Genomic DNA, 72,089 nt, shown 5'->3' on the forward strand with positions numbered 1-72,089 from the left:
AGTAAAATCAACCCAGGGTCCTTTGCACCATGACCTCGAGCCAAACACCCCCCAGAAGCCTTTTTTCCCTTGGTTGAACATTATTAAAGTTAGAGCTTATTTAGAGATATCAGCCGGATGGTTTAGTGCAGGCGCTAATGGATCCAAGGCTGTATCTGGTAAATTACCCCACTAATAATGCCCAGAATGGCACCAAACTTCTACAGTAGTACAAATAGGTTCTGTACTCATAAAATGAGGCATTGGAAAGTTTGTAAGTACATCAGCGCCTGCACTAAGCCATCCGGCTGATATCTCTAAATAAGCTCTAACTTTAACAATGTTCAACCAAGGGAAAAAAGGCTTCTGGGGGGTGTTTGGCTCGAGGTCATGGTGCAAAGGACCCTAGGTTGATTTTATTCAGAACCATCCCTTTAAAGGCTCGTTAATGTGCAATAATGATAAAGTAAGTAAAAAATCAAAAAATCAAAATCCTTCAGTGCTAGGTAGAAATCAAGGAGCTTTGATTCTCACATCTGCTCAAGCTCTTTCTTGTGGATTTCCTCCAGATATCTTCTCTCTCTGATTCTGAAGACATCGTCGCAGAGATTCACAGAATATCAGATGCCACTTTCATGCTTAACCAGCGTTAAACAAAACCTCCCTGTAAACATGTTTATTTGGCCCGTTTCAGCAACTTTCTTCTTCTTGCATGCTATTTGTGAAGTTCAGTCTTTAGATACTCATAAAAACAACACGGATTATAGCCCAGCTATGAAAACATGACACCTGAGGATAATAAAGGAGTGAAATACATATATACTTTATTCTAATAAACCACATTTGTCATGTCATAATTTATTTAGAAAGCTTCCATTACATGAAGCTGCCAGTGATAGCCATTTATTATGCTAAAAACGTTTTTTTCATGTCCAAATATATTTTGTACATGGAAAGTAAAATTAATTTTGACAAAGCAATGGTATCCAGGTCTAACAATATATAATAGACATATTGCTGAACTGTATGACACCATGCAAATTTCTTGACTATATTTTCTATGAAATAATAAAGCACATTACCCAAAACAGTTTGAGTAAAATATTAATGGCACACACACACACACACTTAAACAAGCAACAAAATGTGCATACGTTGACATTGAAATAAAAAAGGGAAAGACTATAGCGCTATCTTGTGGACATTTGGTAAATTGCATATAGCTGTTGGACGTTGAATTACATATAGCTGTATGAATTACCAGCTAGTAGCCTTTCAATAACCATTCACAGTGCATGCACCTCATATTTATGGTATTTATATGCACATTAAAATGCACTGTAAGCACACTATAAGTAAGGAAAACTGTAATCCACTGAACATTATAACAACTGACCATCCAATAAATGAATGTCTATTCAGCCAAAATCTGAAGTCACTAGTACTAGTCACTAAAGGGATAGTTGAGCCACAAATGAAAATACTGTCATTTACTCACCCTCAAGTTGTTCCAAACCTGTATGACTTTCTATTTTTCTGTGAAGCTTAAAAGATGATGTTAGGTTGAATGACAACCCTTATTTTCATTGCATCTGTTTTATCATATGACTTTCTATTTTCAATGATCTGCTGCTTCAGCGTGTCGCTGTCTGCGGTGCTGAATCTGAAATGGGTCAGAATGACAGCTGTCAGTCATTTTATGTTCACAGACGCCTTTATCCAAAATGGCATTGCATTCAAGATATACATTTTTTCACGATTAACACCAACACAATTATTGTAATCATGAAAAAAGACTTTCAATGTAACAGGTCAGTTAAAAGTCAGTTTGATGTAATTTAAGTTGAAATGACTTTAACATCCAAGTTGACTGTACTTAATTTAAGGCAGCAACTTCACATTGTTTTTTTTTTTTTGTTTTTTTTTTTAAATCATTGATGAATAAATTGAGAAGTTGAATAAATAGTCATTCAACTTCTCGAAATAATTTATTCATCAATAATTAAATTAAAATATTGGTGAAAGTGCAATAAATATTGTGATTTAGAGTAAATTAACGTGCATTCATAATTTTAAAATATTTGTACTCTTAGCATGTGTGAATTTCTCTAGAAGCGTGTGAATTTCAATGCGCTCAGTTGTCGACATCTGCTGTCAGGAGCTTCACGAGCACCACCACCACCACCACCATCATCATCATCATCCTCATCCTCCCCACCCCTCAACCTCTCCCTGCGGGAACGACAATATCCAGCTCTTAACATTCCCGATTTGGAATTGCAAATCCTCGCCAAAGGAACCAATTTGAGCGGCACAAACTACATTCTTTCTTAAATGGCGTCAGAAACGCGTCTCACGCGCGCGTTATCGTACAGGAGGTATGGCGGCTAATCAGACGCTCTGTGAATGTGTATCAGTCAGGTTTTCAATGCATGTGCTTATCTGTATTGTCATACTACCATTTAAGCATATCTAAACATACTGCTGATCTTTGTCATTTGAAAGATGCATAAATGGCCTAATCAAATCGCAGGTTGTTGCAAACGGAAGTAAGCGATGAAATTCGATTTCAAAATGCATGACGGATTGGACAGGCGGGTTTGAAAGCACAGGTTGGGTTGCATTGGGGTGCGTTTGTAACCAGTGGATGCTGAAGAGTCTGGGGAGAGTTTGAGGTGGTCATTGTTCCAGCCATGTCTCCTCCAGCATCTGCTGCGACAGCCAGTGAGAGCAGCACCAACACTGTGTTCGAGGACGACACGGACGCGACGAGAGAGGAGGTACTCAATATCTCACGCGGTTTTCATTTAGCAGTCATGACGATGCGTGAATAGCGCGTGATAACCGAGACAAAAACTAAATATCCCGCGGTGTAAACATGAGCATCGATGTGCACAACATGGAAGCATGCAACAATAGACATAACTGCAGTGAGAACGCATGAGCAGAGATTGGCTTTATCAGCTAACAAACGGCCGAATAGGCTTTGTTATTGTAAGCAATAGAGGTACAATCCACGGATGCATGATTCTACATAACAAATGACACCCAGTAGCCTACAATACAGAGTCATGTCAGACATGAACAATATTGATCACATATTCAACCATTGATAGTGATAAACCAATATATTGGCCAGGCCAATGTTTAGTAGTGCAAACTAAACCAGCCTATGATTATTTGCTGGTTGGTAAGCTGAAAAGTGTGCAAACCAACAACAACAAAAAAACAGCATTGGGAGATAATTTATTGTTTCAGATCAGCAAACCAGCTAGGGCTTTTTTCAATAAGGTTACATCAAGTTCAAAATCTCCAAACAGCTTTCTCTATTAATACATTTTCAATTTATTTCAGGGAATTTTGTAATAAATATTGTAGCAAATATTGTTGAAAGTGTTCATTTAATTTCACCTAATTTAGATTAATTAAATGTTAAATAGGGAGGCCCACACACACACGAAAATTCAAAAGTTAATAAATGTATAAAAAAGGAAAGAAAAAGCAAATGTTTAAGCATTTTCTTTTATGGAATTATTTTAGTAAATATTACAGTCCTGCTCAAACAGTAGAGCATTGGCGCTTGCAACGCCAAGGTCATGGGTTCGATTCCCAGGGAAAGCAAGAACTGATAAGAATGTAAATGTGTACCTTGAAATGCAACGTAAGTCGCTTTAGATAAAAGCGTCTGCCAAATGCATAAATGTAAGTGCACAGTAAATATTGTTTAAAATAATTGTTCACAGAGATAAAAAAAAGATCCAATGACATACCAAAGAGATATCAAATGTACTCTCTCTCTCTCTCACACACACACACGCACACTGCATGAATATTAGCCAATAAAGGAATACAATTCTGCATTTTCACATCTTGCTTTCAAACATGAATGACTTGGTATTTGCATAAATCACTGTACTCACCGTTTCCATGTCCTTTCTAACTCCTCTCCGTTGTTCTCTTTTGTGTTTGACGAGCAGCAGAGGCCCGTGAAACAGTCACTGAGCAAGTCCATGTGCAGAGAGGTGTTCTGGAAATGCCTGCTGCTGTCTATGCTCATGTACGGCTGCATGGGAGCCATGGTGTGGTGCCACGTCACCAAGGTCACCCGGTTGACCTTTGACAGTGCCTACAAAGGGAAGTCCATGATGTATCATGACAGTCCCTGCTCAGACGGCTACATCTACATCCCACTGGCCTTCCTCATCATGCTTTACGTCGTTTACCTGGTGGAGTGCTGGCACTGCCATGCCAAAAATGAGCTTCAGTACAAGGTGCACGTGGAGGGAATTTACGAAAGAGTCCAGAGGATGCAGCAGGCCAAGCCTTGCATCTGGTGGAAGGCCATCAGCTACCACTACGTGCGGCGGACACGGCAAGTCACGCGGTACCGCAACGGAGACGCGTACACCACCACGCAGGTGTATCACGAGAGGGTCAACACCCATGTAGCCGAGGCAGAGTTCGACTACGCCCACTGTGGAGTCAAGGATGTCTCCAAGCAGCTAGCGGGTCTGGAAAAGTCAGCCATCACCAAACTGAGGTTCACAAAGTGCTTTAGCTTCGCCAATGTGGAGTCCGAAAACTCCTATTTGACCCAACGGGCACGGTTCTTCACCGACAACGAAGGATTGGATGATTACATGGAGGCCCGGGAAGGGATGCACCTGAAAAACGTAGACTTCAAAGAGTACATGATTGCCTTCTCCAACCCAGACCACCATCCCTGGTACGTCTCCAACTGGGTCTTCTGGACAACGGCCTTTCTTACCGTATCCTGGCCGTTACGGGTTCTGGCGGAGTATCGCACGGCTTACGTCCATTACCGTGTTGAAAAGCTCTTTGGTGCAGACTACATACCTGTGACGCCCTGTGACGAGAGACCCTACTGTAGACGCATCCCGAGAGTCAACACCATTGACAGCACCGAACTGGAGTGGCACATTCGCTCCAACCAGCAGCTGGTGCCGAGCTACTCCGAGGCGGGTCTGATGGACCTGGCACAACGCTCAGGAGGCGTCAGGCAGAACTGTGAACGCTGCCACCGCGCCATCAGCAACTCATCTGTGTTTTCCCGAAGCGCCCTCAGCATCTGCAACGGCAGTCCTCGCATCCCCTTCAGCGGGAGCCGCTTCTCCTTGGGAAGACTGTACGGTTCTCGCCGAAGCTGCTTCTGGAGAAGCGGGAGCGGGAGTCTGGACGAACCCGAGAGTCCCAGCGAGAACACGCGATGCCTGTCCGGACGGATCAACGCTGATGAGGAAGACCCACCGGCCTACCAGGATGCGCTGTACTTCCCGGTGCTCATCGTCCACTGTAATGAGAGCTGTCCCAATCACCGATCCTTCCATAGGAACAGCTCATGTGTGGAGACTTCGTTATGATCGATCTCTTTAGCTACATCCACTACCAGTCAGAAGACTTTTAATGTTTTTAAAAGAAGTTTCTTCTGCTCTCCAAGGCTGCATTTATTTGATTAAAAACACACAAAAAACAGTAATATTATGAAATGTTATTACAATTTAAAGCAGCTGTTTTCTATGTGAATGTATAGTAAAGTGTATTTTATTCCTGTGATCAAAGCTGAATTTTCAGCATCATTACTCCAGTCTTCAGTGTTACATGATCCTTCAGAAATCATTCTAATATGATGATTTGATGCTCAAGAAACATTTTGAAAACAGTTATTTACATTTTTATTTCAGGATTCTTTGATGAATAGAAAGTTCAAAAGAACAGCATTTATTTGAAATACAATCTTTTGTACAGCACAATATTATTATTATTTTGTGTATTTTCAATCAAATAAATGCAGCCTTGGTGAGCAGAAGAGACTTCTTTTAAAAACATAAAACATCTTCTTGACTGGTAGTGTAAACCACATCAAAATGTGAGACTTGAGAGCCTATTGAAAAATCCTCAATATTCGACTTGTCCTGTTACTCAGGAATCATTTATTGGAATATGTATCGGCCCACAACACTGTATGCTTACAACGACAGACGGAACAATCCTAAAATAACTCCAGTAATACACATTTACAGCAATAATGAAAACAAACAATTGGAGCTCTTGGTACAAGGAATTATTTTCATTAACTGGAAATCTAGGAGAGCAAAAAACAGGCTGTATGTTCTTGACTGCTATAAAGAGCAATCGCCACATCTACAGAGCAAAAACCTGGTCCTTTTTCTACAAGTACGACCAACTTTTCACCTTTATGGACCTTCCTAAATGTTGCACTTGAAGTCAAATCGTCTGTAAAATAATGTTACTTCGTTTCTATCACATAGTGGATTACATTGGACCATGAAATGTATGGTTTACATTCATATATGAACACTCCTTCTGTATACGAGAAAATATCATGTGTTATTTGTACTTTTACTGTGATTTAACTGCATCAGGCAGAACAATATTCAGTAAGGTTATGAACTGTTATGGCGATGTTCGCAACACTGCATATCTCAAACCATGCGACACATTTCAGGCTATGCAACTATTAACCTCTGGTATATGTTATGCCTTTAAAACGTATATACAATTTACAATGGAATGTATGACTGTTGAAGCTTTTCTTTACATCGCTTGTATGTAGTGTACAAACTATCCAACAAGGACTGAATTATTAATTGAAGGCAGACATGCACAGGCTTGTCTATTAGTGAATGTTTTACAGTTTCAATAGCCGGCAATCGCTCTTTTACTTGGCCGTAAATTGCAGTGGATCCGAGCAAATGCAACAGATCAAGTAAACATACAGTACAAGAGAGGGAAAATACATTTCTTTATGCAGCTGTGCATTTATTTATTGGTTTACAGCCATTTGATAATCAGTGCTGTGTATAATATTATCTCAACTCTTTTGGATTGACTGTAACAAAGGTGCAGCTTCATTAAAACGCCATTCATCAACACGGTTTTAAAGTATCGACCATCAAAAATGGCCTAGAGTTTTCCAAAGAAATTTTTTATCTCTTTCATGCAGTCGATCCGGATATAGCCTGTATATCTCTGATCTGTTTATCTGTTGCGTCTAAAGGTTGCAAAAGCATTTATCAGTATTGCATCCTATCACTTTTATACTGCCTATAGATAATGTATTCCATATCATGAAAAACTCAAAACATCATCACTATGCTTTATTCATGTAGCAGCCATTAAACATGAAAATTGTTGTGTTAAATGGACATAAACTCACTGAATAAACTGCTTGTGGATACACAGAAATGAGTAATCACTGTGTGTAAAATAAATGTGAGAGTTTTGCAGTCCTCATAACTTATTTACAAAATGTCAAGAACATTGCAAGAAGTTCATAAAGAGCTAAAGTTCGCTTACATGAGGATGCTAGCAACTTAATTTTCATATTTTTAAGCATCTTCTTTATAATGAATGTTGATCTTATCAAACTTATTTAATTTGAGAGAAACAAACCAACACCACAAAACTCCCCAGAATTCATTAATATACTTAGCAATTGATAATACTTATAATGTTGCTGCTGATTACACACCAAATGATTTCACGTCCTGAAGGAATAGTGAAAATGCAGATTATTGTCCACTGTGCGGTTATGAGAACACACCTCTAGATGGCAGTGAAGAATGTGTCACATAAAATATCATCATGAGTGATTCTACTGTATTTAAACATGACTTATCATCATGTTCTCTAATTGCAGTAAGAAGAAAAAACTAAACAGTAATAACCAGTTGTTTCAGATGGCTCAACACACAGAAGATTAGAGAGCTTCTGTTTGAACAGAACAGTAAGTGTGTTTGCCAAGTTCATGTGTGGCTCTGTTTCTGTGTTTAATTCAGAGAGAATTTAAACGGCAAGAATAACTGGTTTTGGATGACTCTACATAGAAATACTGGAGAAAAGCAAAGCTAGAGGTATTGAAATTTCTGTTTGGACAGATGGTTCAGTCACAGTGATCTCAAATGGCCTCTGTGAACTATTGATCAACGTTGACACAGTGAAGTCTAATGATTTTGTTATCAAGCATGTCCCACCCTGAGTACACACACAGAGACAAGGGAGTCTGTCGGGATGAAGGAAGTGAAAGAATACAAAAGTTCATTTACATAGTCTTTTTCTGACCCAAATGCATTTGCTTTCCAAAACATTACATCCATAATAAAACAACTCAGAAAGGTTCAAGAATTATGGGAGAATCTCATAACAACTCATATTTCATTTCATATTTCAGTCCAAGACACTATTTTCATGTCAATTACAAATATTCCTCACACTGGATTGTCATTATCACCAAAACCGTCCATTATATTTATTTAACTTATGTTATATAGGCCTACATCAACACGTAATATAAAAAAGTTAAACATCAGGGTTTGGGGAAATTTGAGCCTGGAGTCTGGACATGAAATTTAGGACACTGACTCAGCAAGGGAAAATATGACAACACATTTATGTATTTTATGGTAAAAGTAGAGTCAAATATTGGATTGCTCACTCTTTAGAACCTTACTGTACAACAAAAGTTGTGTTTGGGCTGGTATCTGACAGGTTGAATGTTCAAATCCTGCTCAAATCATTCATGAACTATCTCAACCAAGAAACACTACAAAAAGGACCATAGTAAAACCATCCTTTTGTACATGTACCATGGTATTCTCCCAGTACCTTGCTTGGAGTGTCATGTAAATACCATGGTCAATGAAAATGGTACAACCACAGGGTCAAAGAGGTACCCTGTAAAGAGGACATTGTGAAGTAAAGCTTCAGTGGCAAATTAGTTTTAATTTACTCAATTTGACTTCTGCTCGCCTCAGGATGAGCTCAGAAAAGTCACACTTATATAAGCATATAGCCTACTTATAATAACAGGCTACTACAGTATACGATTCAGAGTTTTTACTTGAGTAGTTTTTGTGGCTAGTTCTAATTGAATTTTGGCGCGTGGAAACGTGTGGTTGCAATAAACAGATTCGCTATTTTGCATAATATGACTTTAGTCTTGCTGAGTCGTTAACTAGTTTACCCACCTTTTCGTGTGGCTTCGTGTGCCACTGCCAACCGCTAATATCCACTTGTTTGACCCATTGAGATGACTCGCGAATTAACTAATTCCACTATGGCGAAGGTTGAGCTCATGAGATCGTCATCATTTTTTTTTGTATGATTTGCTGAGAGAACGGTCACGTTACCTAATTAATATTAAACAAGTCAAGCTTTCATTGTAGTGGGATTCGTTCATTCGTCTATCGCGCGCTTAACAACATCTAACGCTCAGCCAATCAGCGAGGCCTATTGATCGAACGTCAGAGTATTTAATTAGCATCCACGAACCAAGCCTTTACTGTAGTAGGATCCATTACTCTGATTCCAGAGTTCATTGAATCGAGTTATTTTCGGCGTTAGACTGCATTTTTACTGTAATTGTAAAGTAACAATTTGTCAAAAACATGCACGACAAAGCAGTGAATTGTGAGGCATAATTTATTGGTTGTAAAAAGTATGTAGCATTCAGCAAACAGATCTTCCAGTTTGCAAACTGTGTAAGGTTTGTTCATCTTGTCAATGGTGCTATTATCTTAGTGTTATCTGAATGAAAGCTTTAAACAACTCCCCACACAATTAATTCTGTATTTAATAAAATGCACAATCCAATCAATCACCCTATGCACAATCAAATAAATTATAGTTGTTAAGCCTCCATTTTGCAAATGTGCCAAGTATGAAAATAAAGTAGATTTCTTTATTTCATTGCTGTATTTTATAATTGAGGTCATAGAAGTCTGTCCAGGATCCTCTTCTCGTTCTCTGGCTCATGAGTACAAGGTGAGATGCATCCACTACAAGAACAGAGTTATGCATTATGATTGTTATTAATCTTATTTTGAATTCTGATGAATGAAATATTTGTTTAAAAACATTACTTCATTTTCTCCCAGCATCATGTTTCGCCCCCCAGCAGCGAGTCTCTTGAATGTTTCTGGTGATGATAATAATAATATGAGTTACAGTGAGTGACAGCGATTAACAGAAATCATCCAGACATTAATATCTCTACAGAGGTTAGGTGTGGATGTTATGCTTTCATTGCATTATCTTAATAAAGCATGCGACACAAATGATTTATGATGTTAACTTATCTATCGTAGACATGATAGCTCAAGTGCTATTTTTAGGATTTAAATTGCATACAATAGTTGAGATCTGTACTGGCTATATCTAGTACAACATAATAAGCTAAAGACTCACTGGCCATGCAATCCATGCGCAGGACGAGGACAACAAAGTTTTCTAGTGTAATTTCACCACCAGAATCACCATATCGGAGAGCCATGAGATTCAGCATACTGTCACTCAATACAAACCCTTGAAAAAAAGAAGAAAAAAATATATATGAGCAGATTTATTCTGTTGGTTTGTACATTTGGTGATTAAATGGCGTTATAACGTTTATGACTTTAGTGAGTTACTTGAAGCCTTAAGAGCATTTCTGAGTTCATTCAGAGACAAACTTCCAGTGTGTGAAACATCCATGCCATAGAAAATATCCTGAGAAACAGACCAGAAAAGCAAATGCAACCAATTTTATATATGTAATGTGTAATGTAGAAAAAAATATGGACCACTGCATTGCATACTGAGTCACTATAAGCAAAAATTTGTTCTTTCAACTTCCGATGGATCGTTACCTTTAGAAAAACGGCTCGTTTCCACAAACGGAGACATTCAAATTCACTGAGCCTTCCAGTGACACTGAGCTGTATTGTTGCGTTAAAGATCATCATTAAACAACTTGTAAAATGTGATGAATTTGAGTTTTGTTCCAGATTTACAAAAGGCAAACGACAAACACAAGTGTCTGAAAGCCTTCATACAGTAGTAGAGGATACATCCATCAGCGCCACCATGCTCTTACACAAATCCAAGCTGAATCCTGTGGTTTTCTGTGAATGTCCTGCGAGATCAGATAAAAAACATACGCAGAATCACAGATAACTGGAAGCAAAACAGGAATAAAGGCTTATTTCTCTGGAAGGTTGAATCATCACCTGCATGAAGATTCTCATTCAGAAGTTTTTGAAGCTGCTCAGCGTCCACTTCTCCGTACTTACAGAAACAGACATATAATCAGATAAACAACTTCCTGTTCGATTGAAATATTTGGGGTCTTTAAGTTGCTTTTAGTTGTATATCTGATCATAATCATTCACATTCCCTCATAATCCAGAACTGTTGGAGAGTCACATGTACCTTATCTGCATATTGTAGAAAGATCTGGAAAGAATCATCAGTATCCCTGGGAATCATCTGAGAGAAATTGAGAAAATTTGAAAATACACTGTATATAATTTCAGAACACATATATACTGTATGTAACATGTAAAATATATATATATATATATATTATATACCTTAGTTCTTGTTATGCCATATCCAGAACTGTCTCTGAAGACACAAAATCAAAATCTGTGTAGTCCAACATTACATTATATTATAATACTAAAAACTTTAAAATGCTGCATGTGATTTTATGAATGAATGAATGTTTCTCGTATCCTAGTTTAATAAGCAGACACATCATAAACACATTTGTTTGAGCATCTCGACCAGCTCAGCACTTCATGTCAATAATGCGAAGGCTTACTCAATGACGGCTTCTGTCTTTGAATAGACTGTCAGAAGGAAGGATGAAACTTCATTTGGCTGGAAAGTTGAAGGAACGATGAGGTAGTCGCCCACTTTGAATCGGAAAAACTCCATGATTTCCCGAGCATTGATGAAGGCTTGGTTTTTTCCAACAAGACGGGTGTTTCTGAAGAATGAGGCAGGGAATTTTTCCCTTTGGTCCTTTAACTGGAGAAATAGTAAAAATGTTGATTATTCTGTCTCTGCAAAACCTAAAATACAACCAAATGTATCAGGAACAGGTTCAATACGTACATGAGCTGGCACCTGCAAGAGTTTCAAACAAAACAAAACAAAAAAATGTTAAAATACTCAATATTGCATTCAAATGAAGGTCTTAAAATAGACATTACAAGTTTTCAAAATGCTTTTTACAAACCTCATAAATGTTAAAGCCAATATGTAAATTGGTTGCCAAGTGCCTGTTTTTCTTGTGAGATTTTTGAATGAGAGACACAAGGAGATTTGGAGAGCATTCATCTCTAGGGTCTTCAACTGTCTCCTTAAGAGTCACACGAAACTGGGGATTCTTTGAAAAACTCTCTATAAATGCAAAAGAAGAAAAAAGAGAGACTGGTAATCTATAGGCCTATTAAAGAAGCAGTCTAAAAGTTTTTGAAATTTTCAGTGCATGTTTGTGTGAGGTAAAAGGACACAAGCTGTTGAAGCTCCGCCCCCTGTGTCGAAAAGCATTTTCCTGCCATCTCTTATTTTTTCCGTAAAAGTTTCTTGGGGGGGGGGGCAAAAAGTTTTGCAAGTGAGTAACCACATGGAAATCACCTAGGCAATTCTGCTGTTTGCTGTTGTGGCGAATTTTAACTCCCTGACAAATTAATAACTCCCTCGTTGAGGCCGCTATCTGTTTGCCTATTCCTAACCCCACACCGAATCCTAAACCTACCTATACTGGGGACTCTGGGGTCATAATCTGATGGGGGTCAGCAGCCGGTATCTCTTCTGTTTCTTTTGTCTCTCCAGATATTTTGAGTAATGTAAAGGGAACATGGTGATGTCTTTTTGATCTGAACGCAATAACATATGGCAATAGACTCTTCTGAGCCAGTTCTTCTAACGAATTGTTCAAAATAACTAACAATTGGTTTTGGTCTGACAAATCCTTTGAATGAAGTCATACTGAATCCGTCCAAGCTGTTATTGAATGAGCATCTGATTCACTTTCTGAACTAAAGTTCTGTCATCACATGGTAATGGTTACAGATCTATACAGGTGGAGCTGGGGAAGGTGTAGAGTTTTCTAAAAGTGAGTTGCAACTGCTACAGCAAATGTTGACCAAGAATTTGAAGGTTGAGCAGCGAGCTCATTGGCTACTGATACAGCAGGAACCAATCAGCTGTGCCCTATAGAGAATGATGTTATTGCAAGCAGATTGAGTTGGACCCATCAACCTACATTATCTAGAGTTAAAGATAACTTTGTATTTATCATTACTTCCAGTGATGTATGTCTCAAAATAAAGCATTTTTTTTACTTCAAGAACTGCTGTCAACCAATCAGAGCCTAAATTTCGACAAAGCCATACACACATTTATTTTCAGTAAATGGTCAGTAAGCATCATTATGCTTAACCAGATAGTAGTCATAGTCATAATAAAAATAGTTCTAGTAAGAATAATATAATATGAGTTAGTTTACCTAGGTCATTTGTACAACCGCCAGCTGTTGTTCCAGTCACCCACTGGCCTTTGTGCACTTCAGTTTTCCAGGATGAAGAATGAGATCCAGCAAGAACGTTCACATCCAAACAACAAACATCCACATCTGAAAAATTCTTGCAGAAATCCTCCATTGACATCCTGCAGAGACAGAAAACTGGCTGTAAAACAGTGATATGAAACCGTGGTATAAACAAAACGCCTTATATTCAAGAGATACAAGCATTGATCTAAAATAACTTTAAGAGACAAACATTTGGCCCTTTGTATACTGAAGTTCTGCTCACCAGAATTCTCCATTGTCAAGCACAACTTTGTGTTTTTGGTCCTCAGGACGTACAAATTCCCACAAAGGGGAACTAAAGAGACCAGATTAAAAAGATATCAGATGCCTAACAATAGATGCAGAGGAATTATATGTAGAAATGTCTTGGATTCAGACCTGTCGCTCCAGTCTCTGTTCCACTCTCCCTCACCCCAAGGGTTAAAGATCCTCACCAGCTTCACTGGACTACCTCTCCATACAACCTGTGAGAGAACCTCTCATAAGATCACAGGAATAATACTATCATAACTTACTGATGGTAAACACTTCGAAACTTGTTGTCTTATAAATCTGGGATGGTACTGTATATTATGAATATTGTTGGCTTTTGGACTAATTGCTTTCGCTTCTTCTTGGATAAAATGCTAAATGCATAATTAATGTAAAAGTGTAAACCACATTTGAATTAGTGTGATGTCTTATATAAGAAGTTCTCACCTCTGTAACTCCTGTGACGGCGTACGCGTGCATTTCCACAAGACCATTGGGTAACACATTATTTTGTATCAGACCTGCTTCCTAAAAGGAACAAAGTGATTTTAGGACTTAATGTGATCATGACGGTAGCAGGTAGGTCGCATGATAATAATAATAATAATGCATTTTTTTTTTATTGCTTTATAACAGGCTAATATTAAAGGCGCAGTCTTTACCCCTCCAGGAGTGCCACATCCCATCAGGTATTCTGATTGGCTGGCTCGTCTCATGGTGTCCCACAGCTTGTCTGATGCTTCACTCAGTTTAATGGTCACGTGTGGTCCACCGGTGAAGTCCATGAGAGCTTCTGATATGTTTCCAGCGTCCATATCCGCATAAGAGCCGCACACTCTGCAAAAGATGGAAGTATTTTTTGCACTTAAAAAAAAAAAAAAAGTTAACTAACCAGCTCTGGTGGACATATTATACTATTCGAAGCAGAAAATATATGAAATCAAAGGTAAAAGGCTGTTATTAAACTGAAACATACTTAGCATAAGCTTTCTCTAACAAAGCAGGCCAGAATTCATTTGGTGTTTTAGACTGAACAAAGACGAGTCGACCGTCAATAGTTGGTAGTTTGTCATCGATAACCACATCCACCCATGATCCAAATCTCCAGAACTGAAAACAAAAGGTGATAGTTTTGCTATAATTAAAAATATAGTAGCTTTAACTCTTAAAGGAATTGTTCAGCCAAAAATGGTTTAAACATTCACCTTAAAATGAAATATTCCTGCATAATCCACAGAGAAATTTTGTTCCTCCTGGATAACCTGCTTCATAATTCGTTTTTGAAATGTAAGAGCTCCAACCGATGCCAGAAACCAGCAGTTACCTTCACACACACACACACACACACACACACACGTTTGTTTCACAATATTAGTGAGGACATTGCATAGACCATTGATTTTATATCAGGTTAATGATACTTTCTAATGCCTAACCCAAGCCCCACCCCTAAACCTACCCATCACACAAACATGTGCAAATAAATGTAAAAAACAAGTTTATAGGCCTTTTTAACTAGTGAGGACCAGTAAAATGTCTTCACTAGTTGGTTGGCATAATATTTCACTACATAAGTGAGGACATTTGGCACACACACACTCACACTCACACTCACACACTCTCTCTCTCTCTCTCTCTCTCTCTCTCTCTCTCTCTCCCTCTCTCTCTCTCTCTCTCTCCCTCTCTCTCTATCTTTCACCGTTGTCTGCCCCAGCTACTAAAATCACAATTTCAAATGTCCCGCCGTTTGTTTCCAACGATGCAATAACAAAAGAACTTCTGCGATTTGGGAAAATTGCAAGCCCTATGAGAACGATTCCTTTAGGGTGCAAAAATACGGCGCTAAAGCATGTATTGTCTTTTAGACGTCAAATTTTTATGTTTCTAAGCTCCCAAGATCGATCCTTAGATGTTTCTTTTCGAGTCAAACACGAAAATAATTCGTACATGGTATACGCGAGCACAGAGAGTTTGAAATGTTTTGATTGCGGCGAAGTCGGACATAAGCGCTTCTCGTGTCCGCATAAAGTGCGCGATGAACCTCAGCCTTTAACGATTACATCTAGAGCTGAAGAACCAAATGGAGAACTTCAAGCGATTGAAAGGAATAGACAAGACACTGCGCAGATTGATATAGTGACGGAGGAGGTGAAGGAACAAGATGAGGTGAGTGGAATTGTTTCTAAAATCGTGAGTGATCAGCCTGGATGTAGTTATGCTGTAGAAAAGCCTGCTAGTGCTTGTGGTGCTACGGATAGGATGGTGAATGAATGCAGTGTAGAGGATGTGCTGCAATACTCTTTAGTGACTCAGGTGAATTGTTCAGAGGAGGAAGTAGGAGATGAAATGGATGGTTTATCTCAGAGTACTGAAGATAGCGTGAGAGATGAACAGTGGTCTGAGATGGAAAGAGTAAGAGAAAGTGATTTGTACACTGTTGAACAAATCAACAGTTTTCTTGATGAAACAAAAGGGAAAGCAGGAGTAGAAATTGGTGACTTTTTTCCTGATCTTGAGAAATTTGTTTCTTCAGTAGCTTGGGCCAGAAAAATGAATAACTGTACTGAGCTTTCTCAACAGAAAAGGTTTCGGCTTAAGAAACATATCACATCTGCTAGACAAAAATTGAAAATGTTTGGAAAAGAGCAGCTAACGAGGGGGAAAGTTAAAGACTCATGATGGGTTTCACTTTTTCTTTAATTTTGCGGCTCTCTTTCCTTTCTCTTTCTGATGGAGATCTTAAGAGTAGGATCACTAAATGTGAATGGGATGAGGGATATGAAAAAACGTGTATTTCTTTCTGAGATTATTAATTTGAAAGAGTTAAATGTTATTTTCTTGCAAGAAACCCACAGTAATTTAGATAACGAAGTTGACTGGGGGCTATGGTGGAAGGGAGAACACTTTCTTAGTCATGGGAATAATTTAAGTGCAGGGGTAGCAATTTTTTTTGCTCCTTCCCTTAATTTCAATATTTTGTGGAAAAATGAATTGGAACCTGGAAGACTCTTGATTGTTAGAGCTGAAATACATAATCTGAATTTCATTTTTGTGAACATTTATGCTCCAAATTTAGGCATTGAGAGAATAAGGCTCTTTTCTAAATTAGAACAGTTTTTAAGACAACAACATGATGGAGATTTTATTGTTTTTGGTGGAGACTGGAACTGCACCTTAGATTTCATAATAGATAGGAATGGGGAAGAACCACATCAAATGTCAGCTACTTGTCTTGCAAGATTGGTAAAGAACTTTCACTTATCAGATGTATGGAGAGAAAACAATCCTTTAGTTAAACAGTACTCTTGGGTGAGTTTTAGTAATGATACACTTTCTGCTGCTCGTTTAGATAGGTTTTACTTATCTCATAATATGAGGAACAGGACTCTGAATTCAACTATTACTCCTGTCCCTTTTTCAGACCACAAACTAATCACAGTTGAATGTAGTCTCATAACAAAAACCTATAAGAGTTCTTATTGGCATTTTAATGTTAAATTGTTGGAAGACACATTCTTTTGTGAAAATTTTAAGAATTTTTGGGAAGTTTGGAAGACTGAGAAAGGAAGATATGACAATATTATTCAGTGGTGGGAGATTGGGAAAGTGTTTATTAAAGAATATTGCCAACAATATTCTTCTCATTCTACTTTGTGTTTAAAGAAAACATTAAAGAGTTTGGAGCAAGAACTTAAGATTATTGAAGGGAACATGATTGAAAATGCTTCTCCTAATTTGAAGGATATGTGGACTGAAAAGAAAAACTGTTTGAATTTAATCCTTGATGAAAAAGTCAAAGGAGAACTTATAAAAAATCGTTTTCTAACAAAAAGAGACATAGATGCTCCTACGTCCTTCTTTTTTAATTTAGAACGGAAAACTAAACATGGGAAAAAGATGTTGTTTTTAAAAGATAAGGATGGACACCTTGTTTCAGACCCGGAAAGGATGCGTAGACTTGCAGTGGACTTTTATACTGAACTATATTCTGCTGATTCCTTAAATGATCAGTGCAGACGTGAACTTTTACAAGATCTTCCTGAGATATCTACAGAAAAAAAACAGCTTTTGGAAGCACAGCTTACTTTTAATGAACTGACTTCAGCAGTAATGGATCTCTCATCAGGGCGAGCACCAGGAATTGATGGACTTCCTGCTGAATTTTATAAACGTTTTTGGACTATTATTGGTCATGATTTTTTTGAAGTTGCTCAGAAATGTATAAGTGAAGGATGTCTATCAAGAAGTTGTCAGCGTGCTGTTTTAACATTGCTTCCAAAGAAGGGAGATTTGACACTACTAAAAAATTGGAGACCTGTAGCTATCTTATGTTCAGAATATAAAATTCTTTCTAAGTGTCTTGCTAAAAGGTTAAATGATGTATTACATGAAATTATTCATACGGATCAATCATATTGTGTAAAGGGCAGATCTATTGCAGATAATTTACATCTGATGCGGGATCTGTATGACTATGCTTTTTACAACAATGTTGATGTTGGGTTTTTGTCAATGGACCAAGAGAAAGCCTTTGACAGAGTTGACCATATTTTTCTTTTTGAGACTCTTAAGGCTTTTGGATTTGGAGAAAATTTAATTTCATGTATAAAATTGCTTTATAATGAGGCAACTTGCTTGATAAAAATAGGTGGCAGTCTCAGTGTCCCCATAAAGGTTCAGATCTCAGGGCAGCTTTATAGTATTGCTTTTGAGCCATTACTCTGTAAATTAAGAAGAGAATTAATGGGACTGCATATCAGAGAAATAGATTCTTCACAGTTTATTAAAATGTCTGCATATGCGGATGATCTTACAGTTTTAATAAGAGGTAATCAAGATATTAATGTTGTTAAAAAGTGTTTAGAAACTTATGAAAGAGCATCCTCTGCAAAAGTGAATTGGGGCAAAAGTGTGGCAGTATGGTGTGGGCAAGACAATAATGGTCCCATCCTTCCTGGAGAGTTGCAATGGGGAAGAGAAGGTTTTAAATACTTAGGGGTGTTTTTAGGATCTGAAGATTATAGGAAACAGAATTGGGAGGGACTAGTGGAGAAAACATGTGCTCGGTTGTCTCTATGGAAATGGTTGCTCCTTCAGTTATCCTATAGGGGTAGAGTTTTGGTCTGTAATAATCTTATTGCTGCTACTTTATGGCATAAAATGATGATATTAGAACCCCCAGAAGAATTGATAACGGACATTCAGAAAAAACTAGTTGACTTTTTTTGGTCCGGGTGTCACTGGCTAAAAGCACCAGTACTTTATCTGCCCAGGACGGAGGGAGGTCAAGGACTCATTGACATCAGGTCTAGAATCAAAGCTTTCAGACTTCAGACAGCTCAAAGACTCCTGTATGGTGAAGAAGTGAGCTGGCGTGGGGTAGCCCATGGCCTCCTGAGAAGAGCAGGTAAAATGGGTTATGATCGTCAACTGTTCTTAATGGACATTAATAAGCTGGACTTAACTGGTCTGTCATCGTTCTACAAGTCAATGTTGAGAGCGTGGACTCTTTTAAAAGTTTGCAGAGATATAAACGGTGAACAGAGTCAGTGGTTATTGGAAGAACCCTTGATCTTTAACCCAAAAATTGATGTGGATGTTCTAAAATCAACTTCTGTGAGGCATGCTTTATGGTCTGCAAATATTGTAAAGATTGGACACTTACTGACTGAAGATGGATGGATTTCTGCAGAGACTCTGGCTACCAAGCTTGGTATAAGATCAGTTCGAGTTGTGCAGAGGATGTTGAACCATCTATATGAGTGCATGCCGGTGGACTATAGAGACTCTTTATTTTTACACAAAAAAGAAAATGCTGTTTCTTCTTTCCCAGAACTGGATATTACAGCTGCGACTGGCTTGTGGCAAGGAATTGGAGGTGGTATTCTGTCCTTTAAGACACCTCAACTGGGGCGTTTCAGAGACATTGGGAAAAAAGCTCTTTATATGCTGTGTGTAAAAGTTCTTCATCTTCATGCACTTGAAACTGTAAAAGAGTCTAAATGGACAGAATTTTTTGGATCAGACTCTTCCCCGAAAGGTAGCTGGAGGACCATGTACAAGCCCCCCATTGAAAAAAGGTCTGGAGACCTGCAGTGGCGCGTTGTACATGGTATTATAGCTACAAACAGACACAGAGCACATTTTGATCCACTAGCGGGGATAGGGTGCCCTTTCTGTGAACAGCAGGAGACAGTTTTTCACTTGTTTGCTGACTGTAGTAGACTATTACCTCTTTTTGAAATTCTTGGAGGGTGGTGTCAGACTTTGGGAGAAGTTTTTACACTTGAGTTTTATATCTATGGACCTAAATATAAACGTAGCAAGAGAGAGATTTGTCATTTACTCAATTTTATTTTTGGACAAGCAAAGTTAGCTGTTTGGCTCTCTCGTAAAAGTAAAATAGGTGGTATGGGACAAACTGATGTGGTACTGATTTATGAGGGTTTGATGAAGTCAAGGTTAAGAATAGAATTTGAATATTATCGACTGAATGAGAATATTGAAGATTTCAAGTTCAAGTGGGCTATAAATAACTGTATTTGCGATGTTGACTATAATGGCAATTTACAAATCTATGTATAATTATATATGATGATAATGGTTGTAAAAAGGTTTATGGTTGTTTTGTTATTTATTTATTTTTTTTGTTTTTTTGTTGGCTAAATAATTGATTGAAGACTGTTTTTTTAAATTTTTGTAATAAAAGTTGTTCAAAGGTCTCTCTCTCTCTCTCTCTCTCTCTCTCTCTCTCTCTCTCTCTATCTTTCTCTCTCTCTCTCTCTCTCTCTCTCTCTCTCTCTCTCTCACACACATACACTCTCTCTCTCTCTCTCTCTCACACACACACACACGCGCATACACACACTCTCTCTCACACACACACAGACACACATGCACACACACACACTCTCTCTCTCTCTCACACACACACACACACACACACATACACACACACACACACGCATACACACACATGCACGCACACACACACACATGCACACACAAACACACTCTAACTCATACACACACACACACACACACACACACACACACACACACACACACATACACTCATTCACACACACTAACACACATTCTGTCAAAAACACTAAAATGCCATAAAGTGGAAAACAGCTTCATATTCTAAACTGTGTTTGTTTTCATTTGCTTTTTTTATCTCTCTACTCCAAGTAAATTTACATTTGACCTAATGAATCATTTAGTTTTAAGTTTAACTTCTATTCTCTTCAAAATGTGTTTATTGACATTTTCTGTTTATATTCACATGCATTCATCTGATATAATAATATATAAAACTGTACACACCTGTTTGATTTATTGCACAGCCACTTTATCTATTAAGTGACTGAGACCTGCGACCTTTGATATTTTCACCATCTCTAAATGATAGTTAGTATGTTTCGGTTTTGGTTTGATGTGTTAATGATTTATTTTTCGAATGCACAATTTTTGATTAGCTTCAAGGATGTAATGTACGCTTGGTGTGGACACTGTTGTGATTTGTTTATTACAGTTTTTTCCAATTGCTAACACACTAAAATGACATGCACAGCACAATAACTGAAACTGACACAGAGAGCAAAACCTCTTCTCAAGTCTCCAAAAGTCTAAACACATTTTCTGCTTTACACACATTTTGCAATTCAAAATGGCACTTTTTAAATACACTGAACACGGTTCTCTGTTCTCACGGTTCTCTTCTTTGCATAACACAAAACAGTCTGACATAAAGTCACATGTTTGCCATTTCAAAACACTGCCATTCAAAATGACACTACATGATCTGATTGGCCGATACATGTCTCACCTGACCAAACACCTCAATGCTTAACTGTTAACACTTCAATCTTTTTCAGTTTACTGTTTATTGTGAGCATATTTTTGTTCAGTCCAATGTAAATATATCTGCTGTGCATATGTTGCACTGACTTGTTTGGTGAAAAATAAAAAAAAATAAGTGTTTCAACAGCATGTGTGTGTATCTGCAAATATTTCTGTGCATGTGAACAATCTGAAGAATTGTCTACAATTTGAACTATTTTACAGTTTTTCTCGATTGCTTAAACACTATAACCAGGCTTTTGAACTAAAATTTCAAAACCATAACGCCATTTATCAAAAAGCACACCCATTTCACTAAACTATAAACACTATTCCCTGTTTTGACACATGAGTCAGATTTGTTGAACTGTCACTGCAAAACTCTACACACAAATCCCTTCATTTCTCATTGCCTAGACCATGTTGTCATTTAGAAAGCACTAGCACTAGCATAACTAAGAGTCAAAATTTAACACACATCAATCAGAACCTTCAATAGATATATAAAAGGGCCCAAATCAGTTTATTGCGTTTTGGAAAAAAATATATATTTGTGTGTGTGTGTTTTCTGTGTATGAATAAAAATGTGCCAATGTATCCACTGGTTGTGTCTTTTGTGTTCATCATGTGAAAAGGTTTGTGATGGGGGAACCACAAGCAACATAACTTACCAGTTTTGGAAATGTTGTTTTGAATTATTGCACCAGTGTCTTAGACTATGTTGTAGTGTGTGTGATTTTGAGGGCTTGTGTGTCCTGTCTGAGGGCAAAGTTTGGTTTTTCAGCAAGAGTGAATGGTTTTGAGTGTAGAGCTTCATTTTGACCTGAAAATAGGATGTTTGGGGAATTGGGTGAGACGTTATGGATTTGTGTTTATAGTTTTGAGAATACGAGCATAGTTTCAAGAAATGTGTTTAAGCAATCGAGAAAAACTGTAGTATTATGGCAAAGCATACTAAAGATGAGAGTGCTTTTCATTATGCCCAACAGTGTGTAGTTGGTTAGACAAAAATCTGCTAATATGAATGAAGTGTGCGCCATTTTGTGCAAAAGTTTGATTTTGATAATGCTTTATGTAGTTTAGGTTGCAGTGCTTCATTTTGCAGGATATATGGGGTATTTTTCAGTTTGGGTGTGTGGTTTTGTGAATTGTGTTAAGTATTTTGATAAAACCAGCCTAGTTTGCAAAATTGTGCGTTAGCAATTGAAAGTTAAAAAACTGTAACATTAAATGGCACATAATTGTGTATGACCCTCAGCAAATATACACTTTTTGTACAGCACAGAAGACCTACCTAATCTACCCTGAAGGAAGTCAAACCTTGAGGTTCCTTGAACGATGTAAACAGGGTTCGGCACCAGTTCCTGAAGGACACAGATCACACAGATACAGCAGATCACACAGAATCACAAGGGTACAAATCACTATCAAGAAACAACAGCAGACCGTCCTAATTAAGTTCTTCCGAAAATGTCATAGAATAAACTAAACAGTAAAGCATGCATGACTCTGCAGTTCCTTTAGTACACTTTACTGCCACTCACACCTTAAGTCAACATGACTATGCATTACGAGAACCTTAGCATTTACTGTATGTAAGACTATCATGATCAGCAGAGTTTCTGCTATAATCAGATCAGTTATTAGTTGAGTTTGTGTGTGCAGATCCTCACGTACATGTGGTCTTTTCCACACTACTTTCCCGAGCTCTTCCCGCTTCAGAGGACCGAACCCGATCGATTTCATCTCTGGAGGGAACAAGTTGTCTCTGAACCTCAGTCTTTCCTTTAGGCAGAACTGCTTGAGCTGGTGGAAGTCCTGATCCAGGAACCTTTCCGGATTGTTGGGAGATCCCTGTCCATCTTTGAGATTACGCTCCGACAAAATGTTTAAACACACACCAGGCGCTGGCATTGTGGATCAGATCTGTTGAATAGAAAGCAGCGCATTGCTTTCACTCTGCATGATGGTGAACAAAAACTTCCAGTAGCTTTTATAGTAGTTTACTTCCCCATTCAGTCGATTAGATTTAGATTAGATCAACCTTTTTTATGCAGAGCACAGAGCTAATGAAATACAGTAAACATTAAGGAAATACATGAATTGGTAACTCTGCTAATAACTGCAATTGCAGATTTCGAACAGAGACGGCGACAAATCAGTGAACTACAGTACCTTAGTTAACATGAACTAAGAATGAACAATACTTCTACAGCATTTATTAATCTTAGTTAATATTAAATTAAACATTTACTAATACATTATTAAAAATCAAAGGTTGTATTTGTTAACATTAGAACAATAATTCACTGTGAACTAACACGAACAAACAATGAACAGTTGTATTTTTAGTAACTAACATTAACAAAGATGAATAAATACTGTAATAATACATACAAATGTGCTGCTCATTGTTAGTTCATGTTAGTTAATACATGAACTAATGTTAACTAATGATCCTTATTGTAAAGTGTTACCCATGAATCTTTAACTTTATGCTTATTTCTTCATTTACTTTTGGTTTATGTGCATTCAAATTGCGCAGACATGCTGGGAAATCCTTCCACTGCTTCTGTATGAGCACGACTGAACTTTCATTTGCATTTCATTTCATTCATTTGCATGTCAGTTTCTTTCTCATGCAGGAATATTCCATGTAAAAACTGAAATGATATAACAACATGAACTGAAAAAACATACCTTTTGTCTCTTACTGTGGCTGGAAGATTATCCTGTCCTTCCCTAGGCAAAGAGCAGGAGGAAAACTGAGGAGAAGCCTTTTAAAGCCCGACTCCGCCTGCTTCTCCAGGTGTGATGCAACTTTATGGCTCTCAGGTCAATATTTAAATATTGTGCAAATGTGAGCTGAGTCTTTCACAGTGGTAGGATTCACTCCAAAACTAAATCTAAAAGTTATTTTGATGTTAGACTGCAGTTTACTTTAATTGTGTGTACTGTAAGCAGTGAGTCTCTTGAATGTTTCTGGTGATGATAATAATATTATGAGTTACAGTGACAGTGATTAACAGATATCATCCAGACATTAATATCTCTGCAGAGGTTACTGTAGGTGTGGATGTTATGCTAACTATCTTTACGAAACATGCATCACTTATGAAGTTGATTTCTAGCTTGTTATCTATCTATCTTCAATGTGATATTGGGGTTTAAAACTAAAGGCAGTCGGCCTAAAGTTCAATCTGATTCCAAGCTGATTGTTGATCTAAATTTTTTTTCTAACTTTTAGAACTAAAAATCGTTTAACTAAATATTGTATAAAAATGTAATTAATTTTCAAATAACTAAACAAAGCTTCAGAACATACAACCCTGTTTCTCAGCATTATTGATGTTGTATGAACAGATCTATTTTGACATTATATGATTTGTCATGTCTGTTTAATTCCTCAAGCCATAACTGATTGTGTTTACGTTCATTTCCTAACACATTTAACAGCTGCATGTACCTAGATTTAATATATATATATTCTAAGACCTTTTTGCTAACATTCCCATTAAGTTATGAAAACGTTCAAAACGTCCAGTTTATTAAATGTTTTAAAATCTTGGTTATACCAATGTTAAGGGAACATTCCATTTTTGCAAACATTATGGGAACGTTACTTTTGAACGTTCTGAAACAAGTAGAAACCCTTTAAAAAAAACATGAAACGAACATCAAAATAAAACATTTCAGGAAATAAAAGTTCCATGAACAATTTATCAGTACAAGTTTTTGTTCTAATGCTTTGAGAACATTATTGAAGACATTCTATTACAGTTTTTCTCGATTGCTTAAACACTATAACCAGGCTTTTGAACTAAAATTTCAAAACCATAACGCCATTTATCAAAAAGCACACCCATTTCACTAAACTATAAACACTATTCCCTGTTTTGACACATGAGTCAGATTTGTTGAACTGTCACTGCAAAACTCTACACACAAATCCCTTCATTTCTCATTGCCTAGACCATGTTGTCATTTAGAAAGCACTAGCATTCAATATTGTTCACTCAAATCAGCACAGCTTCAGCTCAGTTAGCACACAATTACCCAGGTGGAAACACTAAGAGTCAAAATTTAACACACATCAATCAGAACCTTCAACAGATAGATAAAAGGGCCCAAATCAGTTTATTGCGTTTTGGAACAATGGATCCAGAAAGACATGAAGGAAAAGGGATAAGAATGAGGAGGAGGAAGGGCAAGGACAAGAAGACAAGCAGTCTCAGATGAAATTCAAGCCACTCTAGTTGCCCATGTGTTAGTCAATGGTATGACTATGAGGGAGGCTTGGCTACGAGTAAGGCCAAATTTGAGTCGCTTTACCGTGGCCTCGAGAACCTTCAGGGAGGTGTGGTGGCAAACAAAATTCTATCACTGAATAAGAGACAAACATTTCCAATAGTCTTTGATGAGGTTTATTTTCTTGCAAGAAAAGGCCAGCAGTCGTACAGTCACACAGAGTGGCTGCAGAGTGTGACAGTGAAGAGAGGGCATCCTTTCTCCTTTATAGTCTTGAATCCCAGAATGTTATCTTTCTAGGCAAATGATGGTATTTCAACCATATGTGGAACATTCTTAGACGTATCCATCATATTGTATCCTTGAGTAGAGAACCTCCTGTCACGTCCTAACACTCTTTACCATTCCAATACAATTCGAATTCCATATTAGAATAAGGTTTGTGTGTGCTCTTTTACTGTCATATGTTGGTCACACACATCTTACTGTAAGTAAATATAATAAAAAAAATTAGAGGAGAGAGTAAAAAAAAAAAGAGTAAAAAAAAAAAGAGTAAAACAGGAAAAAAATTATTTTTGTGTGTGTGTGTTTTCTGTGTATGAATAAAAATGTGCCAATGTATCCACTGGTTGTGTCTTTTGTGTTCATCATGTGAAAAGGTTTGTGATGGGGGAACCACAAGCAACATAACTTACCAGTTTTGGAAATGTTGTTTTGAATTTATTGCACCAGTGCGTAAGACTATGTTGTAGTGTGTGTGATTTTGAGGGCTTGTGTGTCCTGTCTGAGGGCAAAGTTTGGTTTTTCAGCAAGAGTGAATGGTTTTGAGTGTAGAGCTTCATTTTGACCTGAAAATAGGAAGTTTGGGGAATTGGGTGAGACGTTATGGATTTGTGTTTATAGTTTTGAGAATACGAGGCATAGTTTCAAGAAATGTGTTTAAGCAATCGAGAAAAACTGTAATGCTATAGAAGGAGATTTGTTCATAACTTTGAGAGAATGTTCCCTGTTAGCTGGGCATGTGACCTGTGTCCAGGTGTTGTCCACACACAAGACAAGTGTAAACACGTTTGTGATCGGAATGTGTGTCCTGCTACTACAAAGGAGTTGAGGACGCATTGTGATGGAAACTCAATCTAGCCATCGTCTCTGCAGGTCAAAACACAAAACCCTGTTCACTGTCGTGAGCTGGGGGCTTTCGCGAGACAATGAAGAGCGAAGACAGAGTTGAACGCTGCAAGTTTGCTTTTGCACTCGAAAGTTGCACAGCTGTTCACAGTCTGCAAAAATAATGCACAATTGTCCCACCACATCTGGCAATGATTTCAGACCTATACAGTGTGTCTCTTTTTATTGTTTTGATCATCAATGTAGCCTATTACTATTTGCAGCTTCCTCCTCCTCATTTTACGAGATTTGAAACACACCCGGTGAATAAAAATAGTTTTTAAAAGAAACCCCAGACTTTGCACCAGGGCAATTTTTCCATGACAGACTTATTTTATGGGAAACACAGATCCGGGGTGCGTTTCCCGAAAGCATCGTTGGCCAACTATGGTCGCAAGTTCATCGCAATGTCCATTGAACTCTATTGGTAACGAGGGAACTTGCGACCATAGTTGGCTAACGATGCTTTCGGGAAACGCACCCCCGATCAGTTATCCAGATACAGGAGTCACGTGTAAATTGTCGCGTCTTGATTGGGTGATGATCCGATCTGGAGTGCGTTTCCCAAAAGCATCGTTAGCCAACTATGTTCGCAAGTTCCGTCGTTATCAGCAGTTCAACGAGTCTGTGTTTCCCGAAACCATCGTTCTAACGAACATTCGCAAACAGCATCATAGAGTTGTGTAGTGGGAACGACATATCCACCTGTGCATAGTTTCTAGTTTGCATGACATGTGGACTTGATAAATCTTTATCTTAAGCATAATAAGCAAGCTGACATTCAGTAGGCTACAACCTGTGTCTTTTATTTATAATTCATACAAATGTAATTTACGTCTTTTAGTTTGTGAAAATATTTAAAGCACCGTTTTTGAAGAGTGCGCATGTGTGAACGAGCTCTAGTGTGTGAGAACGACCACTTTGCGACAATACGGTTTACCCCAGATTGCTTAGATCACGGTGATCTTATGTTAATGCCAAGTGTTCAAGCAGCCAAAGCGATAGTGAGCATTTGAAAGCAGCCAGTGTTAGATTCATGTATCAAATATATTGCATTCCAAATTACATAAATGCCTTGGAAATATCGGGACTGGACACCGCAATAGCCCGTGTTTCTCACATCGCATTTACTGTGTTACACTTATAATTCACTTCGACTTTTCCAGAATTTTACGGACGTTTAGGTATTTTTTCTTGTGTGTGCAATGCTTCAAAATCAATTCAGAATTGTAAGAAGAAACAATCACGGGGCAACTTTTATCTCCCACCCTTATACTCCCAGAAAAAGAAAAGTACATAATTGTACCTTTAGGGGTACAATGGCTTGTCACTGGGGCTTTACCCTCAAGGGTACAATATTGTACCTTAACCTTTAAAAGAAACGGTACATATATGTACCTTTTAATGCTTTCTGACCATAATTTATTGTACACTATAACTGAGATCTGCACTGGCTATCTAGAACACAATAGGCCATGAAATCTATGCAGGACGAGGACAACAAAGTTTTCTAGTGTAATTTCACCACCAGAGTCACCGTATCGGAGAGCCATGAGATTCAGCTGTCACTCAATACAAACTCTTATGAAAAATATGAGCAGATTCATTCTGTTGGTTTGTACATTAGTCGATTTGAAGATCAGTTGAGAACATGAACAGTTGAGGTCAGTCTTAACTAACAGAAAGTAAAGTTACCTGTAACCTTGAAAGCATTAGTTCATTCAGAGAGTGAAACATCCATAGCTATAGTTTAAGGACAAATTTCTCCTCAGAAGTGAACACACACACACACACACACACACACGCACACGCACACACACACACACACACACACACACACACACACACACACACACACATGTCTGGTGCACTATCTTTGTGAGGACTCTCCATAGACGTAATGGTTTTTATACTGTACAAACTGTATATTCTATCCCCTTACACTGCCCCTATCCCTAAACCTACCCATCACAGGAGACATTCTGCATTTTTACATTTTCAAAAAAACTAATTCTGTATGATTTATAAGCTTTTGTACCCATGGGGACCTCAATTTAGGTCCCCACGGTGACACGAGTCCCCATGAGTCTGTGTGCATTCAGGTTTAAGTCCCCACCGGTGTAGAAAAACATGTCCACATATACACACACACACACACACACACAGGTATTTCTATGTTTTATGGGGACTTTCCATTGACATAATGACTTTTATACTGTACAAACTGTATATTATATTCCCTAACCTTAACGCTACCCATTGTAACGGTCACTTAGAGCATTTACTGTAATTCGAGGTACAATGAGAAATGTGCATGTATGTAGAGAGTGTGTCTGTAATAAATGTGAAAGTTAAGGTGAGTCAGACTTTACTCTACCAACTTTTGTACTCTTTCTTTTATTTCCCTTCCGATTTGTGACCAGAGTTGAATGTTTATTTGTAGTATGTATATTGTATATTTAAGTAGAAAGCTTTTTTTCTAGTGGGCAACTTATTCAAAACATAAATTATACATGCAAGAGAGTAGAGAGCATTCAGTTTGAGACTCACCAAATCTACACATTCAGATCATCAATTACAAAGTTTATTTGGTGTTAATGATGTACAGATGAATAAACCCTGTCGGAAGATCCCTGTCCATCTCTGAGATTACGCTCCGACAAAATGTTTAAACACACACCAGGCGCTGGCATTGTGGATCAGATCTGTTGAATATTCTTTATTAGATTGCATTGAACTGTGCAAAGCAATACATTATTATTTAACTTTAAACAACTTTATTATATCATATGCATGAATATTCCATTCAAAACTGAAAAAATAACATGATATGACTCTTTATGACTTTATGACTCTCGGGTCAATATCTGAATGAGCACAATACAGATCAAAGAGTGGCAAAAACCACTTCACATGATGTCTGTACCTCATAAATGATCTCAGATAAAGTGGAATATGGCAGAAAAGGAAGGAGTTAACTCATAAACACAGGCAGAATATCCATGCAAAGGAAAGGTTTCAAAGAATCTGAAACTGAAACACAGTTATGTTTTTAGCAGCACAAGAACTCAAAACGGCCGACAGTAGCAGACTGTCTTTCATTGCACCTTAAAACTTTCAGATCTATATGATTACATGTCACAATAAAACAACCAATAAGTAATGTATTCTTTGATGAGGTCTGAATCCCAACAGATGAAATGCTCTTTAATGTGTGCTATGTTTACCAATATTTATTCCAGATTTGAAGGACAGATATATTTATTTTTTTGTTCATGCATTTATATTTTATTCAATGGGTTCGTTAATAACTTATTAACCTGTTTATCTATCTCCGAGACCAGTTTCAAATCAGGGTTATAATAGTTAATACAACTAAACCCATAAAAAAAACAAAAAAAACCCGTTTTATTTTAAATGAAATAAACATTAACTGAATTAAATTAAAAGCTAAATTATTTTGTTTCAGCATTTCTCATTTTCGTTTGGTTTAACTTGATGTCCTAAAATAACTACAACGAAAAACTTTAATAAAAATAAATAAAACCACTAGACATATTAAAAAACAATGTAAATTGTTTTTAAACAAACAAACAAACAACAAAATTACTTAAAACTTAAACTTACTTAAAATTAAATAAAAAATTTTAACTTTTTCAAAAACTAGTATAGTGTCTCAATGATACTAAAATAACTGTTTCAAAAATTAAATGTACTGGTTTAATAGTAAATGGTCAGTAGGTGGCGCTGTGCGCAAAGTTATAAAAGATAAAAGTCAAGAATGCCTGAATATTTGTTCTGCCCTTCCAATCTAGAACATAATAATACGCAGTATGGATAATAATATCTGTTTGAAATTAATCTCCCCTTTATTTTGGCACTGAGAGAATAAAATACAGCAATTATTCATGGTGATTAGTAACAGTAAAGGATGAACACAAATACATGCATTGCAATATTTCTGCAATGCATGAACATGAGCCCAAAAATATGACATTTGTATTTCACTATAGTATATATATATATATATATATATTTTACTATACACTAAGGAGCATGAAAATATAGGAAAACATCTACAACTGCTGTTCTCTATTTCATCAACTTCACTTTTATCCAAATTAATCAATATATGAAATAAGTCAGCAAATTAGTTCAATTACATTTGACATATTCACTTTTTTCCTAAATGAAATTCATCGTTTGTCAGATAACAGCAGGTACAAAGACTCATGTGAGCTCGTTTCTCATCTGCGTATTACATCATCTTTGACCAGTTTGTTCCATTTATTATTAAATATTTCAAGTATTTTCTTGAGTTTCTATATGGCACTTGTAATCCAGATCAGAACGGGCTCACTGGTCCGTGTGAATTATTCAAAACTATGTTCCCGTCTCGTATTTTTCTTTATTCTTTAGAGAGGAGAGTTGAAATCAATGTCTGCTTATTCTCAGCTCTCAGAAAGCCTCAACAGTGTTACTGAACTCTACAGACTCATTATTAAATAATAATAACAACAATTATTATATTTTATCAGCAAGCCCTGTTTAGATTGTCTCACCCTTACGAAAAAGTTTATTCAAGTGCTATTAGTATACTAAAAATAAGCTTCTCATAGCTACACTGTAAAAAAAAGTGTAATTTTACAGGAAATGGTCTGTATTTTTTTTACAGAATTTTACCGTTTTGTCATTATACAGTGAAATGCCTGTTATTTTACAGATATTGGCTCATAAGTATACTTTAAATTACACTAAAGTATGATTGACTTATACTGACATTAAAGTCTAAGAATATTTGGCCTATACTCAATCTTTTGATCAAGATCATATTTATACTTAAACGTATAATTAAGTATTCTAAGTATACTTGTAGTTGTGTTTACGCTTTGGTTTTAGTAAAATAGTGTTACACACTGTCTTCTAAACTTACATTGTTTGAAAATATTGATTTATAAAGAAAACAGATGTAGATTACAAGTATGCAGTATAAAACTACAAAACAGCTTACAGAGTATAATTCAGTGTGCTTTCATTAGATAAAAAATGTGTTACAAGTATTTGACGATTAGTATATCTATAAGTTCACTTCTAGTATAGTTGCAGTACAAACAAAAAAATGTAGTTATAAACTAGTTGTGTACTCAAAGTTTAGTACTGTTAAACTTAAAGTATACTTTTATATACTAAAAAGTGTGCCAATTTAGTCCCAAGAAGTATTGAAATAGTACACTTACAAGTATACTACTAATGGATTGATATTAGTATACTTACTACATAATATATACTTTAAAATATACTTGAACTTTAAAATATAAACTTGAAGTATACTTAATAAAATGAATTTGAAGTATACTTATTTTTTGATCCCAGAAAAAAAAAAAAAAATCAATAGTCAACTTTAGACATTCTACTAACAACAAGTAACTTTACAACTACATGTCAGCTAACTCTCATTAGAGTATTAGTAAACTGTTAGGGTTCGAGTTACTAGAATAAGTGAACAGAGTTGCAAAAGTTACTTTTAGTCAGTAGATTGTCTGTTGGGAAGCATCAAAATAAAGTGTTGCAAACCTCACTGAAGCTCCTCTTTTGTAGATTATTATTAGTGTCTTATAATAAATGGACTCACTGGTAAGCGATTTTTTCCTAGAATATTACGTTAGAAAACCAGTTTCAACTTCCTGTCTTAGTGTTTCATGTCCTGTCGTTCAATATCCCAAAAATGCCATTCACTGTGAAGAGCTAATGTGATTATGAATACATTTATAGCACTTGTAAGTGCTTGTTTTTAATTAAATCTTATGAGATGCAGTTAAATACAAACACAGGGCATTGTCTATCGCATAACAGTGTTATATAATATGACACATGACATATGTATGAGGCCATTTTTTTAAAATCCAAATCCATTAATTACGATTTCAAAAAAGCACTTAATACAGACAATAACTTGAGTACACCTGTTATTTCTTGAGTAAAATTCACTAGGAAGGAAGCTATTGTGTTGTCATGTGACTAAGAAACATAAAACAGGAAATTACATCACAGATTGCATGTCAAGGTCTGTAAGATTCTCTGAAAAATATCAAATAATTTAACCATTTTATGACAAGTTGTCAAATGTCAAGTTAGTTCTGATAGTTCTGTTTTTGTAATTTAATGCATTGACATTCAGTTATTTGCACATGTCGAAAGTGGTGAATGAATACCAAATACTTAACCTTTTTTATTTTGCAAAGTGAAAGATGCATCTTTCATGAAATGTTTTGTCATAAAATGAGTTTTTCTAATGTGAAAATTAATAAAACTATAATCATATCAGATGTGCTTCAAGCAAGTCCCAATAAATCCAATTAAACAGACTCTCGTGCGCTTGTTTTCAGTGCATCGCCATCATAATTGGAAGATAATAATAGATTTGCTTTTGATTATTTCACGCGCACACCTCGCTAATATTCTAGCTTGGGTTCAGGAGTGTACATCTGAACCCAAAGCGAGCAGGAGACGTTTATTAGTCGAGCGTCTGACTCTCCTTCACCGGGATACGGGTGACATTTCCGCTGAGTTGCGCTGTAATTATCCCGTATGTCATCAGGCATCCAGCGAGATGCTCTTGTCATGACTTTATTTATTAATAAAGCTCACGTGTGTGAGAGCGCTCATGTGAACTAACACACTGTGTCAGTCTGCAGTCTGAAGATCCTCATGCAAGTTCACATTATGTCTGGAGACACCTGTCACCCGTTCATTTAGAGACTTTGTGAGGTTTATACACAAGGGTTAATTTAGTGGAAAATGACAAAACACAAACACAAACACACACACACACACACACACACACACACACACACACTTGGGTTTCCATGTTTTATGGGGACTCTCATTGACATCATGACTTTTATTCTGTACAAACTGTATATTCTCTCCCCATACACTAACCCTACCCCTAAACCTGCTCATCACACACACACACACACACACACACACACACACACAAACACTAAACCTGCCCATCACACAAAAACTTTATGCATTTTTAATGATAAAAAAATCACTTAGTAAGCTGTTTCCTCATGGGGACCAAATAATGTCCCCACAAGGTCAAAAATGACTTGCATTACTATCATTGTGTTGATCCCCATAACGCAGGGTTTACCAGGTACACACACACATATACACACATATACACACACATACACGCACACACACACACACACACACACACACACACACACACACACACACACACACACACACACACTCATGTTTACCTAGCTATATAAATGACTTTTCTATAAAGCTAAATACAATTATAGACTAATCATACGTCACAATATTCCTCATTATAATATTTAATATGCAGAATAAAGGGGCGGGGCCTGGTTGAGTTAGTTAGTAGTGTGTTAAACTGGTGGTTATGGTAAGGGGCGTTTCCCAAACACACTCGAAGCGCTCGACCAATCACAACACACTGATCCAGCCGACCAATCAGAGCACAGTGTGCTTTTCAGAAGGAGGGGCTTCATAGAGACAGGAAGTAAACAGAGCGTTACTGACAGACTGGGAAGAGAGGAGCTGCAACAATGGAGAATATGAGGAGAATAATCAACATTCAAGCAGGAAAACCTGTTCTAGTAGAGCCTAAAACAACATCAAGAGTTTGGATAAGGGAATATGTCTTCTTTAAGAATGAATCAGTTTTTAAATTAAGGACATTCCAAGATTTTCCCTAAAAAACACTTTAGCAAATAGAGCTCTTATTTACATTCAAATGGTGGAAAATGTTGATAACTGCTTAAATATAACCATAAATGCTTCTTAAATGTGATAAATTACATATACTGATCAATTTCAATTAATAACAAACTGCACGTGTTAAACCGTTAAACCGCTGGAAATGTCATCATGCTGTGAATCACATCTGATGATAAATTAACAAGCCATCAACCTTTCCTGAGATGAATTCATTTTCTTTTAACGATATAGTTAATGTCACGCTGCATCGCAGCAGTTTGATGTCCAAAAGCTGAAGGTCTTTCATTATGTGTTTTATAGGACATTAACCTTTTACACGCTGAGAATGACAAACATTCTTCTTTACAAGCCATTCATGAAACATAATAAAGTATCTCTGAATGTCTAAGTATCATTTCATCTCATGTTTGTCTATGTGAGAATAATTCATCCCTGCCCTTCAGAAGTGTGGATATGACTTCTCTTTAACAGCTATTTATTCATTTATTGGTCAACCGCATTAAAGTAAAATGTTTTTCTGGTGTGAATGAAGCCATTATTCACAGATTTCGGATTAATATATATATATATATATATATATATATATATATATGAAGAGTTCAGATGCAAAAGCCTCTAAGTGCCATCTGAAATTTTCTTCTAAAATTACCTATTTATTGCCATTTAAGTGAAATTACTGAACTTAAATATACGAGCTTCATAAAAATGTTGAAAATTTCAGATGGCACTTAGAGGCTTTTGCATCTGAACTCTTCATATATATATATTAAACAGCATAGAGATGACGTTAGCTCTTGTAAATACATATTACATAACAAAAACATCACTATCATAATTTGCAGCATGAACAGCCAATAAGAACTAAGCTGGGATGCTAGAATATTTCATCATTTTATTTATTTATTTACAAAAGGAATCTTATCCTGCATGTCTCTGAGCTGTGGTTTGACTGGTAGATGCTGGGACTACACCATTCTTCTCTATTTAAAACTAGCCTTAAAACCAGCCTTATGTAACTATCAAGATGAATGGGAATGCTAATTGATATTGCTCTCCAGGAATCCAGCAAAAGCTGTGGATATATAACAGTATCACCAGCTCTTATGCAGAAAAACCTCTCTACGAACCAAAATATGTAATGTTTAATCTCCAAAACCTGGCCGAGATGTTCTCGCCTGAGGACCTGGTCAAATGAACACACGCAGCAGAAATGAGGAAGAGTGTCGCTTGAGCAATAATAACTAGAGCTCGTCTCGTTTGCATATCCTTGTTCTGGAGTCATTAATACTGCGCTTTAATCTCTTCATCATTACTCTGTTCCTGGAGGTCTGAAATAATGGCTGTTCGAGGACCCGCTCTTTAACCGTGTAATAATGATTTCCCGTGGAGAGTCGTTTTTACATTTCTCTTATTTCCCAGCGCCTCTGACCTCTCAGAAATCACACACGCATACACTTGTTGCACAAGACCGAGTTTCTTTTAAAGTCCTACTATTAGATGCCATATTGCACAGGCATCCAGATGTTTAAAATTAGCAGAAATCTCATAACTTGTATTGCCTAAGACTGGATTCTATTGATAAATGACCACATTAGCTGGAGGTCGCATTCGATGAAAGCAGCAGGTCGCCACTAGGGGGTGCACGACTTAATTTTACATTAATCACAGTATTTAAAGACCCTGTTCAATCAAAATTGGAATTTTGTGCCATTTAGTCCATGCATATTAGCACTGAGAGCATCTGTATGCTAGTGTACTTGTAAAGCTGAATTTGCTTTCATGCATTTAGCAGAGGCGTTTCTCCGAAGCAGCGTTTCTTATTGCATTCAATATCAGCTGATGTCCTCGATGTGCTCGACTGTTGGAGCGGCAGGAGAAATCAAGCTTCTTTATCTCTCACATTCATACATTACACACATCTGATGTAATAGTGAAATGTTTTTCCTGATAGTTCCTCAACAACAAACAGAACCAACAACAAATTAAGGACATGCACACACAAAATAAAAAAAATATATAATAAGCTATTAAGACATATAAGGAGAATGAACAGAGCCGATGTATACAGAATCTGTACAGTGTGCAATCTATTGAATTTGCAAAGGAAGCATACACATATTAATGTAATCAAAAACGTTGAATTATTTTGCATGACGCCGCATGCATCAGGATAAAATCATGACCATATCAGCCAAATGCACATTCATATCTGTGAATCAACAGTGAACTTGTTCATGTAATTTATTTGATGATATGCATCACATTTGCTCTCTTCAGGTCTTTCATTACATCAAGACTGTTTCCTATTTGCATTTTTGCTGTGCTTCTGCAATTTATGTTGCCTTTTTAAAAGCAATTTCCAATAGAGCGGAGCAGGGGTGACGTCAAAACCCCAAAGACTCATTTGCTTCTGGTTCCTTTGAGATTTTCCTACAGGGGTTTATAATGGGGTTTTCCATTTATGGTTAATATAATGTCTGTGGTAAACATAACTTGAATGTTTTGCTTTACAGCGTAAATTACACACATGACACACCCATACCGAAAACGTGAATTTTGAAGCAGTTCTGTAAATGCATGTTTCTAATAAGTAACTAAGAGAGTTTGGCGTGCGAGTGTGTGCAGTTTATGCCGTAACAAAATGTCAAAGTACCGTCAAGTTACGTTTACCACATCAATTGAAAACCCCCATAGGAAAATCTCGAGAGAACCAGTGGCGAGTTAGTCTTCCGGGTTTTGGCGTGATCCCTGCACCATTCTATAAAGTCAGCATTTTATACGCTAGTGTACTTGTAGCATTTATATTCATGCATTTAACAGACACTCTCACTATCTTACATTCACGTGATCCCTGGGAATCAAATCCACAAGCTTGCAGTAGCAAGAGTCATGCGCTACTGTTTGAGCTACAGGAAGATATTGACTTTGCAAAAGACACACAAAGTAACCAAAACAAATTATTATTTTTAATTTTATTTCTTTTTTTGCACGATGCTGCATCCACATTGAGAGGTCAGTATAAAAACTACCTCCATATCAGCCATTAAAATTACAGTGCACCTTTAAAATGGCATATCAAGAGTGTTATTTTATTGAAATATTATTAATATTTGTAATTAGTGTTTATTTTTATATTTTGATTTATTCATTTTCATTTTAATTTCAGTTAATGTTTTAATAATTTTGTTGTGTTTTTATGCATTACAAAATTTATGTTCAAATGTATATAGTGTAAAGTTTATTTCAAGTAACGAAAAGTTTTTAGTTTTAGTTTTAGTTACACTGGCGTTCAAAAGTTTGGAATAATATTTTTGTTTTATATATATATATATGTTTTTGAAAGAAGTCTCTTCTGCTCACTGCATTTATTTGTTAAGAACAGTGGAATATTACTGCAAATTAAATCAGCTGTTTTCTATATGAATATATAATAAAGTGTAATTTATTCCTGTAATCAAAGCTGAATTTTCATCATTACTCCAGTCTTCAGTGTCACATGATCCTTCAGAAATCATTTCAAGAACATTTTAAAAAATCGTAATTATTCCAAACTTTTTACCACCAAATGTAACTATGATAACCCTGTCAAGAGTTAACCTGTTTATGCAAATTAATTGATGATATTTTATGTATCACATTTGCTTTCAACCACTTTTGCTTTTTTCTCCTCAGGTCTTTCATCACGTCAAGGCTGTTTCCTCTATGCATTTTTTTGCTGCGGTTCTGCAAAATATGTTGCCTTTTTATAAAGCAATTTCCAATAAAGTCAGCTTTGTTCTGGAGCCGGCAACATCATCTGCCTTTATGTCAAAATAAATGCAAAGAGCTTTTTAACTGCTCTCCACTCAGGCTTTAATGACACCGGAAAAATGGTGAACACGACAAAATCCTGGCAATGGTAATTTGAAGGAGCAGAGCACACTTGTGATTTTTATCCTCATTGATTTATTACAAACCATTTTTTTCAAGCCTGACATGTAATATTGACGTTATTAGATATAATATAGTGTTCTCGCCTCAGCCTTTTTTGCTTTGTTTTATTTTTTGTCTGTCAGCATATTATGATGGGTTTGCATCCGTGTGCTTTAAATGTGACGATGAGTACTTGCATACTGCACAGAATATACTGAATACTGCATGCTACTTAAAAAAAAAAAAAACAGTATATGCTACTGTTGGCATTTGACCGAATCATATTGCAAAATTAATGTTATCCTTGAAATAAAGTTAGTTTTTTATTTTTATTTTTTGAAATGTCTTACCTTTATTTGTATAGATGTGCCAGATAACTGAAAAGTCAAGAGCACATTGCATTGTGAGATATATCACATGGAATTTTCAGCCAATCATATGGGTATTCCGTGCATAGAGAAAATTCACATGAAAAAGAATACATGCACACTTATAGTGTGTTAGTGCTATTATGTGTGCGATTGTTTGATGTTTGTGAGAGTTACTCTGGTGTAAAGGTGAACAGTTATGACTTTGCCCTCCATGTGACTCTCAATTTAGCACATTTACGTTTTTTACAGTCTCACGCCACCCTCAATTAACATTACGCTGTTAAACGCTCTGGACACGCCAGCCAAGCGGAGCTGAAGCCACTAATGCTCATCTTACCGAGAAATAAAACTATGACCTTTTGCATAATCCATTTAAAGTGTTGTAGATCATGTGACATTTGATTCAACACAACCAAATTGTGTTTAAGATATTTTGGTGACAAATATACTAGTTTATAATGTTCACTTTGATGTGTCCAGTGTAAACAGATTCAAACTATTTTGGCGTGACATCAAAAAATGCGCCCGGAGCAGATACGTTGGATGGGTTTATTTTAAAGGGGTGGTGTAATGCTCTTTTCACAAGTTGTAAAATATGTCTCTGATGTCCCCAGAATGTGTATGTGAAGTTTTAGCTCAAAATACCCCACAGATATTTTTATATATCATGTTAAAATGGTCACTTTTTGAGGGTGAGCAAAAACGCACCGTTTTTGTGTCTGTTCCTTTAAATGCAAATGAGCTGCTGCTCCCGGCACAGGGGGCGGAGCTACAACAGCTTGTGTCCTTTTACCTCACACAGACATGCACTGCAAATTTCAAAAACTTTTAGCCTTTAATGTTCAAACCGGAGTCAGACAATGATGGAGAGACTCAAGAAGAAGTGACAACATGTAGACATCATGGTTAGTTGGTGAATTTATGTAACTTATGTGTAGTTATCTTCTAGTCATTGATTAGCATATTCTGTCTTGATAATCTATAAATCATGTTCCGGGAGCGGGGTTTATGTAAATTTTAGAGTTTGTGATGTCACTAACCCGGGAGGAATGTGGTGTAGTCTCTACCAGCCGTTTGTTGTAGTCCTTAAAAGCTATTTCTTTAAAAGAAAATATCTCCCTTTGCTTTGAACTTTGAGCATCGTAACTTTGCAGATGTTGTTTATGCTCAAACAGCAACATTACACACTAACTAAAGTTAGAAAAGTCAAATCATATTCAACCACCCCTTTAAGCTAGACCCTTGTGTTTGCTCTAGATAGAGTGTTAGTCTACTCAATTGCTTATGACACATGACAACACAGCTAAAAGTATTCCTTATATGTTGGACCTTTTATTGAAAGTAGACTACTTTTACCTTTTAAAAGATAAGTGTGTTTGTGACATTTGAGTTAGGGAGGCGTGAATGTTTATAAGGTTATTTCATTTTTTATTATGCAGGGTTTCTCCTCTGCCATTGACGCTTGCTGGTTGGTGTGAGATGCATTCTGGGATACCTGGCTCATACTTAACCTTTTATGCATTGTGACATAAATCAATATAAATGTAACCATGAAATTTACAGTCTGTTTATCATAATGAGTCATGCAAAAAATTTAATGCATTACATGCACACACACACACAAAAAAAAAAATCACAATAAGACCAGGGACATGTCAAACGGATGCTAATTATCTTGTGCTATAATCTCTGTAAAATGTTTTTGTGAAAGTGATTACTTATTGTAAAGTGTTACCAAAGTCCAATTCAAAAGTACATGTATAAAGACAGTAAATATAGTTTTAATTCGATGTTGACTTAATTGGATTTATTTTGTGTGTCTAATCCAAAGTAAATCCTGGCTAACAGAATGAAATCAACAGTATCAGTGTGTGTGGAATCAGGCCGTGTGTTTTGATGTGCTGTGGTGCACAAGCGCTGTGCTGGGTCAGACGATGTGCGGTTCTGGTCAGCGATCCTGCTCTCAGAAGTGCAGCCAGTGGCTTTCTGACATGATTAATGAACATTGATTTCTAACTAAAACCACAAAAACAGCACCTACTGCTAATCATGTGGCATTTTACAGGCCCGACCTGAAGGACTTGCTCAGCAGACAGCCAGCAAACCAATCTTGACACCGTGTGGCCAGTTACTCAGGAACCAGCTGATGAAAGAGAACCGAACAGAAAGGGTTAGTTATTTAAAAAAAAAAAAAAAAAAAAAAAAAAAGTGGGTGGTTTCTAGGATGTTGCTATGTGGATCCAAGAGTGTTCCAACTGGTTGCTAGGTGATAGAAATTATTCTAAAAAGAACTTTTTTTAAAAACGTGGTCAAAATTGCAAAGTGTGCATGTTCAAATGAACAAATTTGATTCTCCTGAGACGCTTTGTAATGCAAATGAAACACTGATTTTCATATGAGATACGCCTAAGTCCTCAAGAAGTACTTTGATGTTTTGAACAGCCCTGAAGAGAAGGTACCACACACACTCTCCCTGTATTTCTCCCTTGAAGCAGTTTTTCTAAAGCATCTTGTTTCCATATGAAAGGCTGTGTATTTTAACTACAGTTGAACATACAAGTTAACATTCACGATGCAGAGGAACTTTTCACTCAGAAATTGCTTGTAAATTTCACAAATAATTACAAAAACATGGCAAGTAACATTGAATTAAGCATGCAGTTTTTTAAGTAGAAAGACTAAAGTAGTATTTTCTTGTAAAATATACTCCAATAAACTTTTATATCAAAGTAGGAGTAGACAAAGTACTGTACAATGGAGTCACACTTACACAAGGAAATAACAACTAAATAATCCAGGATGTTTTCCAGAATGGGTGCGTTCCTTGAGCCAAGGAATCAGAGGGGGAAAAAGAGGAATTTTGTTTCTAGCCCTTACGCTTCAAAAGTTACGTAAGTGCAACTTTGGACAGTTGGTGGCGCTAGAGAAATTGTATTAGAGACTCCAAAATTTTTGTGGTTAATGTTCAGACTGTCCTCTAACTGTGTGCCAAATTACACAGCTTTCTACCATACTGTTCTATGGGCTTCAATAGACTCAAGTGTGGAAGAAGAAGAAGAAGAAGAAGAAGAAGAAGAAGAAGAAGAAGAAGAAGAAGAAGAAGAAGAAGAAGAAGAAGAAGAAGAAAAAGAAGATGAAGAAGATGAAGAAGATGAAGAAGAAAAAGAAGATGAAGATGAAGAAGAAGAAGAAGAAGAAGAAGAAGAAGAAGAAGAAGAAGAAGAAGAAGATGAAGATTAAGATTGAAGATGAAGAAGAAGACTAACGGATACAGTCGGTGCCTACATACCTTCAGGGCTTGGACCCTAAATATAGTTTAATGTTGGAAATATTTATGGTCAATAAGTTTAATCAATACACCTGACATATTTTGACAGGTCTATATTTATCAGTCGTGAAAGCACATATTGATTTATGATTGACAGAAAGTGTGCAGTGCACTATAGGCTCTTGTTCAGCGTTTGACCTCCTGACATGGACACATCAGGGGAAACGCTGTGTTTACTGGTGAGAAATGATGAATCAGCATTTGCTTTCATTAACACACACACGCACGCACGCAGTGATGCAATGCTCTGTTACACACTCATCAATTGGGCTTTAATCAACATATAACATCTGTTCATATCCCACTGTCACATCCCGGAGCAGATGCTTTTAGTTATTTCACTCTCTACCCGTCATAAACGGCCTAATGAGAGTCATATCCAAGTATAACTATTAAACGTAACTGCAAACAGCAGTTCTGGGCCAAACACACCAGCGGCATGTTGTGATGTTGAGCAGATTTGTTTGTCACCCTGGTGATGAAATTAGGAAAAGAAGTTCAAATATGAGTAGATTCAACTTTTGAGCAGTAGGTCTGAATTTGGTGTTTTCAAGCGATGGTACTGACAGAGATTCACGTCAATATGCAAAAATGTAACGTCATTTCTGAGCAAAACAGGATCTTCTAGAATTTAAACAAATTAGGGCGGGAATTTCCATTGGGAATTATTTGCATTGTGGAAAGTGGGCGTTGTAGGCTGTTGATTGGAGGGATTGAAAAATGTATGTAAATAAACATTAATGCATTTGGCAGATTCTTTTATCCAAAGTGACTTGCATTGCATTTATTTTACCGTTTCATGCTTTTCCTAAGAATCAAATCCATGACGTTAGCGTTTACTGTTTGAGATACAGAAATGTGAGAAATGAAGATACTGATTAAAGGACATTAATAACTTTTGACTGGCATAGTCTGAAGATTATCTGACTTGAATTGGTGAAGACTGACAGATGAGTTTGAAAAAGGTTTCTGAAAAGATGGTGTAAACTGAATTGATTTCAAGTGAATAATATAATGACTGTTTACTATTGCCTCATGAGTTTGCATCACTGAATCATTATTTTCCTGTTTTTCTCTGTAAATCTGCTTTGAAACAATCTGTATAAAGCACTATTAAAATAAAAGATGACCTGACTTGACTTGGAAATCTGATTTTTGTTCCATAGAATTTAAAATGTAAAATATACGCCAAACATATGGCATCAGAAATATTGAGAACCTCCTCAAAAACTGTGCCAAAATTATTAACTACTGCCAGAAACTTCCAGCCGAGCAGAAAACAGAGAAATACAAAAGATGCAAAAACATCTTCAGTCCTTGATGTGTAAATGGACTTTTGGAAAATCTGAAAAATGTAAAACGTATACAGATAATTTTATTCCAGGACATTATTCATAAAGTTTATGGCTATTTCCTTTAACTTTAAAACACAACCCAACATCATTCAAAATAGAGATAAAACACCACTGAAAAATCAATGTGGAAAATTCCTACAGCACATTGTGCCATATTTTTACAGATGTGTTTCTTCAGCAAACTATAAAAGCCCATAAATCAGACATTATCATAACATAAACCAGAATCCTCACAACAAACCAAACCAAATACATTACCAAATAAATACTGAGATATTGATTTGAGTGTAAATTATATTTTTATGTGAGAAGAAAGAGTATGCATGTAAGAAATCACTGGACTGATTCCTATTTCACAGTTTAGACTCATTAAACATCATTACATTGCAAGATTTTTGAAAATTTAAATGAAAAGAAGTTTATAATACTAATCCTTTAAAATGTCATGTTTAATTCAATGTTTCTTGCCGTTTTTTTCTAATTATTTCTGAAATTCTGAGTGTAAATTATTTCAAAGTACATCCTACACCAACTTTTTTTACAGCCTGTCTGACTACTGAATAATGCCATTGACCAATCACAATCAAGTATTCCAGCAGGTTGCAAAACAATCGAAAGCACACGACGTAAGAAACCCTTGATAAGGTAAAGCAGGGTGTTCATCATCCAGAGACAGTTGCAGAAACAGAGACATTAAATTTAACATTAAATTTAATATTCAACAATAATATTGATCCGCCTGCATTGATACTATTATACAAGAACTGAACTGAGCTGGACGATGACACCACTGTTACTACAGTAATTAACTAAATTAACTAAATTAATAACTTTTTTAAAACAAAAATGAACCATCACTGAACTTACGTAAGCTGGACTGTGTAACTTGAGTAACTTGCCTAGTCTTAGCAGTTTCTGCAACCGCTGGTCTGATCTCAGATCAGTTGTGTTTTGTGGGCAGCTGTCTGCTGTTTTCTGATGCAACACCTGCAGGTTTTTCACTCAAACTCCAAAAACCTCAAATCAATGTCACAGGTTCCACTGCAAAGATCCTCTACACACACACACAGCTGCTAAAAGTAACACACAGTGTCACTATAGGTTTAGTAGACTGTCCACAGCAGCAAACCAGAAATAATGCAGCAGCACGCATAAAAACAGACACTCACGGTCTGACAGAAATGCTTATATCTTAATTAATGACTCAGACTGCACAACGCCAGTCCATATGCTCACCTGCTGTTTGACACAGCAGAGTTCAACTCACAGACATAAATATACTCGGGGATTATAAATATAAGTCGTCATAAGCTGTAGGGGTTATACAAAACTAAACTTTTTTTTTTCTCTGTGACCTATCTTTTTAATATTCATGAATCTCTAATGCACTCAGGTGCTTTTTAGATGACATTATCTTGGATTCTCTGATTGGATCACATGTGATTATGTAACTTTCTAACGCCACATAAAATGTAAACATCAGACGTTGTGTTAGGAAACATGCTGAAAGTCGCCGCAGGAACAAGATTGTTGAGTACCGGACGACCAGAAAATGACAACATAATGAAGACATGTTTTGAAACAGGTGGAGACGACCAGGTGGAGTCCACAACACACCTCTCTGGAACAACGTCACACAAACCCATCATTTCACCAACAAATGGAAGTTTTATCAGAAAGCTGAGGATTAAATCAAAGGAAAATAGTGAGATCGCAAAGCGAACATGATAAAAGTGTCAGTTTGTTGACATTTTTGTTGTTTACCTAAAGATTTAAAACCCAAGCATCAATGTTTTACCACAGTTTTACACTAATAAGTGATACATTGACCATAATAAATGTATTTATGTCAAGACTGCACATTAGTCACACAGAAATAAAGTGGTATTTACCGTTTTTTCACAAATGAAAGAGGACACATACTTATTCAGTCGCATCTGTTTCTGTTTATTTGTAGTCACAGGACAGTATGTTTATTTCACGTTTAGAGAGAAAAATCATTTCTACACATTTTCCACCAAAAATACGACCTGAGGAGCTTTAGCACTCTCTCCAGTGAAAGTCCCAATACAGTTTTATTTTCCGTCAGAGAAACAAAGGAAGTTCCCGAAAAACCGGACTTGCTTTATTTGATGACATATGCAGAGCTAAATCTGGATAACAGACAGTCCGGTATAAAGAGACGAGACTTACTGACAAATAAAATAAATACACGATTGTGATAGCCTAGCCTATATGATTTGTCTGATTTCTGGTTGTCTGGTTTACTATGGTAATGGTTAGTATGCATAGTCTTATATATTAATATTTCTGACTTAAATACGGTGAAAAGAATTCACATCAGTTCACAAACAGAAGGTATTCAAACACTCGCTGCTGTGTTAAAGAGAGTTTTGAGTCATCCGAAGGTATGAAGTCATCCGGCGCTGCCGTCTCCTAACTCAGATAAACTGTTCATGACCACTCCTCAAGCCCGAGTTGTCCCGCTTTGGACCCAGGTATTCGACAGGCCAAAAAACCATGGCCGTTGGCCCAGTTTTGGTTGAAAATGGTGTCATGTAAATACCCCCCTCAATGTGTCAGATAAGAGAGACATACAAAATGTGCAGAGTGGTGCAAAAACTCTACAGGTCCAGAGGAGAATCAGTGGTAATCAATTAAGGTAAAAGGGGTGGAGCCACCTTAATTCAAAGCTGTACAAAATGGCAAAACCAAGCATTGGTGTGTGTTGTGGTGTTTGTGTTAAAGTTTGTTAGGATGGGGTTTCTGAAAGTTGTCTTAGTGATGGTTGTGATTGTTGCATTTGATCTGCCTGATGTCTGGGGAAGATTGAGGTACAGTCAAAGTCCAAGAAGCATGGGGCCAAAATCAGATCCAGCTTTCAGAAGTCCTGGCCTTTCTCCTCTAGGGCCCTGGAACCCTTTGCAAGTGGCTTCTCAGTTTCAGAGTCCTTTGGGTCCTGACTTCAAAAGCCTTGCACAGGATCCTTTTGGCCTTCAGGAGAAGCAGCTGTTGCAGGGTCCAGTGAAGCCTTTGGATTGGAGGTATCCCATTGTTCCCGAGGTGCAGCGCGAGTTGGCGGTGGACTTCCAGTTGAGGCAACCCGTGACTCCCAGCAGCGTAGCGGTTCAATGCGGCGAAAACCGGGTTCTTGTAGAGGTCCAGCAGGACTTTTTCAGCAATGGTCAATTGATCCAGCCAACTGGTCTGTCTCTAGGTGGATGTCCTGTTGTTGGTCAGGATCCTGTGTCTAGAGTGCTCATCTTTGAGTATGAATTACAGAACTGCAACAGTGTACTGATGGTAAGAACTCATAAATCTTAATGGGTTATTTGTGGCAGAGGACCTTTCAAGGAAAGTCAGTTCACTTGGTTTTACAATGCCAGGTTAGCGAAGACCAAGTTATTTGTTTGAATGGGTAAATACTGAGTTTTCAAGCTACTTGCCTTTTATATAACCCTTCAAACCAACATCTGATCTAAACCATCTCATAAATGGCATGAAAGGAGCTTAAGAAACTAGAACAAGTATTATGCCTTAATAGTGTTAAAGCTAGTCTTTACCCTGGAACAGTCAATGTGCATGTCTCCAAAACATTGATCTCTGGCAACACTGGAGCTTCTGAGGGCAGCCGTGGTGATGTGAAGTTTACTAATTGGTGATTTGCTCTAAATGAATTAGTCCACCATCTTGCAGTGTACTTTCTTCCATCTTGGTATATGTAAAGTCTTTGGGATGACCCTCTTGGTAACCACAATCTTTTTACAGATGAATGAGGATGAGCTTGTCTACACCTTCTCTCTTACCTACACCCCTGAGGCACTTGCAGCTGCTCCGATTACCCGGACCGAAGGTGCAACTGTTGGTGTTCAATGCCACTATCAAAGGTAAGTGATCTCTGTGACACTCTGTGACTTTCTGCACTTTCTTGTGCAACTGGAAGACTTTAATGGGTACTTTCGTGAACCGCAGGCTTCAAAATGCAAGCAGTGATGCCTTGAGGCCAGCATGGGTCCCTTATGCCTCAACCGAGGCTGGTCAAGAAGTCTTGCTGTTCTCCCTGAAGATCATGATGGGTTGGTACAGGTTTTCTTTCAATAATTATAAAAACCTTTACCCTTGCTATTGTGGCTGTGCCTAAAATGTGTTTTTGTGTAGATGATTGGTCCTCTCAGAGGCCTTCATACTCCTATTTCCTGGGTGACGTTCTTAACATCGAGGCATCTGTGTATCAGTACAATCATGTGCCTCTGCGTGTGTTTGTGGACCGCTGCGTGGCCACTCAAGTACCTGATGTGAACTCCCTTCCAAGATATTCCTTCATTGAGAATTATGGGTAAGGTCATGGCCCTTGATGCGGTAGGACTGTTAAGTTGCTTTTTGTCACAGTCATGGGTAAGGTCTAGTTGCTATATGCTCTGCAGTTGACATTCATGAGTTGCTTTGTGATTGCTTTGTTGTCAGGTGCTTTGTGGATGCCAAAACTACAGCTTCCAGCTCACGCTTCATGCCTCGGTCTCAGGTTGACAAGATCCAGTTCCAGCTGGAGGCATTTGTGTTCCATGAGGGCAACAGTCCTTCTGTGTGTACTAATATATCAGTTAATTTGCTTTCTCTTCTGGTCTGCTTTGGTTTTGTGACTTGTCTGTCATCCCTTGCAGATCTACATAACCTGTATTCTGAAGGCAACTATTGCTTCTGCACCCAGTGACGCTCAACACAAATCCTGTTCCTTTTCCAATGGGTACGTGGATTTTTTTTTTGGGGGGGGGGGTTAAGTTAACCTTTCTCATGTTGAAGGTTCCATGTCTTTGTCTTTTTGCAGATGGTCTGCTGCCGATGGAAACGACCAAGTTTGTGGTTGCTGTGACTCAACATGTGGTCCTGATAGTGAATTTGCTGCTCCCTATGGAGGTTGGTAAATTTTGCTCTAAGTTTGCTTTTGATTCAAGTGTTCTAACTTGCCTTTTTTTCTTCTCTAGGCATTCAGTGGGAAGGCAAGGCCTCACTTGGTCCTGTAATGATTCAAGGGCAAAAGGGAGGTTCTCAATAAAACTGACAAATCAATCCTTAATTGTACCTCTCTTGTCATTTTGCTTCACATCTGGTTTAACTGCTCTTGACTTTGAAAAAGTGCCTCATTCTGCCAATGTGGTGAAACCGATAGTTCTACTGTACTTTTTCAAGTCCCATATAGCCTGGAATCATCTGGTTGCATGCTAAAAGGTTTATATTAAAATTCCCTATGGAGAAACAACTTCTGTACTTTGCAAGTCCCATATAGCATGCAACCAAAATGGTTCCAGGCTATATGAGACTTACAAGGGAATTTTAAAATGAACCTTTAAACCTTTAGGTTAGTGTATATACTTTTGAAGCTATCAGTTTGTAACTTTTTTTAAACTAGAATTCCTGGTGAAAACATTACCCATAATGCTCTTAAGAATTTGGCAAGCAAATATTTCCAAGAGCACTTTGCAAGAAACCCCTTGTCTCATGAAGCACTGCAGATGTAATGGAGTCGGTGTTCCTATAATATTCCTGTGCTCTGTTTCTGCATATTGTGACAATTGTTTATCAACTTCCACTGAAGTTTGATACATTAATCTCATAAAACCTGTTGAGACATGGATCATTTCACCCCAAAAAAATTATGACTTGAAGACAATGGAGCATATTTTAATGTTGCCACTCTTGTCTTACTGTTATTAGCTGTACAAAGGCCCTTGTGGAAATGTAATTGTACTAAATGTACACTTGTGTACTTCAATTCTTAGAAGTACTCTTTTAAAAAAAAACTGTAGGCTACTTAAAGGTGCAGTAAGTGATTTCTGAGAAACTGTTAAGTGTAAGTGACCGACTATTAATTTCAATCCAGCCTAATTTGTTTAATAGCCCTCCATTATGCTCAAGTAAGCTAGTTTGTTGGTGTAAAATAGCATGAAAATGCCACCAGAATAAAGAATTCAATTCAAAATGTTTTGTCCCTGTTATTGTATAACATAATAGCTAAGCAATATCACACAAGCAAGAGTGCTCTTTTCTGAATACCAGCATTATTGCCAGCTCTTTTTGCCAACAAAAATAGTTCCAAAAGCAGAACATTTGCATTTCACAGCAACTGTTTCGTTCTTGAATGATTTCACATTTTTAAACTAATCAGGTGAGTCAATGACCCATTCATAAAGACAGAGGCTGCATCAGAAATGGCATACTTCTCTACTATATAGTTGGTGAAAAATAGTATGTGACAAGTATGTGTGAATTCAAAGTACTCAGAGTAGGTGAAAGTACCTGGATGATCTACTACTTCCTGCGAGATTCTGAAGTGTGCATATGTTGGACACTTTACTATCCCATGAGGCCTCAGGAGAGGATTTGCGAATGGCAGTGAAGCGACAACTGATGCTGGAAGGTCACATGACAATGACAACATGGTGGCAGCCGCGACGCTACCATTGGGCCCGGGTGGGCCTGGGCCCACCCATTTTCTATGGTTTTGTACGTTTCTTCATTCAGATCTATTTGCGATCCATTCCATTCTAAACAAACAACGCAGTTTACATGCTTCGTCCTTGTTACATTATTCATTAAGATAATAATTAATAAATGCACGCATAATTATCAGTGAACTTGATAAATGTTGCAGATATGTTTTACATGCATGCACAAACAAATGCCTTTCAACTTATGTGTGCAAAATTCAGAATAAAATGAATGTGCAGCAATTTGTACAAATAGAGAGTCTGTAGGCCTACTGTGTTGTTGCCATTAAATAAGCGCATTTAGTTTCATATTTGTTAAAATATTATAATGTTATTTTTTCATCTATGTTGATTATGAAAAGTGAACCGCACGAGTAAGATAGGATGAGCAATATCGAGAGACATGGAGCGGGTCAGACATGATTTTGACCACTTAATTAAGTTTTGTTTTGCAGAAAGACTTTTTTTAAAGTGAATTTCGTTTTGTATAAATTGTATCTTAATTTTTAAAAAAAAAAATTATCAAACAATTGCCTGGATTTAATAAATAAAAAGATATAGCAGACAACACAATCATAGAGGCGCCCGCGCGGTCACTTGCATTGCTCGTGAACAGGAGCGCATCTCATCCTAACTTAACGAAACTCAGCATATGCCTCACAGACATGAAATATATCTTAAGAAAGCTTGAAATGTCTTTTTAACAATTTAAAACGAAAAGAAATAGGCTACCCTCTGGTTATGTAATCCATGATGTGCATTTCTCTCTATAGGCGCATTCACTACTACGGAGATGGCGATCGTCAACTTCATCTTTACAGCTGTTGTTGCTGTTAATAAACTAAAAATAATAGGCCTATAATTTTATTAAACAATAAATTCAATGAAATTGTAATTGTATTAAAAAAGCAACAAAAAATTCCTGTTTAATTTTTTTTTAACCTAAGCTAATTACGCATTAAATTCAGGTAGGCTACTGAGTCGCTGTCCTCAGTGCTGCAGAAAAGCGCTGAAACGGAGATGAAGGGGAACCCGTTTTTTTTTTTTTTTTGGCTTATTTTAACTGGCCCATCCAGTTTTCTGGGGGCCCACCTACAATCAAAATCCTGGCGCCGCTAGTGCATGGTGGATGTAGTACACATGGATTTCATTCATACTACACAGAACATAATTTTAGATGTCATGAAGTAATTACTGATTCAAAATAAGTACCTACTCAAGAGAGTATCGGTGCGTCCCAATTAGAATTAGTATTCGAAAATAGAATTAGTACGTCCCAAATCGTAGTATTTTGAAATGAGTATTCCAAAGATACTCGTATGGTCTACTTTTTCCGGTCCTAATCCGAAGTGCAGATCCATGCTCACTCTAATGGCTAATATTGCCCACAACCCATCACGTGTTGGACAAGGATTTCATTACAACTACAAACACGAGTGAAAAGTGTTTAAAAACTACAGTCATGGAGGACTGCGAGTCCGGTGGTTATGTAGAGAGGTTTAGATAAAGGGTTTGAGTGATTAATTATCAGTTCTGTCAGGACCACTATCGTCGAATACGATTGACAGTTAGCATACAGTTTTGATTGGCGGTCTGGGTCTGTTCTGGACGAGAACTAGCCTAGCATGGATAAGAGCAGCAATAACTCTCCTTAGGGTAAACAGAACAGAACCAACATGAATGTGTGTAGATATCATTAATTCAAGATTTTGAAGTGCAACATAATTCCAGAATTTATTCTGATTCAAGGGGAATCAGAAGGTCAAACCCTGACTGAGACAGGTGGAGCTGGGGAGGGAGGAGGGTAATTCACTCCTGAGAAACGCGATCGCTGCTGATAATACTGAAGGAGCTTGTATATGAATACAGTGATAGACGTCGTATTCCTATAGGTAGACGTGGATCAGCTGAGAGTCACTGATGAGAGCTTGACTAACGTGACTCACCAGAACTGACGCTACACTTGATTGACGAAAATGTATTTACTCAATGTTGTCCACATTATATTGCATCTGCAGCAGCATTGTGAACTTTTGTAAAGAAATGCTTAGCCATTAACTTTTAAATGTATCATTATATTCAAATTGCAAACACATGAGGAGAGCCTCCGCATGAAAGACCCATGACTAGCAGATCATCGTGCTACAACATTTCTTCCCGAAACGGTAGGAAATTAAATTAGATTGAATGGAGGATTTTAACTGTGACAAGATGATTGACAGCAGTTTACGGTGACAGGATACACACGACAGATCTGTCCGTTAAAGATGACGAAGTACTAATGTCCCAAAGCTTGCCAACTCTTTTGCTACAAACTCAAAAAAAAAAAAAAACATCTAAAAATTCATAACATTATTTATGCAATTAGTAAAGGGGTTTGTTTATACTGATTTTATTTGATTAGTAACAGCCCAATGATGTATAGTGTTAATTCATGTAAATAGTTAAAATAATTTTACCAGTATGTCACTTATTAAATATTTTCACTTGAACACCTGCCCCCATAAATATCTGTGTATGGCCATTTACTTAATATATATATATATAATATTACCCAATAAATGGACTTAAAGAGAGTCCATTTTCATGACTGTTTGTTAACACACTTAAGTATATTCTTTTAAAGTATATTATTTCTGTATAAGTACTTTTTAAAAGTATGCTAAAGTGTACTTCTTTTTCACAAGGGAATGCATAAAGAAAAGAGAAGATACAAGGCTGAAGATGTAAATCGGCATTCGGCAGGTTCGGCATTTCTCTTCGTCTTCAACACACGAGCCAGAAATAGATCCATTTGGAGCGGCGAAGAAAGGTTTAAACCTATTTTTTACAGTCTATGGTTTAAACGTGAGATTCACAAACACACTCTGGACTGTTCTCTGCACCTTTGGGATTTCCAACATCCATCCCATTTACTTCATAGAGCAATTCATCTGGGAAATTTCCTGTGTTTCCTGTGTTTTTCCATCAAGGAAAATATTCAATTATGTCATGACGCTCATGTTGGGGTTAAGAGTTTTGCAGACATTGGGAATTTGAGGTCAGGATCCAAAAGGAGTTTATTTACTCATAACTACACTTATAGTACCCAAAAACGAATTTTTTGTCATTATTTATTCACCCTCGTGTCATTCCAAGTCTGTATGACTTTCATTCTTCCATGGAGCAAAAAAAGAAGGTGTTTTGAAGATCATTGGGAACCAAATTACTTTGGACCCCATTAAGTTCCGTTCAAATGGACAGACAACATTTTTACAAAATATCTTCTTTTGTATTTCACAGAAGAAAGAAAGTCATAGTTTGGAATGTAATGAGGGTGAGTAAACAATTTATTTGAAACATACAAAGACTTCACTTAGATTTACACTACCATTCAAAAGTTTTGGGTCAGTAAGATTTTTTTTTAAAATGTTCTTAAACATTAAAAGGCTGTATTTAGGCCTATTTGTTAAAAAATACAGTAAAAACAGTAATATTGTGAAATATAATTACAATATTATTAGCTGTTCTCTATGTGAATACATTGTAAAATGTAATTTATTCCTGTGATTAAAGCTGAATTTTCAGCATCATTACTCCAGTCTTTAATATTTACATTTACATTTACATTTATTCATTTAGCAGACGCTTTTATCCAAAGCGACTTACAAATGAGAACAATAGAAGCAGTTAAACTAGCAGTAGGACAACAAAATGCAAGTGCTATGACCCTTCTCAGTTTAATTCAACGCAATTTTTTTTTTTTTTATTTTTTTTTTTTATGTTATAGAACAGAATAGGAGTAGTAGAGAGAAAGTGTTAGTATTACTGGATCAAGTGCTGTCGAAAAAGAAGTGTCTTCAGCCGTTTCTTAAAAGTGGCTATGGACTCAGCTGCTCTGGTTGAGTTCGGCAGATCATTCCACCAGCAGGGAACAGTCATGGTAAAGGTCCGAGAAAGAGATTTTGTGCCTCTTTGAGATGGCACCACAAGACGCCGTTCACTTGCAGAGCGCAAGTTCCTGGAAGGCACATAAGTCTGAAGTAAAGAGTTAAAGTAAAAGGGAGCAGAACCAGTGGTTGTTCTGTAGGCAAACGTCAGTGACTTGAATTTGATGCGAGCGGCAACTGGCAACCAGTGCAATTTTGTGAGGAGAGGAGTGACGTGTGCCCTTTTCGGCTCGTTAAAGACCACTCTAGCTGCGGCGTTCTGGATCAGTTGCAGAGGTTTGACTGTGCAAGCTGGAAGACCAGCCAGGAGAGAGTTACAATAGTCAAGTCTGGATAAAACAAGCGCTTGGACAAGGAGTTGAGTAGCATCTTCGGATAGGAAGGGTCTGATCCTCCTAATGTTGTACAAGGCAAATCTACATGACCGGGCAGTTCTTGCAATGTGGTCTGTGAAGTTCAATTGATCATCAATTACCACACCAAGGTTCCTGGCTGATCTAGATGGAGTTATGGATGACGAGTCTAGCTGAATGGTAAAGTTGTGGTGAAGTGTTGGGTTGGCCGGGACCACGAGTAGCTCTGTCTTCGCAAGGTTTAGTTGAAGGTGGTGGTCCTTCATCCAGCCAGAAATGTCTGTCAGGCAGGCTGAGATACGATCAGCTACCGTCGGATCGTCGGGCTGGAATGAGAGGTAGAGTTGTGTGTCATCAGCGTAGCAGTGATAGGAAAAACCATGTTTCTGAATCACAGATCCTAGTGATGTCATGTAGATGGAGAAGAGAAGTGGTCCAAGCACTGAGCCCTGAGGCACTCCAGTAGCTAGATGTTGTGTCTTAGACACCTCACCCCTCCACGATACTCTAAAGGACCTACCTGAGAGGTAAGACTTGAACCATTGGAGTGCGGTTCCCGAGATGCCCTTCGTCTTTAGGATTGACAGGAGGATCTGGTGGATAACTGTGTCAAAGGCAGCAGACAGATCCAGCAGGATGAGAACTGAGGATTTGGAGGCTGCTCTTGCCAGTCTCAGAGCTTCAATTACTGAGAGCAGGGCAGTCTCAGTTGAGTGTCCGCTTTTGAAACCAGATTGATTGTTGTCCAAGAGGTTGTTCTGTGTAAGGAAGGAAGAGATCTGGTTGAAAACAACTCGCTCAAGTGTTTTCGCGACGAATGGAAGGAGAGATACTGGTCTGTAATTCTCCAGATGTGCTGGATTTAGAGTGGGTTTCTTAAGCAGTGGGGTTACACGAGCCTGCTTAAATGCTGTGGGAAAGGTACCAGTTTGAAGAGAGGTGTTTATGATGTGTGTGAGTGTGGGTACAACTGAGGATGAAATGGCTTGAAGTAGGTTAGTGGGAATAGGATCAAGCGGACAGGTGGTAGGGCGATTGGAAAGGAGGAGATTGGAGACTTCTGTCTCTGAGAGTAGAGAGAAGGAGGGTAGAGAGTGTGTGTGAGCTGGTAAAGTGTGTGTGTCAATTTGTGGATTGCTAAATTGGCCGCTGATGGAGGTTGTTTTATTTATAAAGAATGTAGCAAAATCGTCAGCTTTTAGTGTTGATGAAGGAGGAGGAGGAGGAGGGTTGAGAAGAGAGGAGAAGGTTTTGAAAAGCATGCGAGAGTCTGAAGAATTGTTAATTTTGTTGTGATAGTAAGTCATTTTAGCAGTAGAGATATTATCAGAGAAGGAAGAGAGGAGGGACTGATAAAGACCAAGATCAGTAGGATCTTTTGATTTGCGCCACTTCCTCTCTGCACCCCTGAGTTTTGAACGATGTTCCCGGAGAACATCAGATAACCAGGGGGCAGAGGGTGTGGCGCCCTCTGATATCATGTGATATCATGTGTAATATCACATGATCCTTCAGAAATCATTCTAATATGATGATTTGCTGCTCAAGAAACATTTGTGATTATTATTATCAATGTTTAAAACAATTATGCTGCTTCATATTTGTGTGGAAATCAATGAATCATGCTGAATTATATCATGAGTAAACCTGACCCCAAATCAAATGTTTTTCATATGCATTCATATTTATACATGTGATCTGGTGACACAAAGGTTTCTAATGTGAAAATGGTGTCATGTAAATACCCCCCTCAATGTGTCAGATAAGAGAGACATACAAAATGTGCAGAGTGGTGCAAAAACTCTACAGGTCCAGAGGAGAATCAGTGGTAATCAATTAAGGTAAAAGGGGTGGAGCCACCTTAATTCAAAGCTGTACAAAATGGCAAAGCCAAGCATTGGTGTGTGTTGTGGTGTTTGTGTTAAAGTTTGTTAGGATGGGGTTTCTGAAAGTGGTCTTAGTGATGGTTGTGATTGTTGCATTTGATCTGCCTGATGTGTGGGGAAGATTGAGGTACAGTCATAGTCCAAGAAGCATGGGGCCAAAATCAGATCCAGCTTCCAGAAGTCCTGGCCTTTCTCCTCTAGGGCCCTGGAACCCTTTGCAAGTGGCTTCTCAGTTTCAGAGTCCTTTGGGTCCTGACTTCAAAAGCCTTGCACAGGATCCTTTTGGCCTTCAGGAGAAGCAGCTGTTGCAGGGTCCAGTGAAGCCTTTGGATTGGAGGTATCCCATTGTTCCCGAGGTGCAGCGCGAGTTGGCGGTGGACTTCCAGTTGAGGCAACCCGTTACTCCCAGCAGCGTAGCGGTTCAATGCGGCGAAAACCGGGTTCTTGTAGAGGTCCAGCAGGACTTTTTCAGCAATGGTCAATTGATCCAGCCAACTGGTCTGTCTCTAGGTGGATGTCCTGTTGTTGGTCAGGATCCTGTGTCTAGAGTGCTCATCTTTGAGTATGAATTACAGAACTGCAACAGTGTGCTGATGGTAAGAACTCATAAATCTTAATGGGTTATTTGTGGCAGAGGACCTTTCAAGGAAAGTCAGTTCACTTGGTTTTATAATGCCAGGTCAACTAAGACCAAGTTATTTGTTTGAATGGGTAAATACTGAGTTTTCAAGCTACTTTCCTTTATATAACCCTTCAAACCAACATCTGATCTAAACCATCTCATAAATGGTATGAAAGGAGCTTAAGAAACTAGAACAAGTATTATGCCTTAATAGTGTTAAAGCTAGTTTTTACCTTGGAACAGTCAATGTGCATGTCTCCAAAACATTGATCTCTGGCAACACTGGAGCTTCTGAGGGCAGCCGTGGTGATGTGAAGTTTACTAATTGGTGATTTGCTCTTAATGAATTATTCCACCATATTGCAGTGTACTTTCTCCCATCTTGGTATATGTAAAGTCTTTGGGATGACCCTCTTGGTAACCACAATCTTTTTACAGATGAATGAGGATGAGCTTGTCTACACCTTCTCTCTTACCTACACCCCTGAGACACTTGCAGCTGCTCCGATTACCCGGACTGAAGGTGCAACTGTTGGTGTTCAATGCCATTATCAAAGGTAAGTGATCTCTGTGACACTCTGTGACTTTCTGCACTTTCTTGTGCAACTAGAAGACTTTAATTGGTACTTTCGTGAACCGCAGGCTTCAAAATGCAAGCAGTGATGCCTTGAGGCCAGCATGGGTCCCTTATGCCTCAACCGAGGCTGGTCAAGAAGTCTTGCTGTTCTCCCTGAAGATCATGATGGGTTGGTACAGGTTTTCTTTCAATAATTATAAAAACCTTTACCCTTGCTATTGTGGCTGTGCCTAAAATGTGTTTTTGGTAGATGATTGGTCCTCTCAGAGGCCTTCATACTCCTATTTCCTGGGTGACGTTCTTAACATCGAGGCATCTGTGTATCAGTACAATCATGTGCCTCTGCGTGTGTTTGTGGACCGCTGCGTGGCCACTCAAGTACCTGATGTGAACTCCCTTCCAAGATATTCCTTCATTGAGAATTATGGGTAAGGTCATGGCCCTTGATGCGGTAGGACTGTTTAAGTTGCTTTTTGTCACAGAGTCATGGGTAAGGTGTAGTTGCTTGATGCTCTGCAGTTGACATTCATGAGTTGCTCTTTGTAATTATCTTGTCGTCAGGTGCTTTGTGGATGCCAAAACTACAGCTTCCAGCTCCCGCTTCATGCCTCGGTCTCAGGTTGACAAGATCCAGTTCCAGCTGGAGGCATTTGTGTTCCATGAGGGCAACAGTCCTTCTGTGTGTACTAATATATCAGTTAATTTGACTTATCCTCTTATCTGCTTTGGTTTTGTAACTTGTCAGTCATCCCTTGCAGATCTACATAACCTGTATTCTGAAGGCAACTATTGCTTCTGCACCCAGTGACGCTCAGCACAAATCCTGTTCCTTTGCCAATGGGTACGTGGATTATTTGTAAGTTATCCTTTCTCATGTTGAAGGTTCCATATCTTTGTCTTTTTGCAGATGGTCTGCTGCTGATGGAAATGACCAAGTTTGTGGTTGCTGTGACTCAACATGTGGTCCTGATAGTGAATTTGCTGCTCCCTATGGAGGTTGGTAAATTTTGCTCTTTGTAAGTTTTGCTTTTGATTCAAGTGCTCTAACTTGCCTTTTTTTCTTCTCTAGGCATTCAGTGGGAAGGCAAGGTCTCACTTGGTCCTGTAATGATTCAAGGGCAAAAGGGAGGTTCTCAATAAAACTGACAAATCAATCCTTAATTGTACCTCTCTTGTCGTCTTGCTTCACATCTGGTTTAACTGCTCTTGACTTTGGAAAAAGTGCCTCATTCTGCCAATGTGGTGAAACCGATAGTTCTACTGTACTTTTTCAAGTCCCATATAGCCTGGAATCATCTGGTTGCATGCTAAAAGGTTTATATTAAAATTCCCTATGGAGAAACAACTTCTGTACTTTGCAAGTCCCATATAGCATGCAACCAAAGGGTTCCAGGCTATATGAGACTTACAAGGGAATTTTAAAATGAACCTTTAAACCTTTAGGTTAGTGTATATACTTTTGAAGCTATCAGTTTGTAACTTTTTTTTTTTTTTTAAACTAGAATTCCTGGTGAAAACATTACCCATAATGCTCTTAAGAATTTGGCAAGCAAATTTTCCAAAAGCACTTTGCAAGAAACCCCTTGTCTCATGAAGCACTGCAGATGTAATGGAGTCGGTGTTCCTATAATATTCCTGTGTTCTCAGTGTTTCTGCATATTGTGACAATTGTTTATCAACTTCCACTGAAGTTTGATACATTATTCTCATAACCTGTTGAGACCATGGATCATATTTCACCCCAAAAAATTATGACTTGAAGACAATGGAGCATATTTTAATGTTACCACTCGTCTTACTGTTATTAGCTGTTCAAAGGCCCTTGTGGAAATGTAGTTGTACTAAATGTACACTTGTGTACTTCAATTCTTAGAAGTACTCTTTTAGAAAAAACTGTAGGCTACTTAAAGGTGCAGTAAATGATTTCTGAGAAACTGTTAAAAGTGAAAGTGACTGACTATTAATTTCAATCCAGCCTAATTTGGTTAATAGCCCTCCATTATGCTTAAGCAAGCTAGTTTGTCAGTGTAAAATAGCATGAAAATGCCACCAGAATAAAGAATTCAATTCAAAATGTTTTGTCCCTGTTATTGTATAACATAATAGCTAAGCAATATCACACAAGCAAGAGTGCTCTTCTCTGAATGCCAGCATTATTGCCAGCTCTTTTTGCCAACAAAAATAGTTCCAAAAGCAGAACATTTGCATTTCGCAGCAACTGTTTCATTCTTGAATGATTTCACATTTTTAAACTAATCAGGTGAGTCAATGACCCATTCATAAAGACAGAGGCTGCATCAGAAATGGCATACTTCTCTACTATATAGTTGGTGAAAAATAGTATGTGACAATAAGTATGTGTGAATTCAAAGTACTCAGAGTAGGTGAAAGTACCTGGATGATCTACTACTTCCTGCGAGATTCTGAAGTGTGCATATGTTGGACACTTTACTATCCCATGAGGCCTCAGGAGAGGATTTGCAAATGGCAGTGAAACTACTGATGCTGGAAGGTCACATGACAATGACAACATGGTGGATGTAGTACACATGGATTTCATTCATACTACACAGAACATAATTTTAGATGTCATGAAGTAATTACTGATTCAAAATAAGTACCTACTCAAGAGAGTATCGGTGCGTCCCAATTAGAATTAGTATTCGAAAATAGAATTAGTACGTCCCAAATCGTAGTATTTTGAAATGAGTATTCCAAAGATACTCGTATGGTCTACTTTTTCCGGTCCTAATCCGAAGTGCAGATCCATGCTCACTCTAATGGCTAATATTGCCCACAACCCATCGTGTTGGACAATTGGGGTCTGTTCTGGACGAGAACTAGCCTAGCATGGATAAGAGCAGCAATAACTCTCCTTAGGGTAAACAGAACAGAACCAACATGAATGTGTGTAGATATCATTAATTCAAGATTTTGAAATGCAACATAATTCCAGAATTTATTCTGATTCAAGGGGAATCAGAAGGTCAAACCCTGACTGAGACAGGTGGAGCTGGGGAGGGAGGAGGGTAAATCGCTCCTGAGAAACGCGATCGCTGCTGATAATACTGAAGGAGCTTATATATGAATACAGTGATAGGCGTCGTGTTCCTATAGGTAGACGTGGATCAGCTGAGAGTCACTGATGAGAGCTTGACTAACGTGACCCGCCAGAACTGACACTACGCTTGATTGACGAAAATGTATTTACTCAATGTTGTCCACATTATATTGCATCTGCAGCAGCATTGTGAACTTTTGTAAAGAAATGCTTAGCCATTAACTTTTAAATGTATCATTATATTCAAATTGCAAACACATGAGGAGAGCCTCCACATGAAAGACCCATGACTAGCAGATCATCGTGCTACAACATTTCTTCCCGAAACGGTAGGAAATTAAATTAGATTGAATGGAGGATTTTAACTGTGACAAGATGATTGACAGCAGTTTACGGTGACAGGATACACACGACAGATCTGTCCGTTAAAGATGACGAAGTACTAATGTCCCAAAGCTTGCCAACTCTTTTGCTACACACTCAAAAAAAAAAAAACATCTAAAAATTCATAACATTATTTATGCAATTAGTAAAGGGGTTTGTTTATACTGATTTTATTTGATTAGTAACAGCCCAATGATGTATAGTGTTAATTCATGTAAATAGTTATTTACTGGTAAAATAATTTTACCAGTATGTCACTTATTAAATATTTTCACTTGAACACCTGCCCCCATAAATATCTGTGTATGGCCATTTACTTAATATATATAATATATAATATTACCCAATAAATGGACTTAAAGAGAGTCCACTTTCATGACTGTTTGTTAACACACTTAAGTATATTCTTTTAAAGTATATTATTTCTGTATAAGTACTTTTTAAAAGTATGCTAAAGTGTACTTCTTTTTCACAAGGGAATGCATAAAGAAAAGAGAAGATACAAGGCTGAAGATGTAAATCGGCATTCGGCAGGTTCGGCATTTCTCTTCGTCTTCGACACACGAGCCAGAAATAGATCCATTCGGAGCGGCGAAGAAAGGTTTAAACCTATTTTTTACAGTCTATGGTTTAAACGTGAGATTCACAAACACACTCTGGACTGTTCTCTGCACCTTTGGGATTTCCAACATCCATCCCATTTACTTCATAGAGCAATTCATCTGGGAAATTTCCTGTGTTTCCTGTGTTTTTCCATCAAGGAAAATATTCAATTATGTCATGACGCTCATGTTGGGGTTAAGAGTTTTGCAGACATTGGGAATTTGAGGTCAGGATCCAAAAGGAGTTTATTTACTCATAACTACACTTATAGTACCCAAAAACTAATTTTTTGTCATTATTTATTCACCCTTATGTCATTCCAAGTCTGTATGACTTTCATTCTTCCATGGAGCAAAAAAAGAAGGTGTTTTGAAGATCATTGGGAACCAAATTACTTTGGACCCCATTAAGTTCCGTTCAAATGGACAGACAACATTTTTACAAAATATCTTCTTTTGTATTTCACAGAAGAAAGAAAGTCATAGTTTGGAACGTAATGAGGGTGAGTAAACAATTTATTTGAAACATACAAAGACTTCACTTAGATTTACACTACCATTCAAAAGTTTTGGGTCAGTAAGATTTTTTTTTAAAATGTTCTTAAACATTAAAAGGCTGTATTTAGGCCTATTTGTTAAAAAATACAGTAAAAACAGTAATATTGTTTAATATATTGTATAATATTACAATATTATTAGCTGTTCTCTATGTGAATACATTGTAAAATGTAATTTATTCCTGTGATTAAAGCTGAATTTTCAGCATCATTACTCCAGTCTTTAATATCACATGATCCTTCAGAAATCATTCTAATATGATGATTTGCTGCTCAAGAAACATTTATGATTATTATTATCAATGTTTAAAACAGTTATGCTGCTTCATATTTGTGTGGAAATCAATGAATCATGCTGAATTATATCATGAGTAAACCTGACCCCAAATCAAATGTTTTTCATATGCATTCATATTTATACATGTGATCTGGTGACACAAAGGTTTCTAATGTAATGTGTTGGTCATAAATAATTAGTTGTTGTTTTATATATGGAGGTGATGTTCTCTAGGTCACATAATGAGAAAAGGACCAATATGATTATGATTGTAGTGTAAATGAAGCAGCTTTACACGTGTCACATTGACTCCTGAAATAGACGCTGTCCGTGACATTAAGGGATTCGCAGAGACAGCGCTGGTGTGGAGGCTGAGGATCCTTCCAGATGTCGCTGTGTGATGTGTCCCTCCTGTCATCTCACTGACATCTCCACTGCCATCACGTTTCATCAGCACCATAATTAATCACCCCTCTAACAGTGCTGGCTGTCGTGACGAGAACACGGGGTCTGCCAGGTCTTCTGTGCCACGGCGCGCCAGTAACAGCGTCGCCAAATCTGGAGCGTTGGTGTCACGCTGTCTCTCCTCCACAACGCCGCTACGGCTTCATTCTTATTCATTAGCCAGTTTCACACAATGAAGCGGACATCCACAAGCGCATTATTCCTCCGCTCGCCTCTTTCAATCACGCTTATTATCAGCTCGCTTCTAAACCGAGAATGCGGGAAAAAGGACAATGTCAGACAATTATGATAATTCTCACCTGTTTTGCAACTGCGCGTCATTCTGAATTTGTCTGTATTACAGTAATTGACTTCAGTTTATGCAGTATGCCTCACTGGTCGAGAAGAAATGGATAAAGATGATCTTTGTGCCAAATACCATGGTGAACCTGCAGATTTCAACCCATTTTACTTTCATAAAGGATTATATATATATAATCATGCTATATGCTCAAACCGCAGAGCGTGATGTTTGCAACACCGAGGGCATGGGTTCGATTCCCAGGACATGCATGAGCCCATGCCTTTAATGAATGTGAGTCACTTTGGATAAAAGTGCATACATGTAAATATAAAAATGTTATAAAACAATGTCTGAGCTTTGGCAGATAATGAGTGAAGGAAGTTTTAAATCATGGCTGATATTGCATTGGATTGCATTGTGAATGCCACAGGGTGCTTCTGTCCAGAATGAAATACTGAGCTTTTGAATTGAGTCAAGATTCACTAGTTCAAATCTGATTCAAAACACTGAACATCAGTTTGATTCAATAACTTTTGAAATTAATTTTAATATAATTTAAATAAAATCTTTATGCCTAATGCATTTCCTGAACATATAAAATTACGTTTAAACTACTACTGCATGTTTTATTCAGCAAACAGTTAATCAAGTTATCATTTTAGGAGTAAAAAATATGTTGCATTTTGAATCCAATTTTGAGAGAAACTTTCTAAACATCTTAATGTTGAAAATTCACAAGTGTAGTGCATTGCATTGCAGTACATATACTGATTACATGCTGAAAACTTGCATTCATACTGCAAATAGTGTGCAAATGCTATTTAGAACACAGCCTGTTTGTGTGAGCACAAAAAAGACCTGAATCAGTGAGTCTTAGTTCACATTTTGGGTTAGTTTGTCACTTTGTGGCTGTGACCTTTTCATGCACTGTTCATCAATGCGCTCTCTTTCAAGAAACATAATGCATGGGAACCTTTTTATCAACCATTACTGCCAACATGTCCAGTAAGAAGGGCTGCGTTCACATAAATAACACAAAAACACAAAGTGAAATTACACACAGTTGCTTTAGAATGACATCCCCAAATAATAGCTTTAGATTTCCTAAAGACAACATGAGTGGTGTTTCCCGGCGCCAAAGCAAATGTAACTTTAACCACTACACTTAAGGGTTTGCTCCAATCCCATATTTAAAGAGCACTTGTGATGCTAGTCTTCGCACACAGCCACTAATGATTCTGCACGGCACACGACTACGATTCCACTCGGTAACCTCTCACATCTGGACGTGTTTTTCTACTTTGCATAGAACAAGAGATCGGGTCGCAACATGATGAAAATTAATTCTATAACTTCAGAAAGAAACCTCACAGGGTCTGATGGTTTAGCAACCTTTAATGGGAACAGATGGAGGCGGTTCACAAGGTTCACGTAAGTGATATCTGTAGAATTTTAAAATGGCACAGAATTCATTACCTGGCCACTGCAGCTGTGAACTCTCGGCTAACCAAACCAGATGAGGTCAGATTATTATCCAACTTGCTGAAGCAGAAACTTGCTTTTGTGCCTGAAGGGAAAGATACTGACAGTCTGAGACCTTGGCGTTGGCAAAAAAAAAAAAGATTATTAACGTTTAGGTGTGGAGTATTAAAAACTGTAAGCAAAAAGAGAGGAAGGGCTGCAGTGCTGTAAATCGTGACGCTGGCATGCTTTCACAAACCCTCTAAACACAACGTCTGAATAATTTCCCTCATAATTCACCCACTGATAATCTTTCCATACATATGATAAATCTGAGATGCCAGTGCTGAATGTTAAACCATAGGCTGAAACATGTTAACAAGTACGAGAACATAAACGCCTGCAGCTATACAAGCTTCCTTTCACACATCGTTGCATTACAGGACAGACACAACACAAGCAGCATTTACTGTATTCAGATTATACATTGGACATCAAACACAGCAACACATTTGTTTATCAGAGAAATAAACAAATAAGCTATTTTCCATGTTCCTCTTTCTTTAGTGTGTAATGTTGCTGTTTGATCATGAAAAAGCTCCAGTTCTTCTCTATATCAGTGTCAGTGTTTCTGAACTCCTGAAACGCCTCCATTGTAGTCTTGAGTTTCTTCCGGGGACGAACACGTCACAATATTCCTCATTATAATAATGCATGCGCAGAATAAAGGGGCGGGGCCTGGTTGAGTTAGTTAGTAGTGTGTTAAACTGGCGGTTATGGTAAGGGGCGGGACATTTCCCAAACACACTCGAAGCGCTCGACCAATCACAACACACTGTTCCAGCCAACCAATCAGAGCACAGTGTGCTTTTCAGAAGGAGGGGCTTCATAGAGACAGGAACTAAACAGAGCGTTACTGACAGACTGGGAAGAGAGGAGCTGCAACAATGGAGAATATGAGGAAAATAATCAACATTCAAGCAGGAAAACCTGTTCTAGTAGAGCCTAAAAACAACATCAAGACTTTGTAAAAGGGCATAAAAGATCCTCTTTTGATAGATAGACAGACGGACGGACGGACGGACAGAGATAGATAGATAGATAGATAGATAGATAGATAGATAGATAGATAGATAGATAGATAGATAGATAGATAGATAGATAGATAGATAGATATGTTGCACGACTTAGCAAAAGAATGTTGAGGCAAATTGGAGCAATAAAGGCCAATGAACTAGAATGACTCTTATACAACACCGCTCTTCTGTTTCCTAAGCTCAAAACAACCTTGGGACATAAACACAGCGTCTGAACTGCGTGCGCTTGTGAGCGGTTTAAGATGGAATCGCAGATGCTTCTGGGGGAATCCAGAGGTCTGATGGATAAGAATTGAAAGGCAGATCAATAGAGATCACAGCCCAAATGAAGAGTGATTTTAATTGGCTTAGAGTTATTGACTGATGCGCCCGTCTGCTGTTTGTTTGGCTCCGATTCCACACCAATTTCATGGATTCTCAGTGGAGAAGCGCTAATAGCCACCTCTTCATTAGACAGACCTTCAATAAGGGACGTCTAAAGTAACTCAGACAGGTGTCTGTCACACTTCAATTTGGAGAGACTTCAGATCCCTTTGGAAAGCCTGTAAATTGCAAATATTGCAATGATGCAGTTTTTATTTGGCCATTAAGTTATGAGAGCAGTTTGCACGACTCAAGTATGAAAGCATGTCGATTCAAATATTGTTTTTGATCCGAACATATGCAAAACTGTGACAAAGATGGACAAAAATAATACTAAGCATGTCGATTTCAGGACTGTAACTGCGAATATCCATTAACCACAGATAGGCTGAGGATGAAAATAGATAAACATTTTAATGGGATTCCAGAAAATTATAAAAAGGAGGGATATGACAGTCAGTGTGACCCAAGGACCTTAATGAATTCTTTAAAATGTGCTGATGAAACCAGTTTTGCAGATAGAGCAGCGAGCTTCAAGAAGTCTCAAAGGCTCGCTATTATGGAAAAGAGGAGCGACGTGCACAGAATTTCAACTCACCATGAGACACTTTCAACTTTTCGAGAAGCTTCTAACATGGTAAATTAAGATAATTCAGATTCCTCACCCTGGTTGAGATTTTTCATGAACATCCCAGATGAAAAAGACATTGTTTAGCCATTACAGAGATTATTCGTCATTCGACTGGTTTTGCACGTCATTTCACCGCATACAACTTCCTGTCATCTAACTATTAAATAGTTATTTATGACTCATATTTATAGTCTAATGCAGAACATGTTCATTTGAAAAGAGTCACCAGATGTCATGAATGATTTATAGTGGCCAAATAATGCGGCATTAAAAAAGCATACTAAATTCTTCTGGATTCTGCGTTGAATATTAATAAAGGTTATTGCTGATGCAGGCTTTAATTTCTGGCTCTTAATAAATAATGGATAAGGACTCTATAAAGCTTAAATAAAGCTTGTTTAAGTAGCGAGCGCTCACCTGAAATGCAGTTAGTGTGAGAAATTCAGAACTCCAGCTCATTAGCATCTGCTGTCACAGGACGTCATTAGAACACTGAACGCACACACACACACACACACACACACACACTGAGGAAGTGCAAAAGCCGTAAGCTGTTTCACCTCTACTGTCTGCAATCAAAATATCATCTGCTTTTTATAGTTTCTCTAGTGCACGTCTGGAGAATAGAATCATATTCTCTATTAAAGGGGTCAAATATATTGATATGACTCTGGTTTGGTAGTTCTTGGGCACATAAGGGGTTTAATGGGATTGTTCTTTGTTCAGATAAATGTGTTTGACTAGTTATGACAACACTTGTGAGATTCTGTTGGTCTAACATGGGTTTTTATGTAGTTTCAAGTAAATCACAGACTCAAATGGTCCTGTAAACAGGAAAATTGTCACAGTTATGTTCAGTTTCAGTGTCTTGTTTAGTTTTTTTAGACCACATTTACATTACATGGTTCAAGTGGCCCAATTCCAATTTTGTCCTCCCATGTGGCACAGGATCCATTAACATGAAAAAAGATATTCATTCATATGTGGAAATAAATCTAATATGAATCAGATAGGTGCATTTGCATCTGCCATGTAAGCGGACAGATTGGATATTCCCATCAACGCAAGTCATATTTAATTGAAAAAGCCACATTGGCGAATGACGTGACGGTGACCAACCACAATCTTTTCAATGGCGCAATGGAAGACGAAGGCTTAACCCAATGTTCTGCTGACCTTTAAAGATGGTGCCGAAAACAAAAACTTGTATTCTCAATTTTGTCTGTGTCAATTGCAAATCACGCCGTTTTTCTTTCTTTTTGGCCTAAGCTTTTCCCGGTCAGTGCGTCAACCTTGGGTTGTTTCGCCAAGTGTATAGTGTAAATGCACATATCGGATATGGGTCATGTTTAAAAGAAGATGTCAACAAATCGGAATTGGGCATAAAGACCTGCAGTGTAAATGCGGCCTTAGTCATAGTTTTCATAGTTTAGTCATAGTCACCATTTGTCTGAGTTCTTAGTTCTTTCATTAGTTGTCAGGGTTTCAAATCAGTCCACACCTGTTCCTAGTTACGTTGATCATCATCCTCTGTGTATTTAAATGGATAAATCACTCAAAAAGGAAAATGTTGTCTTTTTGATGAAATCTGAGAGTTTTCTGCCCCTCCATTGACAACTACACAACTGACACTTTGACGCTTCAAAAAGTTTGACGAGATCATAAAACTAATCCATATTAATTGAGCGGTTTAGTCCAAATTTTCTGAAGAGAATCGATCACTTTATATAATGAACAGATTGCATTTAGGCTTTTATTCACATTTCATCAACTCACATCAGATATGGTAAACGGAAGCTCAGTTATGTTCGCTTGACGTGCAAGAACCAATGAGGTTCACTCTTGCGTTACGCAGCACGTTTGAGCTTCTGCAAGAACCAATGAGGTTCATTCTCGTGTTACGCAGCACGTTTGAGCTTCAGCAAGAACCACTGAGGTTCATTCTCGTGTTACGCAGCACGTTTGAGCTTCAGCAAGAACCAATGAGGTTCATTCTCGTGTTACGCAGCACGTTTGAGCTTCAGCAAGAACCACTGAGGTTCATTCTCGTGTTACGCAGCACGTTTGAGCTTCAGCAAGAACCACTGAGGTTCATTCTCGTGTTACGCAGCACGTTTGAGCTTCAGCAAGAACCAATGAGGTTCATTCTCGTGTTACGCAGCACGTTTGAGCTTCTGCAAGAACCAATGAGGTTCATTCTCGTGTTACGCAGCACGTTTGAGCTTCAGCAAGAACCAATGAGATTCATTCTCGTGTTACGCATCACGTTTGAGCTTCAGCAAGAACCACTGAGGTTCATTCTCGTGTTACGCATCACGTTTGAGCTTCAGCAAGAACCACTGAGGTTCATTCTTGTGTTACGCAGGACGTTTGAGCTTCAGCAAGAACCACTGAGGTTCATTCTTGTGTTACGCAACACATTTGAGCTTCAGCAAGAACCACTGAGGTTCATTCTCGTGTTACGCAGCACGTTTGAGCTTCAGCAAGAACTAATGAGATTCATTCTCGTGTTTTGAAGTACGTTTGAGCTTCAGCAAGAACCACTGAGGTTCATTCTTGTGTTACGCAGCACGTTTGAGCTTCTGCAAGAACCAATGAGGTTCATTCTTGTGTTTTGAAGTACGTTTGAGCTTCAGCAAGAACCACTGAGGTTCATTCTCATGTTACGCAGCACGTTTGAGCTTCAGCAAGAACCAATGAGATTCATTCTCGTGTTTTGAAGTACGTTTGAGCTTCAGCAAGAACCACTGAGGTTCATTCTTGTGTTACGCAGCACGTTTGAGCTTCTGCAAGAACCAATGAGGTTCATTCTCGTGTTACGCAGGACGTTTGAGCTTCAGCAAGAACCAATGAGGTTCATTCTCGTGTTACGCAGCACGTTTGAGCTTCAGCAAGAACCAATGAGATTCATTCTCGTGTTACGCAGCACGTTTGAGCTTCAGCAAGAACCAATGAGGTTCATTCTCGTGTTACGCAGCACGTTTGAGCTTCAGCAAGAACCAATGAGGTTCATTCTCGTGTTACGCAGCACGTTTGAGCTTCTGCAAGAACCAATGAGGTTCATTCTCGTGTTACGCAGCACGTTTGAGCTTCAGCAAGATCCAATGAGATTCAGTCTCGTGTTACGCAGCACGTTTGAGCTTCTGCAAGAACCACTGAGGTTCATTCTCGTGTTACGCATCACGTTTGAGCTTCAGCAAGAACCACTGAGGTTCATTCTCGTGTTACGCATCACGTTTGAGCTTCAGCAAGAACCACTGAGGTTCATTCTCGTGTTACGCATCTTGTTTGAGCTTCAGCAAGAACCACTGAGGTTCATTCTTGTGTTACGCAGGACGTTTGAGCTTCAGCAAGATCCACTGAGGTTCATTCTCGTGTTACGCAGCACGTTTGAGCTTCAGCAAGAACCACTGAGGTTCATTCTCGTGTTACGCAGCACGTTTGAGCTTCAGCAAGAACTAATGAGATTCATTCTCGTGTTTTGAAGTACGTTTGAGCTTCAGCAAGAACCACTGAGGTTCATTCTTGTGTTACGCAGCACGTTTGAGCTTCTGCAAGAACCAATGAGGTTCATTCTTGTGTTTTGAAGTACGTTTGAGCTTCAGCAAGAACCACTGAGGTTCATTCTCATGTTACGCAGCACGTTTGAGCTTCAGCAAGAACCAATGAGATTCATTCTCGTGTTTTGAAGTACGTTTGAGCTTCAGCAAGAACCACTGAGGTTCATTCTTGTGTTACGCAGCACGTTTGAGCTTCTGCAAGAACCAATGAGGTTCATTCTCGTGTTACGCAGGACGTTTGAGCTTCAGCAAGAACCAATGAGGTTCATTCTCGTGTTACGCAGGACGTTTGAGCTTCTGCAAGAACCAATGAGGTTCATTCTCGTGTTACGCAGCACGTTTGAGCTTCAGCAAGAACCAATGAGGTTCATTCTCGTGTTACGCAGCACGTTTGAGCTTCAGCAAGAACCAATGAGATTCATTCTCGTGTTACGCAGCACGTTTGAGCTTCAGCAAGAACCAATGAGGTTCATTCTTGTGTTACGCAGGACGTTTGAGCTTCTGCAAGAACCAATGAGGTTCATTCTCGTGTTACGCAGGACGTTTGAGCTTCTGCAAGAACCAATGAGGTTCATTCTCGTGTTACGCAGGACGTTTGAGCTTCAGCAAGAACCAATGATGTTCATTCTCGTGTTACGCAGCACGTTTGAGCTTCAGCAAGAACCAATGAGATTCATTCTCATGTTACGCAGGACGTTTGAGCTTCAGCAAGAACCAATGAGGTTCATTCTCATGTTACGCAGCACGTTTGAGCTTCAGCAAGAACCAATGAGATTCATTCTCGTGTTACGCAGCATGTTTGAGCTTCAGCAAGAACCAATGAGATTCATTCTCGTGTTTTGAAGTACGTTTGAGCTTCAGCAAGAACCACTGAGGTTCATTCTTGTGTTACGCAGGACGTTTGAGCTTCTGCAAGAACCAATGAGGTTCATTCTCGTGTTACGCAGCACGTTTGAGCTTCAGCAAGAACCAATGAGATTCATTCTCGTGTTACGCAGCACGTTTGAGCTTCAGCAAGAACCACTGAGGTTCATTCTCATGTTACGCAGCACGTTTGAGCTTCAGCAAGAACCAATGAGATTCATTCTCGTGTTTTGAAGTACGTTTGAGCTTCAGCAAGAACCACTGAGGTTCATTCTTGTGTTACGCAGCACGTTTGAGCTTCTGCAAGAACCAATGAGGTTCATTCTCGTGTTACGCAGGACGTTTGAGCTTCAGCAAGAACCAATGAGGTTCATTCTCGTGTTACGCAGGACGTTTGAGCTTCTGCAAGAACCAATGAGGTTCATTCTCGTGTTACGCAGCACGTTTGAGCTTCAGCAAGAACCAATGAGGTTCATTCTCGTGTTACGCAGCACGTTTGAGCTTCAGCAAGAACCAATGAGATTCATTCTCGTGTTACGCAGCACGTTTGAGCTTCAGCAAGAACCAATGAGGTTCATTCTCGTGTTACGCAGGACGTTTGAGCTTCTGCAAGAACCAATGAGGTTCATTCTCGTGTTACGCAGGACGTTTGAGCTTCTGCAAGAACCAATGAGGTTCATTCTCGTGTTACGCAGGACGTTTGAGCTTCAGCAAGAACCAATGATGTTCATTCTCGTGTTACGCAGCACGTTTGAGCTTCAGCAAGAACCAATGAGATTCATTCTCATGTTACGCAGGACGTTTGAGCTTCAGCAAGAACCAATGAGGTTCATTCTCATGTTACGCAGCACGTTTGAGCTTCAGCAAGAACCAATGAGATTCATTCTCGTGTTACGCAGCATGTTTGAGCTTCAGCAAGAACCAATGAGATTCATTCTCGTGTTTTGAAGTACGTTTGAGCTTCAGCAAGAACCACTGAGGTTCATTCTTGTGTTACGCAGGACGTTTGAGCTTC

At 38.0% G+C, this 72,089-nt stretch overlaps 4 protein-coding genes across 5 annotated transcripts; 3 read left to right on the top strand and 1 right to left on the bottom strand.

Annotated features, from left to right (window-relative positions):
* Positions 1–2,168: 2,168 nt before the first annotated feature.
* tmem151bb (transmembrane protein 151Bb) lies at positions 2,169–7,197 on the top strand. Of its 2 annotated transcripts, XM_084097266.1 has the most exons (3): positions 2,175–2,357; positions 2,513–2,759; positions 3,957–7,197. In XM_084097266.1, exons 2-3 carry the CDS (start codon positions 2,673–2,675, stop codon positions 5,358–5,360), a joined length of 1,491 nt encoding a protein of 496 aa, XP_083953392.1. In that variant the 5' UTR covers positions 2,175–2,357; positions 2,513–2,672; the 3' UTR covers positions 5,361–7,197. The 2 variants fall into 2 exon arrangements, with proteins under 2 accessions (XP_083953391.1, XP_083953392.1); XM_084097265.1 differs by having other exon boundaries at positions 2,169–2,759.
* A 2,226-nt stretch (positions 7,198–9,423) lies between these two features.
* Positions 9,424–24,280, bottom strand: LOC311072345 (calpain-1 catalytic subunit). Its single transcript, XM_084097309.1, has 22 exons — positions 24,179–24,280; positions 23,156–23,404; positions 22,773–22,842; positions 14,839–14,957; positions 14,610–14,743; positions 14,296–14,470; positions 14,081–14,161; positions 13,760–13,845; positions 13,605–13,676; positions 13,298–13,458; positions 12,023–12,186; positions 11,899–11,910; positions 11,603–11,811; positions 11,370–11,403; positions 11,209–11,265; positions 11,007–11,064; positions 10,848–10,912; positions 10,647–10,715; positions 10,428–10,506; positions 10,207–10,323; positions 9,882–9,937; positions 9,424–9,797 (listed from the first exon to the last, which is right to left on the bottom strand). The coding sequence occupies exons 2-22, from the start codon at positions 23,390–23,392 to the stop codon at positions 9,771–9,773; spliced, it is 2,082 nt and encodes a 693-aa protein (XP_083953435.1). The 5' UTR covers positions 23,393–23,404; positions 24,179–24,280; the 3' UTR covers positions 9,424–9,770.
* Positions 24,281–46,350: 22,070 nt separating this feature from the next.
* LOC311072639 (zona pellucida sperm-binding protein 3-like) lies at positions 46,351–48,690 on the top strand. The gene is made up of 8 exons (XM_084097791.1): positions 46,351–46,920; positions 47,386–47,504; positions 47,590–47,693; positions 47,776–47,953; positions 48,082–48,199; positions 48,279–48,361; positions 48,443–48,531; positions 48,600–48,690. The coding sequence occupies exons 1-8, from the start codon at positions 46,375–46,377 to the stop codon at positions 48,668–48,670; spliced, it is 1,308 nt and encodes a 435-aa protein (XP_083953917.1). The 5' UTR covers positions 46,351–46,374; the 3' UTR covers positions 48,671–48,690.
* A 7,606-nt stretch (positions 48,691–56,296) lies between these two features.
* Positions 56,297–58,628, top strand: LOC311071863 (zona pellucida sperm-binding protein 3-like). The gene is made up of 8 exons (XM_084096441.1): positions 56,297–56,866; positions 57,331–57,449; positions 57,535–57,638; positions 57,720–57,897; positions 58,031–58,148; positions 58,228–58,310; positions 58,377–58,465; positions 58,539–58,628. Exons 1-8 carry the CDS (start codon positions 56,321–56,323, stop codon positions 58,607–58,609), a joined length of 1,308 nt encoding a protein of 435 aa, XP_083952567.1. The 5' UTR covers positions 56,297–56,320; the 3' UTR covers positions 58,610–58,628.
* The last annotated feature ends 13,461 nt before the right edge of the window (positions 58,629–72,089 follow it).

Source organism: Abramis brama, assembly GCF_963993115.1.
Source record: "Abramis brama genome assembly, chromosome: 21".
In the NCBI taxonomy this organism is placed as follows: domain Eukaryota; kingdom Metazoa; phylum Chordata; class Actinopteri; order Cypriniformes; family Leuciscidae; genus Abramis; species Abramis brama.

Excerpts from the sequence above, each read along its gene's own strand:
- tmem151bb (XM_084097265.1), top strand. The coding sequence starts at position 2,673 with ATGTCTCCTCCAGCATCTGCTGCGACAGCCAGTGAGAGCAGCACCAAC. Across the intron at positions 2,760-3,956 it reads CGGACGCGACGAGAGAGGAG|CAGAGGCCCGTGAAACAGTC; the intron begins GTACTCAATATC and ends TTTGACGAGCAG.
- LOC311072345 (XM_084097309.1), bottom strand. The coding sequence starts at position 23,392 with ATGCCAGCGCCTGGTGTGTGTTTAAACATTTTGTCGGAGCGTAATCTC. Across the intron at positions 14,471-14,609 it reads TTAGAGAAAGCTTATGCTAA|AGTGTGCGGCTCTTATGCGG; the intron begins GTATGTTTCAGT and ends CATCTTTTGCAG. Across the intron at positions 13,459-13,604 it reads CTTGACAATGGAGAATTCTG|GATGTCAATGGAGGATTTCT; the intron begins GTGAGCAGAACT and ends CTGTCTCTGCAG.
- LOC311072639 (XM_084097791.1), top strand. The coding sequence starts at position 46,375 with ATGGGGTTTCTGAAAGTTGTCTTAGTGATGGTTGTGATTGTTGCATTT. Across the intron at positions 48,362-48,442 it reads TCCTGTTCCTTTTCCAATGG|ATGGTCTGCTGCCGATGGAA; the intron begins GTACGTGGATTT and ends GTCTTTTTGCAG. Across the intron at positions 48,532-48,599 it reads ATTTGCTGCTCCCTATGGAG|GCATTCAGTGGGAAGGCAAG; the intron begins GTTGGTAAATTT and ends TTTCTTCTCTAG.
- LOC311071863 (XM_084096441.1), top strand. The coding sequence starts at position 56,321 with ATGGGGTTTCTGAAAGTGGTCTTAGTGATGGTTGTGATTGTTGCATTT. Across the intron at positions 56,867-57,330 it reads ACTGCAACAGTGTGCTGATG|ATGAATGAGGATGAGCTTGT; the intron begins GTAAGAACTCAT and ends ATCTTTTTACAG. Across the intron at positions 57,639-57,719 it reads CTCCCTGAAGATCATGATGG|ATGATTGGTCCTCTCAGAGG; the intron begins GTTGGTACAGGT and ends TGTTTTTGGTAG.